The sequence below is a fragment of the Papaver somniferum genome, chromosome 11 (genome assembly GCF_003573695.1).
Source record: "Papaver somniferum cultivar HN1 chromosome 11, ASM357369v1, whole genome shotgun sequence".
NCBI classification, from domain to species: Eukaryota; Viridiplantae; Streptophyta; class Magnoliopsida; order Ranunculales; family Papaveraceae; genus Papaver; species Papaver somniferum.
Window position 1 is genome coordinate 133577687 of NC_039368.1, and position 72089 is coordinate 133649775.

Here is a 72089-nt window from a genome sequence, read left to right on the forward strand (position 1 = left end):
ACATAGCGGTGTACAAATATGTACAGACCAGCAACAATTCTCACAAAAATTGGTAAAAAACACACATATCATGACATCAAACACTGCAACAACATAGCGGTGTACAAATCTATACAGACCAGCAACAATTCTCACAAAAATTGCTCAAAAAATAGACAGAAATGAAAATGAAACACTGCAACAACATGGCGGTGTTGAATTGTCACTTTTTTATTTCTCATAAAAATGAAATATGAAACACATGCACAAGAAATCTCATAAAAATTGCTCAAAAACAGACAGAACTGGACTTGAATTGTTATCTTTTTTTCTCTTAACAGATGTTGAAGGCTTTGGAGGATTTGAAGTCTTCTTTGGAGGATTTGAAGTCTTTCATTTCTTCTTAACTGGTGATGAATTTCACAAGATGGTTGATCTCAGGTCGGGTTCAGTTACGAATCCTAACAAAAACCGTGCTAGCACTAGCAACAACAACAATCAGAATATCCTGGAGACAATTCCGACCTCCAACACTGATGGTGGTCACATTACTCCTCCTCACGTCGAAGGTCATCCACTGTCAGGTCGACACCCTGAAGAAGTAAGAGGAAATCCACCACCTACCATTGCTGATCTTATCAAAGAGCAGGAGACCCTCGCAAAGAATCAGACTAACATGGCTGTTGCACAGAAGGAGCTGTATAATTATATTAAAACTCTTACTGACAAGATGTCAGAAAAAACTCAAGAGAAGGGAAAGGAGAAGGAGAAATCCTCAGACGATGATCCTGAAGTAATTCCAATCTATACAGTAGAAGACGACGAAGTCCGCAAAACCGCTGCAGACAACTTATCAGCGAAGGGATCATCGAACTTCATTACTCGCGGGGATCTGGAGCACCTCTTAGAGAACCATGGAAAAGGCAAGACATCGCATGACCGTCGTCATCAACCTCCTTACCCTTCCGCTACGCAGAGAATTCTACTCCCCAAAGGTTACATTTCTCCAACTTTCACCTAGTATGATGGAACTGGAAATGCTCGGGAACATGTCTCTCGTTCTCTCGAAGCCCTGGGAGAACATGAACATAATCATGTTGTTCGTCTCAAGTAATTCTCAAAATCTCTGAAAGGCATGGCATACACCTGGTATAACAACATCACACCAGGGACCATCAACAATTGGGGTGAAATGGTTAACGCATTCTACAGAAAATACTTCTTCGTGTCAGAAAAAGTCACCCTCTATGACCTTGGAAGAATGTTTCAGAGGGTCAGTGAAAATCCCAATGATTATGTGAAAAGGTTCAGAGTCCAAGCCCTGGATTGTCACGACCCAAACGTAACGGAGCAACAATTGGTGGACTTGTGCATCAATGGCATGCTCCCGGTCTACAGGGCCTTGCTGGAGAATCTTCGATTCCAGACTTTCTCAGAACTTCACGAAGCTACGAAGAGGTCGGCAACCACTGCACCCGCTCTTTTGAAAAGAATAGAGTCTACAAAGACTGAGGATTCAAAAGACACTCGAGGAAGCAGACGTTTGATCAACAAGCAGTACAACTTGCAACCTTCAACAAATGCTGTCACAGAAGGGAGTAAGCGAAAAGCAGAACCACAACACAAGCAGACTTCCTCCACCCCTTCAAAGGCACACAAGAAGGAGAATTCGAAAGTCCCTCTTCAGCATACGGAAGATCCAGAGGCACCTGATTTTCCCTGTTCAATGAAAGAAGTTAATGAACTACTCGATGCCTAGATCCAAGATGGCGCAATCAAATTTCCTTATGTCAAGAAGGAACCAACTGAAGAAGCCATGAAAAATCCTCGGTATTGCCGCTTCCATAGAAACGTCAGCCATCCCACAAGTGATTGCAAAATTTTGAAGCGCATATTCAAAGAAAAGGTCGAATCAGGAGAACTCAACCTGGGGACTGAGGGAGTACAAAAGAAACCCCTCCCAGTCAGAACTTTTAACATCTCTGAACCTCCTGTCAAGGAAGCGGTCCAATCTCTGATCGAACATGTCTGCGAGTTGTTGTATCTTTCGAAAGCTCAAAGGAAAGACATGTTTGCTGCACTGAACCACATCGTGTCCGGAAAACGTCTGCTGATCCAAGAGACCACCACTGAACCTTCAGCCACCGACAAAGAAATATATGACCGGGGACTGCTCACCACAGTGCACATTAAAGGAAATGAGGTCAAGAGGGCGTTCGTCGATGTTGGTACCTCTTTCAACATCATCCCTTTGAAAACTCTCAAAGCTGCTGGTATTACTCGACAGGAAGCCACCCACGCCCCCATAGCAATCAGGAACCACGAAGGAATCTCCAGAGACGCATACGGCTTCATCACTCTCAAAGTTACGGAAATATTGATCTGCACTTAGACCAAGTTTTTCATAATCCAGGAAGACCCTGGATACGACATGGTCCTTGGAAGAACTTGGATTCATGATGGAAGGATAACGATGCCTTCAACACATCCTGTAATCAACAAGGATTCCGAGTCAGAAGACGAAGCAGAGGAAGCACCACCGTTTGAACATCTGGAAGAAGTAAAAGCTTTGATGGGACTTACGCAGGAACTTGAAGATAATCCGCACACCTTTGTCAGAAGGTTTCGATCTCAGGCAAGTCTTATTCCTCCTCATGCTCCAATATTACCAATATTCATATATGCTACTATGGTCCAGGGACTTCTCCCCATGAACAATTTAGCAGTCATCAAAATCTACGAGCGGGTGAATTCAACGTAGCAATATTACACCCAATGGTTGGGTTCAAAAATTCTTCAAATCGGTCACTCCATCGAGAGGTTTATTGTTGAAGACCTGGCTAAGTATGATCAACACTATGCTGGATACTCTCTTCCGCACGAGTGTCCATATGTGCCACAATCGCGGAATTCCGTCAAACAGGGAATTCTGAATCAGCGGAAGATATTCAAGGCACGATCGACGAAGCCTAACAAGTTTCATGAAGGGGACCTGGTTCTCAAAGCAGTTCAGCGCGGTATTCATTCTACAAGGAACTCCAATTGGGAAGGAACATTCATGGTCGCTAAGTCCGTGGCCGGAGGATACTACAAATTGATAAACACAGATGGCAGAACCCTACCAGAAATTCACGAAAATTGGCTCAAGGCGTTTATCTGAAATTGTTGGACATTTAAGGTATTGGGCATTCGAAGCATTCATGGCGTTTGGATTTAACATTTAGGATTTTATTTCATTTGTATTTCAATTCCTCCAAAACATTTGCAATACTTGCAATCAGTATTTGAATTCAGCAATTTATCAAATTCAGTTCATATTTCGTAAAAGAAAATCTCTATCAAATCTACAAGAAAATCCTTAACCATCAGTCAATCCAAAACCATCTAAATATCAAAACCCAAGTATAAACCTCACATCTCTCAGAAGTTCAGAAGTTCAAGAGATCAGCAAGAAAAAGCTTTCGCTCATCAGCACCCTTCAAGATTTGCAAAGCCGCCCTCTCCTTGTTCAAATCCTAGGTCAGCTTGGCAATCTTGTCCTCATTCTCCTTCACAACATAATTGGGAAAGGGTATGTTCTTCTCACATGAATCCTTGATAACGTTTATTTGCTTACGAAGCCATTTCACGTTGAGGCCAAGTCTTTCTGAATTCTCCAAGTTAAACTCCCAATCAAAGAGTATATCTGGAGTCACGGTATTCCTTGGTCTCGTATGCATATCACTCACGACATGCAAGATAACGCCTACTTGCATGTTTAAAGCATAAGCACGCCCAGGGTTCCTGTCAACGATCATGTGGCCAAACTTCTTCCATATCGTCTCGTACAAGCGTGCATATCCAATGGGAACGCTGAATTCACCGACCAGTTCATGATACGGGGGTGAAGTGTTAAAGGGAGGATCGAAAGCAACCCCTGCAGTTGGATATTCATACACTATTATACGGTTCTCAGTCACTGGAGAGGCTTCCACGACCAAAGCAACAGTTCCTTCGATATTCTCCGCTGCCATCTCGGTTTCTTCTATCACTGAGGAAACAACCATCTGGTTTTACATAACATCAGAAGCGACCTTCTCATGGCCTCGAAGTGCAGAGATGGCTGTCTCTTCATCAATAACTTCAGAAGGGTTAGAGTTATCATCATTGGCTCCAGTATCCTCAACTTCGGTATTTAGCACCTAATACGAAGATTACATGAGGTTAGAGTCACGAAGCCAAAGGAGATTATGAAACACAGTATAACCGCAAGGCAATATCATCAAAGTTCATCATACTGCATTCAAGGCACGAGCAAATAACATCAAAGTCATAAAAACACATTTTACGATGAGTCCGTCTGAAGAAACTGAACTCTTCCTTGTACTAAGAGACGAACTGGGAGAAATATACAAGGAATCTGAGTATGGGTCATATTCCATTCTCTTCGTATGGATGTCCTCTATGACATGTCAAAATTTCATGACAATCCGATGAACGAGCGAGTAGATGTGGCCAAGATATCAAGTGATGCGCAATCTGAAAAAGTTCTGCAAGTCTCCTGAAATTTTCCGGGCTTGAATTTGTACATGCAGATCATCAAAATCCGACTCCGGACGAAGATTCTACAGCGTTTCTACTAAAAAGCTGGGTTCTGAATTTTCTGACGACGAAATTCGACTAAGTTTTCACATATTAACATGGGTTCTCATTCATTCATTCACAAGTCAGCACTTTTATACTTCTATGAAGAAAGTACATGATACATACTTACTTGAGGAGTCTCCAAAGTGTCCAAGGGGTTGGAATTGTCCACATCAACGACAAGAGGAGCATCACTTCCACCCGGCTCCGAATCTTGGGAATTACCTCCATTCCCATTCCTAGAGGATGATTGAGTTCCAGAATTCTCCATCTCCATGACGACATCCTCCAGTACACGTCCTTTACAATCAGTATTTTCATATATGAAGCACCACATTTGAACATGTGAAGAAATACTTACAGTTTCTTCGTCACTCAAATCAGCGATTGCTTGTTCAGTAGCAGAAAGTTGAAGACCTTCAAGACTTGATGGAGTAAAATTCTGCAAAAAAATTAACAACATTGGCTTCATGATTCTAATGTTAATAGCAATGAAAGTCACGGTAAGAAATATTAGGAACTCACTAAAGAACGAACTTGGGACTTCACGGTATTAGGTAACAGCTTATAACTTTTGTTCCTCCCTTCTCCGCCGTGAACAACTTCTCCAATATCTGAAAAATCTGCATGGATTCGAGGTCTTACGCTAAGACCGTCCTGTAAAGAATTCAATAACATGATCAGAATACAGTTACCATGGTTTCATAAAATACATGTGGAGAATCTTACTTGAGAACATCCTGGAGATAATTTTCGTTTATCACCAGAAAGGTACTTCAGTCTTGGTCGACCAGAGATCATCTCATCAAACAGAGGAATCTTCACTGGAGGATGACTAACTGTCACGAATTCATGCAACCTCTCAAATTTTTGATGCCATAATTCTATATAACCTGGGGTTACATATGCAAATCTATCGAAACTAGGAAACCAGTAACTACTCCCTTCCACGTGAGTGTGATCTAAACGAGACGCAAGCTGATCAACTGATGGTTTCCTTCTCCGGGTAATTGGAACACATTGATCCATACCCATTTGTCGAGCCGCCCTATCAATGTTGTATACTTCTACGGCCCACTCTTCATGCATAACAGATAACAAGTGACCAGGAGTACAGCTCAACATGAAGGATCTCTCACCATCATTCGGGTTAGCACCAGAATTCAGAGTTGTGCTCTCTCCAGTATTGAAAGTCGTTGGTTGAGAAACATAATCAGGAACCGACACCCACGGACGAAATTGGAACTTCGATTCTTCATCCAACACATCAATGAGGCTTAGACCAAGGCTGCTTTGTAGACCAACGCATGATTCGGGCATTATCTTTCTCGGCGAAGATGTGACGGGCATCAGTATTTGGTCCTTGCAGGATACTACGTGGGATAGGCGCGTAATTTTTGAAGTGTTCCCACATCAAAGCTTGAAGAAACATCGTGTTAACATAACACTCAATCTTCATGAAGCCATTCGACACGCTGGAATATAACACCAAGGAGTCTAAGTTAGAATACAAGGAACCCAGGAATAAGCTACCTATTGGGGTTTGCTCACCTTGAGCCATCTTAATAGCAAAAGGGATTGCGAAAGGCTTCAAAAAATGTCCACTGTCTTCGAATATGTCTCTGGATAATCATAAGCATAAGAAAGCGGCAATAGGTAACATACCGGTGATGGGACTATCAGAAACTTCATCTCTTGGCCACCAACGTGTCAACCAATGGGCATAACAACCTTTACTACCAGACGCCTTGTTCACTTCTTCCATCGCAGCTGTCAGAGTGTCAAAAACCACTTTTTCCTCATCCGAAAGACCTCCAGAGAAATTACCTGTAATCGGGAGATGCATCAAAGCAGCCACATCTTCTAAGGTAACAATAAATTCTCCCATCTACATATGAAGGTGTGAGTGGGAACACACCAACGAGCCAGCAAAGCCACGATACTTTTCACATCATGATTAATAGACAAGTCTCCAGAAGCTTGAATAGCTCTCTTCACTTGCGCCTGGTTGAGCATAGCCCTGACATGAGGGAAACCCAACATATGCCTCGCCCATCCAGAATTTTTTTCCAAAGGGCGTCGAGAAAGCTTAAACTCTATGGTCTATGCAAGGAAAAGCCCTCGTTCAAGACAAAGCCGTATTACCATCTTCGGGGTCACCAATTTCTTCTGAGTCACAGTCCTAGGGTTGATCAGAAGACGATATACTGGGGACTTGAGATATGCTTCATCTCCTTTTGGATCCTCCTCAAAGAATGCGTCGTCTATATTCGGAATGTTCTTCACGCCAGTGGCATCCTCCTCTTCTTCACCAATGGAGGTATCATCCGTGCATGCATCATCCCTGGAGATGTCATCATCAGTATGCGATTCGTCCCTTGAAGTATCGTTGGCTGGGGAATTGGTCATTTTTGCTAAAACAACTTCAAAGTCCACATTACATTCTACTTCAGTAGGCTGTCCAGAAACGAATCAAGGAAATACGGCAAAAATGGTAACTCTTAACTCTTACCTTTTGTACTTCCACTAACAATAGTGATAGTAACGGTAGAGTTAACACCTCAAAATCGTTCGTCTCTTTGAAAACTGCAAAAACGAACGAAACTATATTAATTTCGAAACTGATTTTTCATAAAATCACGGACACAATTTTCATAATGTGAACATTCACACAACTTACCTATGAAGTTTATAACAATAAAATATTTCATTATAAATATATTGTCTTTCTTCGAAGGTTCCTCGAAACACACGCTTTGATTTTTCGAAAAAAGCAGCAATTAATGCAACTTGCATACATAAACTCTCAAGGATTTTATTTAATGAAAATAAACTCATGAAAATAAAGTATATCATCAAAACTTTATCATATGTATGATTCCACCAAGTCTCATTAGTGGGCCCACTTTAGTCGTTATTTGTCTTTAAAATGAAGGTTTATTTCAAAAATATTGTGAAAGCTCACATCTCATACATATGATAAAGTTTTGTATTTACATGAAATCTCATAAGCAAAATTTTATCACTGGACACAAGTTCATCATACATATTTTCCTTCGTGTCATCGTTATATGTCTTTAAAACGAAGGATTATTCCGATTTCATGAAAATTCACTTCTTTTATGATGAAACCTTGATATACATGAAAGCTCATACACTAAATTTTATCACTGGACCTAGGTTCATATTTTTTAAAAAAAAAAAAAAGCTCTCTCAAAAATCAGGGATTATAGTTAGTTTTCAAAACTAACGATCGAATGGACGGACGTTTTCAAAAACGAGGGTTTTTTCATAAAACTCACACCAATTGTATACACATGTATATGATTTCAACATGATCACTTCATGAAATTCATGTAAACAACAGCAAACATCAAAAAAAAAATTGCTCACCTGGTCGGAGCCGGCCGGAAACTGTCCGGATGATGGCGGCGATCGGAGCTCCGCCAAAAAACTCCTGATGCTCGGACGTGATGAAGATGAAGGCGTGATGGAGCTCTGGGCGTGAAATAAAAAAAAAAGGGGGGGGATTAATTCCTTTTATACAATTTTTTATTGCCAAAACCTAATTTTCTAAGGATTTCCTTATTGGGCCCGGCCCGCGAATCCTAACCGACCATGGACTCGTCGTCCAAACCAGCGGATCAACACCAATTTATGGTCATCAAACGATGCTCCAATCATGACATTGAAGCCTTAATCAAGTCGTGGTTTGCTAATGCTCTCTAAATCTGGTAACGTCTCAACTTACGACCAAGTTCAATTACTGGTATTATTATTTATGGCCGGAAAATCACCATTTAATGCTGACCGAGGAACACAGCTTTCCTCAGTAAGCAGGGGACTTAATGTAGATGGTGGATTTTCGACAAGGGCTAAAATCGTAAACTCATAATTATACGAAGCTCTGATCCAGCAATCAGACATGAGTATCGAGACACGGGTCTCTCATCGTATTCTCAACGGAGAGTACTTTCTCTCAGAGTACATGTAGATATGTAATCTCACGACTGGACAACGGCATATCTCATGAATACTGAATACTTTCAGTGATTATTTCTATATAGTATCACGAGATGGACGGCTCCTAGACATCTTGCTCTGCTAGTATAGAGCGATAACGTCTTCAGGAACAAACAACGAGTTTACCCTGACTATATAAAGGATATGACTTACCGACAAGCTCATATCGGGATAATTAATGCTCCTAGATAGCTTGCTCTGCTAATATAGAGCCACAAAGTTAATAACTCCTATTACAATTTCTCCTATTCAATGGTCGAATCAACGACTGGTCCCATGGAACGGCAATAAAAATTTCTCTTATTCCATGGTCGAATCCACGACTGGTTCCATGGAACGGCAATAACAATTTCTCCTATTCCATGGTCGAATCCACGGCTGGTCCCATGGAATGGCAATAACAATTGCTCCTATTCCATGGTCGAATCCACGACTGGTCCCATGGAATGTCAATAACAATTGCTCATATTACATGGTCGAATCCACGACTGGTCCCATGGAATGGCAATAACAATTGTTCTGATTCTATGATCGAATCCACGACTTGATCTCATAGAATAGCAATAACTATATTATCTCATTACTCTGATTTCATGATCGAATCCACAACTGGTCTCATAAATGGTAATAGATAAATCTTAATTACTCCGATTCTATGGTCGAATCTACGATCCCATGGAATGGTAATGCTCACTTTATTATTATGAATTCATAGTCGAATCCTTAGCTGATCCTATGAATTAATAATAAACATCTTATTACTCAGTTTTGTGAATTATTCTCCACTGGATTCCACAATTAGTAATAAATAATCAACAACCGGGCGTCTGAGCTACCTCTAAGTAAGCCCCGATTCAAATGGTGAAAGTGTATTCAACGACGGTACACTAACAGTCACCGCACGAACGAGTATTTCAAAATACAACGAAATGATGAACCTATGCAAAATAGGGAAGAAAATAATAAATAATTAAAAGTATTGACCAAGGTACTGGGAACACGGACACACGACCTACCGACCGTGCCGTGGTCAATTCCACGCCAGTTTTATATTTTTATTATTTTCCATGATTTGATGAAAATTCTCTCATCTGATCAAATCTCCTTCGTCTCGAGGAAGCTCCTCGGTTTCATGGTACTTCCATAAATCCATAAAAAATAATATAAAATTAAGGAAAGGAGTGTGGGGCGTGACCATTGGCCAACCGGCCATGCCTTGGTCCCAGACGGCTCTACACCCCACGGTTCCTTATTATTTTATTATAATTATTATTTCTCTAATTTTATGAAAAAACTCCTTGATTTCATGGTATTTTTTGCACAAATCATCATATAATAATTAAATAAAATTATGAAAACTTGTGGGACCGGGCCACAAGCCGACCGGCCATGCCCTAGCCGGTCCCACACGCCCTTTGCTTTATTATTTTATTATTATTTGTCCTATTTTTCCCTAGAATTCATCAAATTCCTTGATTTTATGGTATTTCTCTCAATTTAGGAAAAATTCCCTCAAATCATCAAAAATACCTAAAAAATATTAAAAAATTATAAAAAACTCGTGGGACCGGGCCATAGCCGGCCGGCCATGCCTCCATGGTCCCACACGCCCGTGTTTTTATTATTTTGCTTCCATGAACTCATGAAAACTCCTTCAATTCATGGAAACTCCCTAAATTCATCAAATTTCTCAAAATTCATGAATTTTTCATAAAATCATCTAAATATTATAAAATTAAGGAAAGGGCACCACGGGACCGTGGTCACGACCGACCGACCATGCCTTGACCACGGCGGTCCCACGTCTCCTAATTCCTTATTTTATAATTATTTTTCATCATCTCATGGTGTTTTCCTCAGTTTCGTCGAAACCCTAATTTTGACATATTTTCTCGAATGGATGCTCAATTGCACGCCAGAAAATATCAAAATTCTCAGGACTGACGCGGACGCCTTGGGGACACGAGCATGATATCTTGACCGACCAAGATTGGCTCTTTGGCTCACGGAGGCCGGTCCCATCAATTTTCACAGTTTTGACCTAATTTGCACAATCGTTCGTATTAGGTCCAAAACTCTTCCAAACACTTTGGATTTCCATGAAGTGATCGTCAGGAGGTCACGTGACAACCAAAAAATCGTCAACTCTTCAGGAGTTCTTCGTATTTACTCAGGTGAGCATATGGACACTACATGGTTGATCCACGGTCCCGTGTAGTAGCTCCCTCCTTTGTCCATGGTTAAACTTCTGACGAACCATGAATTGATCATCAATTGATCAAATTAAGGTTTCTGAATCCAAGGATCATCATTCCAGATTCCAACCTTAATAATTTTACGACGGCCTCATGGTCATTAATTTTATTAATTATGCTCGGTTCAATGAACAATATTCTAATTAATATTTTTGGTACGCTGCCAATAATCCATCATATGAGCAACACATGCTCAGACGATCAAATATTCAACAATTCATCACATGAGCAACACTTTCTCAGATGATAAATATTTTCTCAAACCAAGGAATATTGGTTAAACAATCAATATTCAACGATCCATCGAATGAGAAATACTTGCTCACTTCATCGTAAGAATTATACCTCTGTCTCATGACATGTTCAATTCATGAGTTTCAGAACATCATGTTCGACACTCAGCAACTACATGGACTCATCTTCCCATCAAACATGAAGTAATAAATTGACTAACAAACCACGAGACGTCAATCGTGTCACTTGGGGGGATATCACTTAGGGTTTTGGTCTGGCGGTCTACGGCACGTGTGTTCAAACACACGATGGAATGTGAGCAAGTCGTGCAATCAGTTGAAGGAATTCACGAGGTAGTGGGTGGAAAATCGACCAAGTCTCTACATGTTGAGCAACTGGTTTCAAACACGATCTCCACTTCCCCACTCCTTGATTCCATCAACTGTCACACTTCATGGGATCATGGTGTCTAAAATTCCAGCAATATAAATAAGTCTCTGAATCATGATTGAAGCATCAGCATCAACAGTATCATCAATCTCACGTCTCATCGACAACACGAGATCATCAACTCATCAATTGAGCAACTACTCTCAATTGAGCAATTTCAATCATTCAGAGCTTATCATATTCAGAATTCACACACCCACAATCTTTGATTACCATTGATTCCACACATTTCCCAGCTTCCCTCCTACAAATCAACCCATCCTCTCTTGTGACCGAATTTACTCTGGAACGGTCATTGTCTTGATTTAGGTCGGAGTACTACAGATTGATCTCTCGAATCTAAAGCACCCCCTTTGCAGCGGTGCATCTGTGTGAGGTTTAACATTTCGCTCGATTCGAGGAGTCTCCTCCGTACGGTCGTCTCCTCAATTCCTTAAAAACCAGCAAATCATTTTTCCCCATCTACAGATAGCCTTTAAGCCGATAATTGCTGCTTCATATTCAGCTTCATTGTTTGGTGCTTGAATACCCAATCTGTTCGCTTTCTCGATCCTGGAGCCTTCGGGAGTAAGGATGACACATCTAACTCCAGCTCCACCAAAATTTGATGACCCATCAGTAAATACAGTCTATAATGGTTCAGGTGTATCGATCTCCATTTCGGACTCGCCCCCAGTCTGATCGGTGGCTGGCTCTATGGGTTTGAACAATTCCTCTTCTTCTTAGGTAACTGTTTGTATGTCGTCCACAGGAAAATCTGCTAGCAGTGCAGCCAGGGCGTGTCCCTTCTCTGCAGTTCTGGTCTCGTACTTGATTTCACACGCTCCCAGAAAATTTGACCATATGGCTAGTCGGGTGGAATCATCATCACGTTCCAGGATTCTCTTCAGCGGGTATTCCGAATAGACAACGATCTGCCTCACTTGAAAATAAGGCTTGAGGCGACGAGATGCATGGAACAGTGCAAGTGCTATCTTTTCAATCTTTTTGTACCGTGTTTTCTCCCCCGTCAAAGATTTACTGACGAAGTAAACAGGATTTTCATGTGGATCCGTAACAAACAACACTGCACTTACAGCGTTCTCCATTGCAGCCAGATAAACTACGATAGGTTGTCCCGTTTTTGGACTCACCAAAACTGGAGGAGTTGATAAATACTGTTTGATCTCATCGAAAGCTTTTTCGCACTCATCCGTCCAACCAAAATTCACTGCTTGTTTCAACACATCAAAGAATGGTTTGAATCGATCCAAAGAGCGTGAAATGAAACGATTTAAAGATGCTAATCGTCCCGCCAGCTTATGGACCTCCTTCTTGGGGATGACATCTCTCTGATGGCTCTAATTTGCTCCGTATTCGCCTCGATTCCTCTATACGTAATCAAGTATCCAAGGAACTTTCCCAACGACAACCCGAATGAACACTTTGCTGGATTGAGCTTCATACGATATTGCCTCAAGATATCGAACGTCTTCTGCAGATCAAGAAAATGCGACTCCTTTTGTTCAGATTTCACTACCATATCATCGATATACATTTCCATCGACTTCCCAATCAGATCCTTGAACATATGGTTTACATTATAGCAATAGACTCCTCGGTCAGTCACGAACGCAGTATGCTCTTGATCTTCCTCATACAAAGGTATTTGGTTATACCCTGAAAAACCGTCCATGAATGACAGTCTCCCATACCCTGAGGTTGCGTCCACCAAATCTCTTATTCGTGGCAGCGGGTACGGATCACTCGTACATGCTTTATTCAAATCAGTAAAATCGATACATACACGAATTTTACCATTCTTCTTTGGAACGGGTACGACATTTAACATACGGCGAGGATACTGCGCTCGCCGAATAAAGCCTGCTTCCAACAGCTTTTCGACTTCTGCAGTAACTCCATCTTTTTTTGCTTTGCGCCATATTCCTGATTTTCTGACGAACTGGATGGAACTTAATTCTCATCGATATTTAGCCTGTGGCAGGCTACATTCGGATCTATCCCAAGCATCTCAGCGAAACTACATGCGAAAACGTCGGCGTTTGTCCTTATCAATGTAATCAAACCATCACGTTCATGTGCATGAAGATCTACCCCTACGAATGTTGTTTTGTTCTCCTCATCTCCAATCTGGACCTCGATCAGTTTATCAACTGTTGGGGGTTCAGCTGCGTCCTCTCCCATATATGATTCTGGAGGGAGAGGATTCTGTAATTGTTATTTCTGCTTGACTCGCATGATCTGGTTCCCGCTAACTTCTGACTTCTTGTAATCATTCATTTCATTCTCGTGACACTTGTGGGCGGCCGTGTGGTCGCTTCTAACTTAAGGCATTGATGATATGAGGATGTGACTGAACCGATCTCATGCATCCAGTCTCGTCCTATGATCGCATTGTAAGGTGCTCGGCAATCCAGCAACAAGAAAGTGCGCAAAACGTACTTGTCATCCACTGTTATAGGTATCTTTACTTTTCCAATCGCCTTTGTAACTTCGTCGCTGAAACCAATAATTGGATTTTTATCCTCCTCGATCAAGTCGTGTGGGAGATTCATAGAGGAATAAGCTCCTGAAAACTGCACGCTCACTGAGCTTCATATATCCACTAGAATCCGGTGTACATGAAACATGCCAATCCAAGCAGTTATAACAATAGCATCATTGTGTGGAGCATATACACCTATCATGTCTGCTGCAGAGAACTAGATCTTTGTGCACCAAAACTCCCGAATTTCTGCTCCATTTCTACTGACAAAATCGATGTGATTTGTCAAGTACCATTCTTTTAACTGCCTAACCTTTCTCCTGGTCTCATCTTCCGATGCCCGCCTAGTCATTGAATAGATCCTGACGTGACTGACATTAATTACATGTGAGTTAATCACATGTGTTGTGCCAAACTGTCCAGGACCTTTCACAAAATCCTTTTTCACGTACTCTTGTAGTTTTCCAGCGTCTATCATTCGTTGGACCTCGATTTGTAAAGCGCGGAAATTCTCGGTCTTGTGACCACGATCTTTATGGAACTTGCAGTATTTTCTCCTATCACGTATATCACGTGTCTCTGCTGGCAAAGGACAAGGGGGGATCAAATCTTTGTTGATTTTCTCATACAACTCTGCAAGCTGTATATTCAACGGTGTCGGCTTCATATCATGATATTTCTGGAATCCAGTTTCCATTCGTTCACCTTGGTTCTTCTCTCGGGCTTCACCTCGATCATTGTGTTGGACGCTTGAATGGTTCTTCGACTTGTCTTTCCTCCCATCATTTGGATGATTGGATTACCTGTTGACATCTCACGTCTCTCGAGCTTTGGAGTCATCCTCTACCCGAACGTATTCTTCTGCTCGATCATACAACTCTTCCAAAGTATTTGCTGGTCTCTTGACCAAAGAACCATACAGACCTCTCTGATCATGCTGGTATGCCTGCTTATAAACTTCGATGACGACTTGGTCATTGACACCATCCACATCGGCCAATTCCTGCTTGAAGCGCCGAGTAAACTGTCTGATGCTCCCATCCTTCCGAATTACTAGAAGGAAAAATGCATGGCATCCCTTCCGATCACGTCTGTTGTACTTGTAGTGAGAGCAGAATTCTCCAATCAGTTCATGGTAAGCACCAATCGACTGTGCTGGGAGTCGATTGAACCATTTTATTGCTCCTCCAGTCAGTGATTTGGGAAACATTTTGCATATCAAGTCATCACTGAACTGCCACAGGGTCATGGAAGTTTCATAGTGTAAAACGTGCTGAATTGGATCATTTGTTTTCTCATCGAATTCTGACAGCTTTGGAACTAGAAAATTCATTGGCGGCCGAAATTCTCTGATATTCAGCTTGAAGGGGCTTCTGCAGATCGATGCAACCGGTCTATTTTTCTTCTCTGGACTGCTTTTTCGACATTACTTTCTCGATCATCTTGCAAAGGAGAACCTCTGTTATTGCGTTTATGTCGCCATCTGAGGAACTGTCTTCCTTCCCGTAGTCTCGGTCCTCTGGAATATGAGATGTATATCTCATTTCTTTTCCTTCGGGGACCAGTGGGGTCTCTTCTATTTCTGCCTTGCTCCGAACGAGCATAGTAATCGTGCGAAAATTCTCTCTCATCGTATCGATCTCGAACATCATCTTCATCATTCCTGGTACATTTTGAACCGGTAGAAGTTCTGGACACACTCTGCTGAGTTGCAGCTGGCCGGGTCCCTGCTCGCCGAGGTCGTACAGACCTTCTCTTAGGTATATCTCCAGTGACCAACAGATTTTTCACTGGTTGATCAAGATTGATCACTGCTTTGTTTCGGTTTGCAGCTTGCGGTCTAACTCGTCTTCCAAGACGCTACCATACAGACCTACCCCTCTGGTTGTTCATATTTCCAAACCTAGGTCGAGGCTGGTTTTCACGTTCTAACCTCAGGAGAGCGTTCTCCTTCTCCACCTCGTTCAACCGGTTGAGTAACATTTCTTCCTCTGTACTAGGAGTCGCGGTGCGACCATCTTGCATGTCCTGTCGACGGTCATTCCTCCTAGATGGGCTGCCGAACGCATGCCCTATAATTCCTCGAACTTGTGGGTTTTCCCCATCAACATCTATTTCTTCGTTATCGATCTCCGGTTGTTTTTCCCTTTTCCGATTCAGATTTGGAGTTCCGTCACGGAAACGATCTCGATCTAGTCCACGATCCAGGGATCTGTTATAAGCATGATTTTGACCCTTCATGTTTCCAGTGGGTACTGCTGGAGCTGATTGAACCTCAATTTCGTGTCTTTCATCTTCGCCTCTCCTATGTTATTGGGAATTTTTGTCAGAATCGGTCCTTCGTGCAGTCTGTCTAATTACTGCCATAAATCGATCTGGTAAAACACGATAATGTTTTCTCGAAAACCTTGGTCGGCGCCAATGTTTGTATGGCAAAATTACTTCTACCCCAAACACGATTTTAATGATGATTTATCCACTAGATTGCTCTCCAATTCAATTGAGTAATGGCTGGGGGGGGGGGGGGGTGGTGGGGGTACCTGCAAAAAAACCTTCGATGCTTAAGTTAGTAAGAGATTTTTTACAGATAATTTTGAGTGGGGAAGTTTTCATACCTTCTTTGGGATGTAAAACGTCCATTTATATATTTACAAATTTCCGTTTTAGATGCATGCATGAATGTCAATAACTGGCCTTACATGCCTCCCTATCATAACTTGTATTGACTGGTCCTGCATGCTTCCAGAATCTTCCTTATGGGATTAACCAAAATGAAGCAAAGGATTGCCCAAACAAATGAATACACATCCCAAGTCCAAGAAGGAAGCTTTCCTAACCAAAGGAGAAAGTTTCCATAAGCCCACAGTGGGGCTGAGAAATCCGCAAAGCTAATCACCAGGGGCTGAAATATCTAGGGGCTATGGATTTAAACTTCCCTGAATTACACCGAATCAGGGCTATCATATTAAGTTACGACGAGGTACACCGAATCGGGACTACGCTATTAAGTTACTATGTGCCACACCGAAACAGGACTATGGTCTTAAATTGCTTCGTGCTGCACCATATCAGGGATGTTGCCGGACGGATGCGGCTGGACGGCTGCTGCTGCACGGGATCGGTGGAGGTGGCCGTCGTCTTTGGACGCCGGCAGTGGCTGCTGCAACTTGATAGACACATTTTTGTGTCTAAATTGATCTCAATACTATATATTGTTGGCACTCGATTTCGTATTTATTTATAGTGTTTTTTGTGTTTGTAGGTATTTTTGGGGAATAAACATTTTTGGAAGAATTGGCTTAAAGTGTTAAAGGCATCCTCATTTCAGATAAGAGCACCAATCTTGTTAAAGGCACCCAGCAAATGGATAGAGGCACCCTCTCCTTCTACATTTTGAAACAAATTCACGGAATTTATGGGATATTTTAAAGATTCGAGGCAAAGATATCTTCTTTCCTATTATACATAAAGTTTCCATATCTTGAAGGTAAAAGAGATAATATATTTATGAGTTGGTTTTTATTGAAAAGGAGAAAGAAAATTTGGGGTTTTATTTAAAAAATAAAAAGAAGATAATATCCCTAGGATTTTATTCTAGCAAATAAAGAAGATTTATGATAACGGAGAAAGAAATTATTCATGAGATATCTTTCATTAAAGAGAAAATCTGATAGAGTTATGAAAGAAGATTTCGAAAAGATGTTTGAGTAATGGATTATTGTGTATAAATAGGATGCTAGTAGGACCAAACAGAGGGATCGAGAGAGCGGAGTTTTGGGAGAGAAAATCATTGTTTTATTCTTCTCATTACATTTTCTTATGGGATTAACCAAAATTAAGCAAAGGGTTTCCCAAACAAATGAATACACATCCCAAGTCCAAGAAGGAAGCTTGCCTAACCAAAGGAGAGAGTTTCCATAAGCCCACGGTGGGGCAGAGAAATCCGCAAAGCTAATCACCAGGGGCTGAAATATCCAAGGGCTATGGATTTAAACTTCCCTGAACTACACCGAATCAGAGCTATCATATTAAGTTACGACGAGGTACACCGAAATGGGACTACACTATCAAGTTACTCTGTGACACACCGAAACAGGACTATGGACTTAAATTGCTTCGGCTGCACCATAGCAGGGATGCGGCTGGACGGCTTCTGCTGCAGGGGATCGGTGAAGGTGGCCGTCAGCTTTGGCCGCCGGCAGTGGCTGCTGCAATTCTGTTATCGTAGCTGGGGAAGATGAAGATCCCGACTAACTGTTGCTGAATCTCCGGTTACGTAGCCGGAGAAGATGAAGGGCCGGTGATGCTGACGATGATGACGTCATGCCGGCATCTTCTGCGTATCAACAGAATATTCCTAGCATCTTCTGACAACGTTACAAAGAGTAACGGAATATTCTCTGCGTGACGTCATGATGATGTTATGGAGACGTCATCGAGCACTATTCGCTCACTGTGGAGTCTGGGTGACGTGGCATCTTCTTAATGGCTGGTTTCGCTGATGTGGCAGATGTGTGCTTGTCCGATTGGGTGACGTGGCATACTGATGTGGAAGCTTGCTGACGTGGCTTATATACTGACGTGGCAGGTGTGGGCTGGTCCGGTCGGGTGACATGGCATGCTGATGCGGCGAGCTGATGTGGAAATGGTGATTTGGGCTCTCTATTTCCTTTGACATGGACCCATGTGAATGGGCTTCTATGAATGGTGCATTTGTGAGGCCTACTTTGCCACATTTGGGTTATAAGAGAAGCATATTTGGCCCAATAAACCATACTTAGTTTATTATGAGGAATTTTTTAGGTCTGAGTTAGCCCAATTTTGATGTAAAATAATAAGGGTACAGACACCTTCATTATGTTAAGAGATATACATCTAGGCGCTTAGAGTTTGACGAGGATCAATGGCAAAGCCAAGATATTGAGGTTGAGGGGACAAATATGAACGACAAAGGATAACACCATCGAATAAAAAGCGACAAATAAATTTTATCCCTTTTATTTATGAAGCTATTATCTATAAAAAAAAAAGCTATCAAAAACCGAATAGAAATTTCTGAATTTATAATATGAGCGTCGTGATGTGCAAGCACTTTGGGTTTTCTCGAATAAAAAAGAGAACATAAACCAGAGAAATGAAAGGGAACTGCATTTAATTTGCAATTCAAGAGCCAAAGTCAATCAGAACCATGGGTAAGCTCATTTTTATTCAATAAAATTTAGGATGCAAGCTTAGTCACAATAAAAATAAAGAAATCATATCAAAATATTATGAGGGACAATTGTGCAAAAATATAGAATCTGATGTATAAAAATGGTCCTCCCTGGTCTCCATCACTGACGAGGATCATAGGACAGGTATGAAACTTTTCCCTCACATTAAGAATATGTGAGATAACGATTACTCCGGAAGAAATCAGACCAATAACCGAGAAAGAAAGGGAATTATAATTTGCAAATTTTTACACGAAAGAAATGCAGTTTTGGTATAATTGTACATTACAACTAGAAGAAAAACAATTGGTTTATTGATGTAGTAGGGAAGGTCAAGAGACACCTTTACTAAGACAACTTCATATTGAGTGTAATAATCAAAAAAAAAAAAAAAATCAAATAGACAAGAGTTATTGAAACGTCAGATTGATTTCTACCATTCCTATTTTCATAAAAAGTATCCAATAAATCTCTGAAAATTTCAGATCAATGAATTTTAATTCTCCTTCGAGTAATATGGGTGTTGGAGTGACTCTTACGAAATTCTAATCCAATAACATGGAGTTCTAGAAAATTTAAAAGACTTAGAAATAACAAGAGACATTAGGAGACTCTCCAAAATTCTCTATGGACTAGCAGTAAATCTGAAAACTGTCTGAAAATCATTTGAAATCTCAATTAACTACCTCCCTATAATTCTTTTGGGGAAGGCATATATATATCCTTACTTCTGGGCCTGATCAACTGGGCTTCATTTGATTTTTCAATAAGTAGGATCCACTTACTTGGTACACTGCGTAGACACGTGTAACATTATAGCATAGGAAGTAAATTAATAGCATAAGTTTATGCTACACCTTAGTAGATTACCCCTCAACGATTTTCTTAGTGTGAAAAATTCATATCTACCCCAAACTCACAATATATCTACCCCTCAACTCTCGGTACTTCATCACAGTAGATATCCGCTTCGTCGCCGAGGTACATTTGTACACTATTTACTGAAAGAGTCCTTACATGCATGACACGTTTCTATGTAGGGATAGAGTTGCATGCAATACAAATGATTGACACGAATCTTCTTTTGTTTTCAGTTTGTTTTGATGTGAAGTTCTTTCAAGCTTTATGTTGCATTGTAGGTTTTGAGATGGAGGTATGGCATCGGAGAGGGATGATTTTATCCGTTCAGGACCTTTACATCTAACTACAGTTAATTGGTAAGACGATCGTTCGTTATACTTATTTAGTTGTGCTGCTAAGATTTTGCAATCCTGACTTCATTTTGAGAAAAAATATGAAGATTTGTGGCTGTAAAGCCAGTGATATCAGTTTAGAATTTCGTGCTTATAGTATGTTTTGTACTTGTTTAACTATTAAGCAAAACTATTACGGACCGTATAAATTGCCCAAAAATGTGAATGCTGATAAAAGGAATTTCTATTTTGTTTTAAAGGGGAAATGTACATCACCGGAGATCTATAGCCGCTAGCTTGGTTCAGGGTGTATATGTTTTAGAACGTGACCGTCAAGAAAAATATCGGAAAGCTCTTGCACCACCGTGGTGGGATTTCTTCCATTTTGAATTGCTTTATACTCTTGTGGATGATGTTGACTCTTCTATTTTTGGTGCTATATATGAATTTAAACAAGAAACTAACCGCTACTATTTGGCGGAAATTCCACGATATGTGATTGCATTTAGGGGAATGATCACTGAATTAGATTGTCTCTTGCGGGATCTGAGTTTGGACCTGAATCTCATAAAAAATGGACTTCACCAAACATCCCGCTTTGGAACCGCAATGAAAGCTGTTAGAAACATGGTATCTCTAAGTGGACCTAGTAGTGTCTGGTTAACAGGACATTCTTTGGGTTCTTCCATAGCAATGCTGGCAGGGAAAAACATGGCGAAAACCGGTCATTTTCTTGAATCGTATCTCTTCAATCCACCATTCATTTCGGCTCCAATTGAAAGGATTAAAGATAAGAAAGTGAGGCATGGGATTCGTATAGCTAGCAGCTTGATCACAGCAGGACTTGCATTTGCCATGAATGTTAACCAAGAAAGCCAGCAGCCGGAAGATCCTTTTAATGTTCTGTCGACCTGGATTCCGAATCTGTTTGTGAATCCAGCTGATCATCTCTGTTGTGAGTACATTGGATATTTTGAACACCGAGAAAATATAAAAAGCTTTGGCGCAGGTGAAATCGCGAAGCTGGCAATGCAAAATTCATTGACTGGATTATTAATGAATGCAATGGGATGGAAATATCAAGAAGAACTACACTTAATTCCCTCGGCTAATCTGACTGTCAATCGTATCCCATCACCGACTTTTAGATTGGCTCATGGTATTCATCAATGGTTTAGAGGTGATTTGAGATTGCAGTCCAAGGTATACCGATACTAGTTATGAATCTTGAAGTCACATATTGTGAACGAAAATTATTCCTTTTATTTGTTCACTGTTCATCTAATAAGAAAATTATCAAAATTCATTTGATTGTGGAACTCGACGTTCAAAAATGCTGGGCATGCAAATGCAATGGCACCCTGTATGCCTATTTTCTTATTCCCATGCCCACCTCGGGGCCATTTTTTCACCGGAGCTATTTATTCACCAAGTTAAATTAACTAAGCAAAACATCAAACAAAATGTCTGAGCAAGCAGTCGTTGATCATTAATCACAGCTTAAACTTCAAAATGAAAACAGTTTTTCGCCCCCAACTTAGTAATAAAGGCTGCGTTAAGACAAGGATAGGCATGTCCGGTTTGACATGCATGTATACGTAATACATAACTGCATATACATATTTTTAGGGGAAGTATCTTGAAATTCTCGGAAGAGTAGTGTTTGTACTTTGTACCACATAAAATTACCACATATTAGGCCGGAATGCTGGTTGGGCCACCATTCAGCTATTATCCAAGCATGTTATCCGACCAGTAGATGTAGTCCTCCAGATTGCCCAGTGTTCCATGAAGTCGTCTACCGGTCGATGGTCGATGGTCAAAGTCAATTGTCAAGCATGTTATCCGACCAGTAGATGTAGTCCTCCAGATTGCCCAGTGTTCCATGAAGTCATCTACCGGTCGATGGTCAAAGTCAATTGTCGGTCGATGGTCAAAGTCAATCGTCAAGCGGTCAAGACCCAGTTTGCCGACCAAATCCCCCGGCCAAGTCCTCCATTCAGATTGCCGGTCATACTGTCATCCAGTCTTCAATTCAAGATTTCCAGCCATGTTACTAGCCATGTTGCCAACCAGTCAGTCATCTAAGCTACCAGCCCATTATGCCTGTTAACCAGTAAAGCCAGTTTGCCGGCAGAACCTGCCAGTCAAAACCCGATAGCCGCAGTTAACATCCAGCCAACATCAAAAACTCAACCGGCTGGTCAAAGTCAAGGTCCACCAGTCAAAAACTCAACCGGCTGGTCAAAAACTCAACATTGATCTCTAGTCTCTCTTATAACTCCTTCACTTCTCGTTTGAGGGCAGCAAACTCCGTTCAGTATTCCGACTCGGAATCGTTAATATGTGGCCTGCTGTTGTACTATTTTTGATTGCTCTAGGAACAATCAGTTTTACCCATTATGCTTATAGATGGAGGAACCCCAAGTGCAAAACTGGAAAAATCCCGCCAGGTTCAATGGGATTCCCTCTAATCGGAGAGACCATTCAGTTCTTGATCCCAAGTTACTCCTTGGACACCCCGCCTTTCATAAAGAAGAGAGTTGCCAGGTATAATTAATTCCATTGATCAGTTGCCAGTATGCATTTTTTAGTTTGTCCGATATATTTAGTTTCTAATGAAAAATTGTTTGGCAGGTAGGGGAAGCTGTTCAAAACTAGTTTGGCAGGTAAAAAGATGGTTATTACAACAGATCCTGAGATCAGCAACTACATATTCATGGAAGAAGGGAAGTCGGTTCATTTGTGGTACATGGATTCATTTGATAAGTTTATCGGAGAGGATTTAATAAACTCAACAACAAGTGCTTACATTCATAAGTATCTTAAAAATCTAGTTCTCAATCACGTTGGCAACGAAAGCTTGAAAGACAAGATGCTCCCTAAAATTGAATTGATAGTCAACCAGGCTCTAAATTCTTGGTTAACTAAACCTTCCGTCGAAGTAATAGAGTGCACTGCCATTGTATGTACATATGCCCGATCCCTTCTTATTTGGTTTATCAAATTTCGTATTGTACATTTTTGTTGTTGATTGTTTGGCGGCTTTCATCAACAGATGGTTATCGAGTTGGTATTGAAGGAACAATTAGGTTATGACTCTCTACACATAATTTGGTTAAGATGTTGTCTGAATTTGTAAAAGGTCTTATGAGCATTCCTCTTAACATACCGGGTACTACTTATCACAGATGTATGAAGGTACTCACCATTCATTATGTAACTAGCTACAACAATCATAATGCTCATATAACTCAATTTGTATATATGTACGTGCAATCAGAATCAAAAGAAAGTGTTGCAACTAATGAAGGACATCCTACGCGAGGGACAAAACTCGACCGAAAAACGTAAAGGAGATTTTCTAGATCAACTCATCGATGATGTCAAAAAGGAGGAATTCATGAGCGTGGATTTAGCTGCTGTTATAATGATCGCACTTGTTTTTGCTAGCTTTGAAACAGTTTCTACAGCTTTCAGAGTTGCTATGATGTTCCTAACAGACCAGCAAGCGCCTTTGATTGTGAAGGAACTATTGGTTTGTACTATACATCTGTTTCAATATATCAGTGTACATCATAGCTAGCTCGATTATTCCTCGCCAACCAAAACCCTCTAAAAGGAAAATACTTTTATTAGTAATCTTATATAGCACATTTATAATTTACCTTTTCTTTGTCTAACAGGTAGAGCATCAAACAATTATTCATAACCGAGAAAATGTTGATTCGCCACTTACATGGGAAGAATACAAATCAATGACTTTTACGCCTAAGGTATACAAACGGATGAAACACTTAAAGAATCACATTTCTAATACCACGTACCAATCTGTTCATATGTCAAATTTAATTCTATACCGGATAATAATGCTTGCAGGTCATTAATGAAACACTTCGGATGACAAACAGTCTACCAGGGATAGTGAGAAAGGCAAATAAAGATGTACACATAAATGGTATATATATATATGTCCTCTTTTGTGCTTTTCTCAAAAATAATCATTCGGAGACGAGTGCACACAAATAATTTTACGATGATGTTTTTAATTTTGTTGTATGTAGGATATGTAATTCCTAGAGGCTGGATAATCATCGTTATTCAAACTGCAATGCATATGAACCCAGAAAAATTTAAGGATCCCCTCTCTTTTAATCCGTGGAGATGGAATGTAAGTACACAGTGAGAAAAAATAATTTTTCAGTGAGGTGAAAGTGATGGAATTGACTCAAATATATGGTTTCTTTAAGAAATTGAATAGGAGTAACTAATTTGGATAGCTCAGTTTTTAAAACTGCATATAGGACATTGGATCAAATATTATGGGCAAAAGTTTCATCCCATATGGAGGAGGGAAGAGGAATTGTGCCGGGACTGAGTTTTTTAAGGTTTTAATGTCCGTATTTTTGCATGTTTTGGTCACCAAATACAGGTATATATTGATAATTGATTACTCATAAACTTCCCTTAGATATGCATATCCCTGAAGTATCGTTATTGCTTTTTAATTACATTTTTGGAATCTTGTCAGTTGGATAAAAGTTAAAGGAGGACAAGCAGTTCGATGGCCTGGTTTATCTGTCAAAGATGGTTTTCACGTTTAAATCTCATCGAAGGAGATGACCTTATAATACTATCAAGGAAACGGATCAGGAGAGTACAGACGGCATCAAATTGGTTTCTAGACTGTACTACTACTGTTTTGTTTTATGAAAATTATTAGCCAACTATTATATATATATATGCTTTAAGGAAATTCTGGTTTTACCTTCGTAACTATTTGGGGGTAAGAGATAGATAGGGGTAACCACAAAGGAGTCGAGCTTTGTCTAAGGCACTCCCTTGTGGGTCTGCGTCTATTGATGGAGTCTATCCCAAAATTAAAATAAAACTAGAAAGATTAGATAGATGTTGTTTTCTTCCACAAATTTCTAGAACATTCTCTCATCTTGGACAATGTATGTAATGGATTGTGTAAACTAGTAACATCATCTTCCAAATGTACGAAAAGCCTGCTCTGGTAAAGCGTGTTTTCATCCCTAAGTAGGTTGAAAACTGAAAATTGAATACGGCAACTCAGCATCCGTCAAAAAATGTCACGAACACTTAGTTTCCGTCAGTTTCCATAAAGTGTTCTCTTGAACGGAAACTGAGTTTCCCTGAGGTAGCGGTTTGCTTAAAAATTCCACTCTTTAGCAAGGCCTAGCGAAATCTCCACACTATACTTAAGCTACGGCCTTTGTGTTTTGTTAACAAGATGACTAGTTCGGCATTTATAGGAGAGTCCCGCATGATAAAACTACCTCTTACAGTGACACCTGTTGTTGACTAGCTCGGCACTATCTTTATCCAGTTCGTAAGATAAAGATGATGTTTAAGAGCTCTATATCTTTGCAAAGTCAAACGAGGTGGATGAAGCCCCTGGTTCCATGGGTGATGGTGGATCATACATAAATGTCATGCTTACATATAACACTAAACAAATACTGCATACTAGTTTTGAGTAAAGACAATAATCATCAAGAAAGACAAAATGATGTCCGACTGATACCACTGACCTAACTTACATCTTGTTTGTTTGCAGCTGACTCGGCGTCTGGGGCTGAGTCAATTCCTGACTCGCGCCGAGTCAGCAATTAGACTGTTTGGTTCCCACTTTTTATAACCTCTGACTCGCGAGCTGACTCGGTACCAATCTCTGAGTCGGACCCTATGGACTCAGGTGTAAAGATATCCCTGAATCAATCGCTCAAACTCCTGACTCGTGTCAATACACGAAAATACCCTCGATCCTTTAAATTTCATTTCCTTTCTTTTTCTCGTTTCTTCCATCTAGGTTTTACCATCGAGAGCAGAGATGGGAGATGGGGAAAAACCCTAGATCTGATGTCTCCTTCATCCCCCTCTCAACAAATCTACCAATATCTTTTACTGATAGTCTCCTTCATCAATCTTAACTAATCTCTTCATTCTTTCAACTCATCAGCTTGTTTTAAAAGAGTCATCAACATCAGGTATAATTTCAACATCCATAATTCTTCGTCCATATGTTTTGTATCATTTTCATATGGGTTTTGGATGATTTTGGAAGATGGGTTTTTCTATATATTCTGATTTGAGTTATTGATGGTATGTGATGGGTGTCGTTTTAGCTTCTGGATGATGTTTGTGAAAATGCCAAGGAGAGAAGTATGATCACTAAGCATGATAGCATATGGATTTTTGTGATTTCTATTGATTTTAATGTTTGAATTGTTACATTTTTAAGGGTTAATGATAAATCCTTTCTGGGTTTTGTTGTAAAGTTCAAATTATGCTGTTTTAGTGGTAAATTGAGGGGTAGTGTAGTGGTGGTGGTTTGAAACCATGATTAACACTGCTTATTCTTTTCCTTTCTGGGGAGTATCCGTTTTTTAACATTGCACTTATATTCGTCTTCATAAAAGAAGTTTGAAAATAACTAGACATTCTTGATAGGAGAGGAAACTAAAATACCTTAAGTGAATCTCGGAACTCGTCATTGAACTTTTTACCCTATATAATGTTCCCACCTTTGCCTGTCCCTGGAGGTTCCCCTCCTTGGATCATAAAACCTTTGATATTTCGATGGAATATGGTGCCATCCTTATAACCACTACCACATAGTGCCAACAAGTTCTGTAACAAAACACGAAGGCACAAAGACCGGCACTCCCGCTAGCTTGAGTTAGATAATGCTTCTTCTTGGCCTTAATTTCGTCAAGGAGGTAATGGGTCAGATATGAAGCTAGTATTGGCATGACAGATATCTTTTGTTTATCTTTTGTTTATCGATTTATATTTTGAACCTTTCTCCTCTGTTTACTTTCTCAGTTTTTAGCACACTCTCTTCTGTTTCAAATTACCCACATCTTGTATTTGTTTTATTTTATGCTAGTTCTCTATGGAGAAAAAAGAAGATGATAAAGCAAATAAGATAACTTTTATGAACGTCCCAGCATTTAGAGGGTTATTTATTGACCAATGTTTGGCAGAAGCTACTGAGTATGGGTTTTCTGGAACTTCTTTGAAGCAAACTTCGTGGGAAAATTTGTGCAAATTCTTTTCTGAGAAGTATGACTGCACTATCACACAGAAGAAGTTAAGAAAACACTGGGATTACTTGCGTAATCAATACGTCACTTGGTCCCGTCTCTTAGCAAGAATTGGTCATGGGTACAATGCTGAGACGAACACTTTTGATTGGAGAGAAGAGCAATGGGTTGAATTAGACAAGGTAAGATCCTTTCAGTTCAGTTTTGTTTGGAATTTATCGAAGTTAAATTGTCTTTGTTAATCTCTAGTGCAAGTGCAGATACCACATGAACCTTATAATGATAAACGGATTGTAGAAATCCATGATATTAGCTAGTTCATTTCCAATTAGTGTACTGGTATCCCTCGTAGTAGATTCAGAAGAACCAATGCATACCAGTATTATTATGTTGTAATCAGCTGGACATATTTATTGCTTTTACTTTCTAATTGATGCAGACCATCAAAAACGCCAGTCAATTCAAGAACAAGGGACTGGAAGATGCAGAGAAGTTGCAGAACTTATTTGATGGCAAGTTGTCCACTGGAGCTAATAGAGATACGCCTGGAAGAGTGGAACCTAGTTCAGCTGGGACTTCTACAAATACAGGGTTTCAAATAATGGTTCTGAGTCTCGAACAAGTCTTGGAAAAGAACAAAATTGTGAGGATTATAACGAGGTTGATTCTAGTCTCAATACTAAGGGGAGTGGAAGGAAACGAAAGAAGGAAATGTAAGAAGCCTCGAATGATCTCCTAACCGAAAAAGTTTGCTCTATTGTAACATCGATGGAAACTCATCTTCAACATAAAAAACTCGCTCTAGAAAAGGATAATGCAGTTGAATTCATAAAAGCTTTGGATAATTTACTTGAGGATGATTGCATCACAATGGATCAGTATTTGAGCATAAGTCTAAAAGCTTCAGAGATGCCTGGTTGGAAAAAATTGTTTGTCAGTTTGAAAAGCGATGAACGTCGTGTTGCCTTTGCACAAAAACTTTTAGAAGAACGTTGAAAGTCATGAATTAAGAAATAGTCAGATGTTAAGAGTTGCAAAACAGTAGAAAAAAAAACCATTCGTGTTTGTTAATTACTTTACTCGAGTTTCAATTTATGTTGTGTTGAATGTTGAATGATTGAATCAATATTGATTGAATCAGTATTAAATTTATTTGTCAATTTCCTATAAAATATTTGCTTGCTGGTTATATTCAATTGCTTGCTGGTTATATTCAATATGTCAGTGTGTTGTAACATTTTTCTTTCATTTCGTTGCAGATTGAGAAGGATAAAAGGAAGTGAGTTTTATGTAGAGAAGGGAAGCACTTAAATACAGACAAGTACTTATTGATAATGTCTTGGTTCAACTGGCATTAGTGTCTTATGTGGTTGTGTAATGCCATTATCTTATATCTTGGTTCATCTACTTATTGTTTTCAGAAAAAATGAAGACCTTACTATCTCAGCTACTAGATTTATGTTTGTTAGTGAAGCAACTTAAAAAGGCTAAGCGGTGTGTACGCCCGAAGTACAAGAAGTCAATTTTAACAGGAAAGGCTTTCACCCAAGATCTGTTAGAAGGAAATCCGAGGAATATGTACAACCTATTGAGAATGAGTAAGGCTCCTTTTATTCAATTATACAATGAATTCCGAGCCAAAGGATTTTTAGAGGATAGCAAGTATATTGAAGTAGATGAGAAGGTGACAATGTTTTTATACACAATCTGGCACAATTGTAGGAATCGTGTAATTTTATATCACTTTCAACATTCAGGAGAAACAGTTAGTAAGTATTTTCATGAAGTGTTGTCTGCTATGAAGACTTGATCTGCTGAAGTCTTAGTTCCTCCACCTAATGTATTTGACAAGCCAGCTATAACTAAAAGGCATAAACTCCTTAAAGAAGGTGCTTTTAAAGGTGACGTTGGTGCATTGGATGGCACTCTAATTAGTGCGAGCATTCCAGTCGAGAAGCAAACACCGTATATAGGAAGGGGATGAGGAGAATGTTCCCAAAATTTGCTTGCGATATGTGATTGGGATATGTACTTTTTATAAGTAGTGGTTGGATGGGAAGGCACTGCTCATGACTCGAGAATGTTGACTGAGGCAGTGCGTGATCCATCTTTCAAGTTTTCTTTACCTCCTCCAGGTAATATCACTATTTTAAGTCTCACATTCTTGCCATTTGTTTGTTAGTTTCTACTTATTATCTGCATGAAAATTTAATACTCAGTGTTAGGCCATTAATGAGATAAATACATGAGATTTCATCCACTTGTTTGTTTGCCTAGAAAATTTCCCAAAGCTGAAATCAAGTGAAGTCTCTATGAATTACGTTTTACAGGGCTCGGTAAAGTCTTATGTATGACGTTGTTATTCATTCTTCCCTTTATATTTTTCCACATAATATTGCTCAATGTAGTTGACAGGGATTCTTGTTTTACACTTTGGTTATTCGTTGAACCTTTCAGTTTCATTTTTCTTTCCTTACCTAGAATTAGTATATATGTTTCCTCTTGCTGCAGTTTCATTAGTGTGACTTCTTAATATTTTTGTTGAACGTTAACAGACAAATACTATCTATGTGATGTTGCATACTCCCACACAAAGGGGTTTATGTGTCCATATCACAACATAAGGTATTGGTTAGGTGATTACAGAAGAGTATCTGCAGCAACAAAAGAAGAGAAGTTCAATCAAGCCCATGCTCGACTGAGTAATGTAATTGAGAGAACACTCGGGGCATTGAAAGCAAGATTTCCAGTGTTAAGTAAAATTCCTTCTTACTCATTTGAGACGCAAAGAGATATCGTCATTGCTTGCATGTCAATACATAACTTTCTACGCCGCAATGCATTAGATGATTGGTTGTTTAAACAATATGAGAACGAGGCATTTGAGATGAATGAAATACAGGTAGATGAGGAAGCCAAAACGGAAAAAAAATGCACCTCATCTCTTCGGAAGACAAGAGCAATTACATATGAACAATTTACGTGATGAGATAGCTAGTCTCCTTTAGATTTTTATTGTTTCTTTTATGTTTTTAGGACTTCAACCTTTGGATTTTATTGTTTTATGATGCATAACATGTTTAATTTCATCAAAAGAAGGTTTCTGAATATAATGGAACAACTTGTGATGTTTGTGTAGTAGTAAACGTTTATGGTTAAAAATGTGCTTAAGGGCATTTTCTGTCCAAAAAACTTCAGTCAGCTAAGTCAGGTCTGACTTACAAAACAAACATATTTTTTGAGTCAGACCTTAGTGACTCAGATCCAGATGACTCAGGTGATTTCAGTCAGGTCTAGATGACTCAGACCCAGATGACTCAGATGAGTCAGCTGCAAACAAACAAGATGTTAGTCATAAGTAAACTAGAAATGAAGACATATAGTTTTCATCACTAACATTGACAAACATGCTTGAGATAGCAACGCATGCGATTTTGACCGAGCAATGCTCTAACAATCTCCCCCTTTGTCAATTTTAGTGATAAAACTATCAATACATATGGATTACAAAATAAATGAAACTTTGTAGCTTCTCGTCCACATGCTTGATCTCCTTGGTGCTTCAACATTACTCGAAAACTTCGTCTTTTCCAAGTACTCCCATGATTCCATATATGTTCAATTCAGCATCATAGTTGTTGAAGATCCGTAGCCATAACAATGAGAAAACCAAAGCTCTCGATCATTGTTATACAATGTCATAGTATTATTATATACAGTATCAAAATTCTTATATCACAACTTCGATAACAATACTATGGTGATATGTATCACCACCACCACCCCCCCCCCCCTAGTCAATACTTTCATCCCAACAAGAAAGCCACTCCCCCTTACATAATGATCTGTAAAACACGTAAATCATATGTATTTGTAGTGTGAACTACATATTAATTCTCCCCCTTTTTGTCAATAAAATTGACAAAGGTACGAGAACGATATCCTAATGAAATTTTCACGACGCTTCAAGACCAAAAGAGTGCATATCAACTTATTTAGATCCAATCATAAAGACGAAACTAAATGCATTCATCAAGGAGTTTATAAAGATACAAGATAACCCCTAAATAATTCCACAGCCGCACTCCCCACAAAGATATGAAAATTAAGCGCAAGTTCAAAAGAACTCTCCCCCATTTGATGTCATTCCCGAGAGAACAACAAGAGCGACCTTACTTTTACAAGAAAAGAAGGATTTTATTGGACGCCAAAAACCATAATGAAATGATTTTCTATATCCAAAATTCTCAATTAAACTAACCACAAGTAAACTCATGATTAACTTAATCGGAATAAACAATCAAATTAAACACAAAAGTGATCAATTTAATTGAACATGCTCGACATAAGAGAACTTACAGAGCTACACCATAAAAGAATGATTAACTCAATCGTTTTATGCTCAACACAAGAAAACCTTATGGAGCATTGCAGTATACACATAAAATATGGATCAGTGAAAGATCAATACTTCGGCATATACAAAGATTCATTCTATTTTCATCACTATTTGCATAACGACTTATAATAGACATAATCTTTGTTAACAAAAGATTTTAACCTATCTTCCATCAAAATTTGACATAATAGGATTAACTTTTGTTTGTTAAAAGTTCATCGATCATGTATCAATACTTGCATATCGACATATAAAAGAAATAAATTTTGACATCGTATGGGACAATAATAGTTCATGGACGCAAACACACATATCCCATAACATATTGCAATATATAAAACCATAAAGATTAATACTGCAATCATCATCTTCCAAATCAACTTTAGAATTTAAATAAATAAATCTAAAAACATTGCAAGATGAAAGTGTAGGACATAGCTATGTGTACTCACAATAATGGCTATTCCAAATCCTAGTTATCCTTCTTAAACAAAAAACAAGAATAAAAATTCTTTTAAGAAGTTTCACTAGACATTAAGATCTTTGAAAAATTCCTTGTCGTCCCTGAACTCCTTGTCGTCAACAACCATTGGAACATATGGTTCATGGAGGAAGGAGTCAATACCAATAAACCTTCGTGGCTGATGATGTCGAACCAGGGCCTTCTGAATTTCCAATGATCTTAAAAAACAAGCATTTATTTGTTGAATCTCTTTTCTTGCCAGCTTCAACTCTTCAAGAACATCAGAAAACTTCTGAGAGTTTGAAGGAACAACTCTTGGCTTCCTCACATTCCTTCTTTTTCTTTTTAAAGTTGGAGGCAATTGAGATTTCTCTTTTTCCTTAGTGATTGATGGCTTATCAATCATATTGACATCTTTTCCATCAGAAGACATGATGCTTGGAGTTTCCATGAAAGCACGGTTTTGTGAGAGGAATTCACAATTAAAACTCAACAAGCAGTCTTAAGATATAAAGAGTATCAAAGAAGGAAAAAGGAATGTAGGGTTTCAAAACCTTTAAATAGGTTCGTACACGTTCAACTCACAACCCTATAAAAAGTAGAATTGTCGATAATAACCCTCTTCTTTTGGCAAACAGGTCCTTTCCAATATCAACAGTGATATGAAGGAATTCCAAAAACCAAGCAACACAAAGATAGAAAACAAAACAAAAACTATATAATAATTTTTATTTTTATTTTAAAGCCTGAGGTGTGCAAGATCTTGTCTCTTTTGAACAGGCGCATGAGACAAGATGCACATTACAACACAATTAAGTTGTGTTGTGGTGGACAACAATTTGTCCACCATGACCCTTTTGGTTGGAATTCATGGAACCCTGCCTTTCCGCATGTTTAGGCCATGTTTTCTTCTCTAATGGCCTAGTTCTATCTTTGGAACTAATCTCTTCGAGGAAGATAAGGTCTTACATACGTCAGTTGTTTTCTCCGCGAGTTTAAGCTTGGTGGCTAGATGATCTGCTCTTCGTTGAAGCTTGTTGACATATCTCATCTTGTGTTTGTACTTTAAACACTTTGAAACTCATGTCCCTTGAGAGAACAATAGGAGCATGTCAACGCGAAAGATGATTCGGGCGCCTTTGAAACGCAAGCTGCTAGGCACAAGGTAGATCCTGAAACACTAAATGAAGGGTTTCCAACAAAGGGTTCAATTGATTCTTCCATCTTGATTGGGATATCTTATAAAAGATTATCAAGATTGATGTATGTATTGCTACAATTATCAAAAACAATATTTTCACATAGAAGAGCAACACTTGATTTTTTGTCTTCATCAGAATCATAATTGTCAGACATCTCATCAAGTGTCGCAGCAAGACCTTTGTTCCCAATGTATTTTCTACGATTTAGGCACTCGTTTGAAAAATGACCAAATCCTTTACACTTGAGCATAACCTGGAAGTCATGAACTTCTTAAGTTAATGAGTGGTTGCAGTTTTTAGGTCAAGATATTACACAAATAATGGCTGAAGCAAACCAAGATTAAAATCAAACTGAGAACATTCAAGAGCCCGAGAAACATCAATCAAGATTACAAACACAACAGCAATCAGGATTACATTCGAGGACAAGACATAACAGCAAGCAGGATTGGATTACATTCAAGGGTAATACAAAAGGCTTGAAGAGCCCAAAACAACAACAATAAATTATGAATCATAAATAGTCAATAAACTACTCTCTAGTGAAGAAAAACGTGTTCCCTATTGTACTAGAAATATGTGGAATCAAAATTTTCCTGGAAACAACTTTCTGTAACATTGATGGAATGGTATGTAACCCTCGTGAAGAAATACATAGAAATATGTGGAATCAAAATCACCGGTTACTCATATTACCTTTCTACTAAACAAACAATCATTTAACACCCAGTTGAAAGAGTTAAAGTATATGAATATTACCTTGGAAGCATGAAAAGGATTAAGAACAATAACAACAACGTAAAAAGATCTTTACCCCAAACATTAAATTAATATCTACAAACCATCACTTTTCTACTAAACAAACAATCAATCTTTCTTACTTCAAATCAATAACAAACCAAAATCAACAAAGGGTTTTAATAAAACAGAAAACTTGAACATAAAAGAGTAATCTGTAATGCTTAAACATAAAGAATAATTTGTCTCTATTTTAAAATCAGTTGCATATATATTGTTGAATCAATATATGCACTCCACCTCCCTGATATGAACATCCAGATGGTAGTCCTTCTCCTTCTAAACTTTCACCTAGTAGCATATCTTTCATAAAATTGCGGACAACAACTAATGGAAAAAGTCAACTGACATTCAATCTCTTTACGTCTTGTTGAAGTTTCTTTTTCCAAAAGGTCTTTTAATATGTTGTTCCAATTTCTCTAATATTCCAGAGAAACTTAGATTTAAATTCCTTAGTTACAAGAAAATAAAAAAAAGCTAAACAAACACAAGAACAAAAAAAGGAAGGATATAAAAAGATTTAACTCGTAAAATCTCCAAAAATATGAGCAAACCGAGTAAGTGCCAATACAACAAAATTCATAGTTTTAGTCAACAAAATAAATTATTTTTCGTTCAATTAAACAAAATCCTCAAAAAAAAAAAAACAGGCCCAATTGAATAAGTTAGAATATATGAATATTACCTTGGCAACATGAAGAGGATTAACAAGAATAATAACAACTCAAAAATCTCTTTTCCCAGACCCTAAATTAATATGAACAAACCATTTCTTTTTACTAAACAAATAATCATTCTTTCTCACTTCATATCAATATCCAAACTCAATAAATTATTTCAGTGTATTTATTATATACATCAACAATAACTTAATCCTAGAAGTGTTTTATGTATTAAAAACACAATAATATAAAAATTTGTTTGATTATTTCTTGGATAAAAAATGTGAAAAAGTGATTTGAAATGTATATATATATATGTAAAGTAAACTTTTCAAGTGTAATGGTAAAAAGAAAAGCAATATCATTTATTTTTTCTACCTAATCGTAAGTATGCAAATACTCATTTGGTGCAAATCCTGCAACAATTTCTTTGCATTTGGTTTCAGTTTCCTTTTCCCAAAAGTTCTTCAATATGTTCTTCCACTTTCAGTATTGTTGCAAAGAAACTGAGTTTCAAATTCCTTAATTACAAATTAAAACAAAAAGAAGAGATAAGAATCCGAAGCAATAAAAATTTGCTCCAATGAAAGTAAACATTTTTGTTACTTATTAAAAGTCAATATGAAATTTGTTCCCAACCTAACTTCTCTTTTTTTTTTAAAGTCAAAATTTACAAATTTTATCTTGTTGGAAAGCTTTTCAAAGAGATCTAAACAATGATAATAGTCACGGTATCAAAGTTAAGTTTCTTAGGAGATTATATCGACAATGATTATATATGTACCACATACATATAACATTTAGTAGATGCATAACCAAATTAGTGGATATATGAACCAAAATGTGGTTGTGTAATTAGTTGTGCATCCTTTTATTTTCTAAATGTATTATTAGGTATGCACATCGTCTAATGGATGCATGAACCAAATGTAGTTGCACAATTTGTTATGCATCCTATGTGGTGGCTTCGTAACTCGTTGTGCATTTTTTTTCTTTGTAATGTTGAAATTAAATACATATCTTTAGTCATAACCAAATCAGATAAACAAAGCTTATATTTTAAATGAAATTTTTTATGGTATGGATATTTAGGCCAAGCGTCACTATAATCATCATATGTTTGTTTCCAGAAAATGTGAAATTTATCTACTGAATCGAAGTTAGGAATCTCAACGATATCAGACTTGTGATTAGTAAATCCATTTAGATGAATCATTTTAGCTGCAACTTCTGAGAATTCTAGGTTACGAATGTGAGAATAATCAGATAAAATATTAAAAACATAAGGTAACTCTCCTTTTTATTCTTTAACTAAAAACCCTGGCCATAAGAGGAGGGTACGAAGAGGTGGGCCTGTTCAAGGGAGAGTTTATACCTATCCAGTAAAGAAGAAAAAACTTTGTTAGAAAATTTGGATGTGTGATGGTCTAAGCTTATAGCTCAGTAATTTCCCGCCAACTCCAGTAAAGAGGGGTTCAATCCCCACTGCAAGGGTTTGTAATAGTTAGGTTGTATATTGGGTTTGGAAATGTGGGGGTAGTCCGACTGACTGGGTTCGGGAAGGGACATAGATCCAACTTTCGCGTATCAAAAATAAAAAAAACTGGATGCATGTTATTTAATATAGTTAGCACCACCAATTTAAATTATTTTTCCATCATTTTACATTAACCCCCAAAATTCAATAAAAGGAGATCGAAGTGTTACTTCAACACTCAGTTAGATAATATGCGTGAAATCAGTTATGACATTGCTTAAAAATCAATATTTTATATCTAGACAACAACTGTTCAAAATAGAATGAAACAAACGTCTACATGGTTCACAATTTACATCATTAACAAACCAATTATCATCATCTGTCATTTCGGCCTCTCGCATTTCTCTTCGCCCTATTTAGCATCGTTGCACTCAACCAATTATATCTGTATTGAAAAGAATCACTTTATATTAGAAATAGTTTCATTGAAAATGTTTATGATCTAGTTGTAGCGTTGTAATCGCTTTCTAAAGTCTTCCGAACATCAGCAGAATTAAAGAAGTTAATGAGTCAATGTAAGATTTCTGGGCTTCCAACTCAAAACCAATTTGCAATTAGTGGAGTGTCCCATGGAGTTATATGTGTATAGATGCTACGTGTTTTTATATGGGACTATTTCATCCCAACAATCCCCTTCACGGGTAAGGGAGATTTAAGCCTTTTAATACGTGGATCGTATACATGTAGAATTTATACAACTCGCGTATGAGCCTCGCTTTGATACCATGTAAGCTTTCCTGGCTTCCAACTCAAAACTAATTCGCAATGAGTGGTGCGAAAGGAAAATAGTCCCACATCGCTAGTTTCCGCGTAATTAACTTAAAGATAATATAGAAGGGCTCCACTCATTGCCAATTGGTTTTGAGTTAGATTCTCGTTGACTTTAACATGGTGTCAGAGCAAGATCAATACCTGTACGCTGGGTGTAGGCCGATTTACTGGCCGACGTGACTGATTTTGTCACATGTACACCCGTGACCGAATGACTGATCACTCGTATGACCTGTACTTACGGTGTACCGTGACCGAATGTCACCTTCACACCCGTGACCGCTCGTACATAGGTCGTCCACGTGTTAGTTCGAATGACTGGACTTACACGTGAGGGGGCGTGTGAAAAGACAATAGTCCCACGTTGCTAGTTTCCGCAAAATTAACTTAAATATAATATGGAAGGGCCGCTCCACTCATTGTCAATTGGCTCTGAGTTGGATACCCGAAAAATTTAACAAGCGGAGTGGCCCATAGAGTTATATGTGTACAAAGGATAGGTGTTTTTATGTGGGACCTAGAAATAACTCGTGTCGTAACGGCACGGCATGAGAAAAATTAATCTAATTTTATGGTTTTTTTTGTAGCAATTCTCAAACGTTACACACACCATTAAATACTTTAGTTAATATCTTGAGTTATGTTATCCATTAATAATATTTCAAGTTATGTGATTCATTAATTAAAGGACAATAAATTTAGGTTCATGATGAAAGAAGTTACAAACAATACGATCGTCGGATGTCTATTGGTATGATAAATAAGGTTACAAACACCACAACCACTAGATTTATTTGGCTGGGATGAGACTGGGATGGTCGGATAACTTATTTGTCTCTCAAAATGTTATCTGTCCGTCCAAAGCTCAAAAACCTATGTTGTTTTGTATTATAGATTTTATCCCAAACAGTCAATTTGACGGACACAACTAACGAAAATAGGTGTTGAGATGAGTCAAGTTACAATGTGATTATACCATGCTCTAACACTGACGATGCACCATTAGAGTAATACTTTGGATGACATTTTGATTGGTGTATCGGTGAAAATCAATCAACTTGGAAGGAAAATGATAGTAATGGACCAATTGATGTTTTATGATTTACTTAAACTGTTTATAAGTTGGGCCTGGCTTCTTGAAATATGTGTTGCTTGATGAAGGCATGTGCTCGTGCCCCCACAAATACCGCAAATCCCCGCGACAACTCGAAACTTCCTGACTTTTATACGTGTTTCGCGAAAGTTTCTATCATGTTACAATAAAACTTAGCTTTTTATAGCTTGCCCGCTTTATATGTGCATCACTAGTGTTTGTACCCAGAAATATTTCCAGACACAAAACACAATCGATTTGGTGATGATGATGAAAACTAGAGTTTTACACAAAACAAGCATAAATAAGAGAGACAGGAATTTAACGTGGTTCGACAAGTTTTGCCTACATCCACGGATGAATCCCCGTAGCGAGAGATATTTTATTAATGTGATTTTGATTCTAATCCCTTTTTGAGTTTACTGGTGTATTTTCGTCTCCCAAGGCTCCCCTTTTTAGGGTTGGGATTCCCTCCATTTATACAATTGAATATATGAGTTAAACCCCTAATTTCTAGATAAACTTCATATAGAAGCAACTTGGTCAGCAAGTCATCCAGAAACTTCTAGAATGTTCTTCCAGGATTGTTGCACTGGGTCGGTGGTAACGGGCCAAATTGACATGGGCTAGCGGGTTTGACCAACGACCTTGACTTTGACTGGCAAGGTTGACTATTTGATGTTGACTGCGACTGTCGATCTTTGAATGACATACTTCCTTGATTGGAAACATGACTTGAGACTGGATGGATGGAGGCTGATTGACAGCACGACTGGCAACATGGATGAAATCTAGATGGCAACGCGATTGGTAATGGATGGAAACAGGCTGGCAGTGTGGTTGAAAAGTTGGCTGGAAACGCGACCGACAACATGGCTTCGACAGTTGATCAACGATTTGACGACCATTGACTTTGACGGCTACCAGCCGTTGACTTTGATGATTGCTGGTCGTTGACTTTGACAATTGAACGTACGATAGACTCAGTTAGCCTGTATACTGAGTTGGTTGGCTGAATGGCAGACCCAAATGGTGGATTAAGTAGCAATCTGGACCAAGATGTGATATTTTTACATATGATACAAATAACTAGCTTTTCCAACACTCACATAAAAAAACTAAGATAATTCGAGATATCCATATATATGCTACAAGAGCGAGCATTGTGGATGCAAGAAAACTCATGAGAAATGCAATTACTATGGTTTATTTTTTGGAACGTTCCGCATAAAATGTGACAATATCCTTGGTGCATCCTGTAGATACAAAGTAGTATCTATTTATAGAATCTCTTTTTTCTGAAATCAATCAAACTGTTAAAAAGTTCAAGAAATTCGTTCATCTCATAATGCTTTCTATGGCTACAGTTACACCGGCATAATAAAATTTCTTCCATAAGAAAAACTTCTCAAATTTCTAAATATTCTTATAATGAATGAAATACTAGAATAAAAAACACTCGTAATTGTGACCAACCAGAAAAAGAAAAAGCCAACAAAAATCCTTCTCACTTTAAAGAAATATAAGAGACAACAAGACAACTCACATATGCATCATCACATCACCACACACATTCTTTTTCTGCCAACAACTTGGTAAGTTTTGGAACCCCATACATTCTGGCAAACTTGGCGGATATCCTGAAATGGGGAAGAAGCAGAACATGCAGTAGGACCATACAACACATGTTGAGTTGGATTTTGTCATCAAATTGAATGGTAATCCGAATTTGTCTAAGGGCCGTCCTTTTCTTATATAAAAAGGGTCACCCCGTTCATCCTTGAAGAACTCACTACCGAAATTACCCTATAAAGAAGAATTCTTCTTCATCTGTAGTTTTGGTTTTCTCTCAGATTTCTGAACCCGTTCTTTCTCTTTTCTCTCTATCTCTCTCTCTAATTCAGCTCCTGTCCGGGGCTTTTGCAGAGGTTCTAGGGGTGAAATTCCATTAGAAAGGAGAGAACAGAGGAAAGAAGAAGAGAGAAAAGAGGAAAAATGGCAGTATCATCTAGGGTTTCATTCGGAGTCATGGCGATTGTTGCTTTGATTTTCAGCATTGCTCTACCTGCTGTTGTTCAAGCTCAAGCACCTGCTCCTGCTCCAACCAGTGATGGTATGTCTTCTATCTATCTCCATTTATGGATCTCGTTATAATCTGGCCGGCCTTTTATTTTCAGCATTTTGCAATTGATTGAAATTTGTTTAGGTTGTTTTATGTTTGATTGAATTTGTTCAAAAGCTTTGAACAACCCCATGAGAAAAAGATTTGATTTTGAAGCAATTTCATGGAAAAAGGTTCAGATTTTGATGCACCATTGTGCTTCAATTGATTCATTATTTCTGTTAATTGGTGAAATGTTAGATGGGTTTTCATTCGATTACTCAATCTGTGTTCAGTTTTCAATGGCATTATGTGAAATTCTAACAATCTAGATAGCGATGAATTAGATCAATTTTGATTTTAGATCTAGATCCTGAATTTGTAATGGTAACTGGTGTATGAAGTTGTTAGTGTAAATCACATTGGAAATGCCGTCCATATCCGGTTGACCGGAGCTGTAGCCAGCTCTGGGCGAACCAAAGGCTTGTTATCCACGTCCGAGAATACCCTGTGTATCCATGTTTCACCTGAGCTGTAGCCAGCTCTGGGCGAGCCAAAGGCTTGTTATCCACGTCCGAGAACGCCCTGCGTATCCATGTTTGACCTGAGCTGTAGCCAGCTCTGTGCGAGCCAAAGGCTTGTTATCCACGCCCGAGAACGCCCTGGGTATCCATGTTTGACCTGAGCTGTAGCCAGCTCCAGGCAAACCAACGCTCTGATAATGTGCAAAGACACTTGTTCCATTAGGATATTCCCATCCTTCGTTTGCTTCGCATTAGCTTGATTGGGGTACAGAACGCATGGTCAATTCACATTTTCTTGTTCTTGTATCACTTACGGTTCTTCTATTTTCAAAATACTTAACTTGTTCAATGTCACACTGCTATGTATTTCAGTTTCTTGCTTGATTAATTTCTAAGGGTTCGCAAATTGTTCTTTTTTTGTTCGTAGGAACAACAATTGACCAAGGAATTGCATACGTGCTAATGCTAGTTGCGCTTGTGCTAACCTACATTATTCATGAGACAAATTAAGAAGTTAAATTATGAATTAGGTGTTTGTTAGTGAATGAAGAACAACGACGATGATAACTGTCTTATGTATAAAAAATAAACTTACAAGGTTATGAGGAAGAGTGAGGGTGGGAGTGTTTGAGCTTTGAGAAATGGTGCGGTGGTGATTTTGTGTGAGCGGCCGGCAACGGCAGGGGGAATGAAATGAGGATTAAGAGATGGCGAGTGTTCTTATAAATTTTAATTCTATGTTATTATTATTAGTTGGAAAGGGAGAGATGGGGGACCTCTCCTTTTTCTCTTTCTAACTTGTAATTTTCTTTTTTCTTCTTCATCTTCTTCTTCTTTTCCCCCTCCATTGTTTATCTTCTTTGGATTCATTTTGTTTGTTACAGTTGACATGATTCTTTCCACCTCTTTTGTGTTATTTATCTTCTTCCTGACATAAATTTTTCATTTTGTATGTATGATTGCATCCATGTTTGGTGCAATTTGTCAAGAGAAGGCAAACATTGTATCTCTTTGCCAAGCATCTGGTTGACAGTGCAAGTTTTGGGTTTTACAATTCCCTTGTGAGAATCCAGGACTTGCAAATTGCAATATAAACCAGATGCCAAGGTGATGCAATGTTAAAGCCAAATGTCTGGTGCTACTCAGACAAGGAGGTTGAGTCTGGGTATCACTAAGCCAAATGTCTCTAACATGTCTATTGAGGATTTGTGCTCAACTCTATGCTGGCAAGTTGATGTAAACATTATTCAAGGTGGGGGACAAATGCAAGATATGGGTTCTGTGGAACCATTCAAGCAGCTATAACACTATCACAGGCCAGGTCAAGTTGAACCCACCACCAAACAGACTTATCCCCACCACAAGGGAAAGAAACAGACTGTCCAACAAAACCATCACAACTTAGTGTTGTCCTTGAACTTGTGCACACCATTCATAGAAGAAAACCCGGCCTACCCATGTTAGCCTCCAATGGGTACAGTACACATATCGACCTTTTTAACTTGACAAGTACAACTACGAATGATGTTCATAAATTGGAGTGCTGTATGTTCTATCACTTCCTCACTCTAACAGCTTTATTTCACTAAAAGCCCTACGGATGAACTCAAAGACGACTTGAAAGACAGGTCGAGATAGCACGAATTCAAAGCTAAAAGCAAGGTAAAACACAAATTCCATATGAACGGGATTTTGTTGAGCATGGCAAAATTGGAGAATTTCTTTTTCTGGTCGTAGTTGTGTTGGGAATAATTTGTTATTCACTATTAGATGTTTGCATTCACACATAAAAATATTGCCACTCTCAGATTCTCAGTGTTGGGAACTTCCATGTAAGAATCAAAGAATGAGTGCCACGAAAAATTTAATCTATCTAAAGACTTAAAGGCCTAAACAAATAAAGCTTCTACGTTAAACGGTGAGGAAATCCTTCTTCATACTGGTCGAAATAGGCCATATTTTAATTTTGTGAAACGAACGTTTCGATGAGGATATTTGGTAACGTATGATTGGTTTAAAAAGAATAGCAAAAAGATTAAAAAAAGGAAACTTAATTCAATTTGGAATCATGAAGTGACCATATTTAGGTGAGGACACTTGGCAACGTATGATTGGTACAAAAATCATAAACTTAACAGGAAACCATAACTTAACGTGTTTGGAATTTTATGGAAGTCCAAATTCGACTTGGATATCGAGTAATTATTATATTAAGACTATTTTTTTCAAATTAATATATAAAGGGGAAAAAATCCACATATTTTCTGCGAAAATAAAAGAAAAAAACAAATAAAATATGCACTTATCCTCCACCTATATAATGTATTTGCCCCGCCAAACCAAACCAAAAATACACCTTCGCCCCGCACACACCAATATATCGCCACGAGGCGGGGCGAAACCCTGTACCCGTCAAATCAAAAATGCATTGCCAAGGGGCGGAGGAAGCCCCGCGCACACTAAATTAAAAGAAAAAGTATGTCCGGTGCATAGCACGGGCATAAAGCTAGTATCATATAAAACCTCGTTTAACATAAAATTTTAGGTGAGCCATATCACGAAGTTAGTTGGTTCATGTAATAGTTTCTTTTATCAGCAAAAGTTTAGTTAGTTAGAATTTGTATGAAAAATACTTAATTTCACAAAACCTCGTTTAACATGAAACTGTTGTGAATGGAGGTGCGTTCCTGTGATTTATATACACATGCAACTGCTTCAAGATGTCTTAATACTTAATTTCACAAAATCGAAGCATCCTGATCCAATGAAAACAAAATAGTTGCCGATTGAAATGATGGAGGAAACTGTTATAATCTTTTTTCAGATGGGTGAAATCTGTTAGCATTTATGTATTTTGCGCAACAAATTTCCATTTGGTTAAACTAATCTTGTTTAAACTATGTCAAGTCGGATTAGTCTTAATCCGCATTAAGGCATGTTTATGGTATTAATCATGCACTAAAGACTATCTAAAGGTTAATGCTAGATAAGGTTGAGTCTAAGTTGAGTCTAAGCATAACATGTATTTTAGCTCGACATGATATATGAGCTGTCATTTGTATCCATGAGGTGTCATCCAACTCATGATGGAAAGGTTGGATTGACATGTGGCAAGCATGACTAGGACTCTCTTCTAGCCTCACAAGTTTTCTTTAAAAGCAAATCAGTTTTTATCCATCACCAATTAATGTGAGGAAATAAAAGTTGATGATAAGTCATGAAGGTTTAAGTGTCTTGAATGTTTCTATTTCCTTGTACTACAACCTAACTTTGTATGAATCATATCTAGTGTTCTAGCTTTGTATGGTGCTGATTTCAGTAAATTGTTGAGTATCTAATACTAGGTTCAAGTATAATTTCAGCATGTAGTTTGCTTACCGGATGTTTAGTACTTAAGCATAAAGGTTAAGGAGCTGAAATTCCAACAAAACCAACCTACATTTTCTCTTTTCTTTATTCTAATAGCTAGGATATTTCACATCCAATCAGGATATTCACACTCTCGTATAATACTTTCTGGTATCAGCATTTACAACATCGTATAGAATTATCAACTATCTTCCGCTTTTTCTATTTGGCAGGTTTTGTTGTATGATCAATATTTAATGAATGACAAGCTTTTGTTTTCTTATGAATTTCAGCTTTATCCTACTTTGTTCTCTAGCTTATGTGTTGGCAATCTTGTGTATAAACTGTAATAAAACAAACAGAGAAGAAGGGAAACGCAAACCCAATTAAACGAAATCAAAGTCGAGGCAAGGATTATATCCTCTAGCCTTAAGACAGATTCACCCCGCACTGGTGATTACGGATTATCGATGTCTGTCTCCCAGGATACAACGACTATCTTCTCGATGTAGTAGCACTCCAAACTTCGAGAAACGGCAAACCAAACTTAAAGTGGTGAACTTTCTCTTGAACACAAACTAAAGTGATGATTTTAAAATGCAGTAAAATGATAATTAGGTTTCTAATTGATATGTATCTCTAATTATGTGCAGGGTATTTATAGAATTACTAGTACCTCTTCAATGAAGAATCATGATGCTTCAAGGATTTCTTCAAGGGGTGTGTCTCTAGAATTCCAATTTGAATTCACGAAAAGTCATTTCTCTTCACTTCTAGTTTTAGGTTTCCTACCATTTCAAACTTGAAACTTCTCACTTCATATAGGTGATTTCTTATTTAAGAGTATCCTTCCATACCCTATTTGGAATTTCCAAATCTTAGGAATCATTAAAAGCATCGCTTATCCTTAACTACGCGACAGGCAACACTGTGTCATCATAGGAATGGGTAGAAACATATCTCTATTCATGTTCCCAAGTGCTTCGTGTGAATCGTTCTTAATTTTTGTTTTCCCGTTGAACCTAGATCTTGGGATCTCCCGTCAACTAGGTTGGGTTTCCCTTAACACGATTCGGTACCTGTAGGCTTTAAGCCCATCCCCCTCGATGATCAATAGACTTGCTCTCTGGACAAACCTTTAGTAAATGGATCCGCTAGGTTGTCCTTGGACTTCACATAATCGATCGTAATAATTCCCAATGAGAGCAATTCTTTCACGGTCTTGTGTCTCAATCTTATATGTCGAGACTTACCGTTATATATATCACTCCTTGCTCTGCCAATTGCAGATTGACTATCGCAATGAATACTTATTACAGGCACGGGTTTTGGCCATATCAGAATATCTTCTAAAAAGTTTCGAAGCCACTCTACTTCTTCCCCTGCTTTATCTAAAGCAATAAACTCAAATTCCATTGTGGATCTAGCTATAAGAGTTTGTTTAGAAGATTTCCAAGATACCGCTCCACCACCTATTGTAAATACATACGCACTAGTGGATTTAACATCTTTAGAATCTGATATCCAATTCGCATTGGAATATCCTTCTAATACAGGTGGATATCTCGTATAGTGTAATCCATAATCCCGGGTATATCTCAAGTACTTTAATACCCGGATTATAGCCTTCCAATGGTCTTTTCCTGGATTACTCGTAAATCTGCTTAATTTATTTACTGCACAAGCTATGTCCGGACAAGTGCAATTCATCAAATATGTTAAGCTACCAATTATACGAGAATACTCTACTTGTGATATACTTTGATCACGATTTTTCGGTAGATGAAGAGTTGGATCAATTGGTGTTTTTGAAACCCCTCCATCATCCTTGTCAAATTTACTTAGTATGCTCTCAATGTAATGAGATTGAGATAATACCAAGCCTTCTGATGTCTTAGAAAATTTTATTCCTAAAATAACATCAGCCACACCTAGGTCTTTCATATCAAACTTGCTTTTTAGCAGTTTCTTTGTATCGTTAATAACATCCATGTTATTACCCATGATAAGCATATCATCAACGTAACACAAAATTACACACCCCTTTGGTGTATGCTTGAAATAGACACATTTGTCACATTCGTTTATTTTAAAACCATTTGATATCATCACACTATCAAATTTTTGGCGCCATTGCTTTGACACTTGTTTTAGCCCATAGAGTGATTTTACCAATTTACAGACTTTCTTTTCTTGACCGAGAACTATCAAACCTTCAGGTTGTTCCATATAGATTTCCTCATCTAATTCACCATTTAAGAAAGCCGTTTTAACATCCATTTGATGTATCTCAAGGTTATATAATGCAACAATTGCAATTAATACTCGGATTGAGGTTATTCTCGTTACAGGAGAGTATGTATCGAAATAATCTAATCCTTCCTTTTGCTTGTAACCTTTTGCTACAAGTCTCTCCTTATACTTGTCTATCGAACCGTCTAGTTTCATCTTTCTTTTAAAAATCCACTTGCATCCCAAAGGCTTACAACCAGGGGGGAGATCCACCCGTTCCCAAGTGTGATTTTGTAAAAGAGATTGAACCTCACTATCTCTAGCCTCTTTCCAGAAAGGTGCTTCCGGAGTCGACATTGCCTCTTTAAAAGTTCGAGGTTCATTTTCTAACAAGAATGTTTCAAAACCAGAGCCAAAAGATGTAGATTTTGTCATTCTTTTAGTTCGTCTAGGCTCATTAATTTGTAAGTTGGAACTATCTTGATTAGATTGATTTCTATCAATCTGATCAAAAGTTCTCTTGTTACTCAATAGTTAATTTGATTCACTTACACTCGCACCTTTATTTTTATCTTTACAAGGAAAGATATCTTCGAAGAATACGGCATTTCTAGATTCAATTATCGTATTTGTGTGAATATCTGAAATTTTTGATCTATGTACCAGAAATCTATAAGCACTACTATTTTCTGCATATCCAATGAAAATTTCATCGAAGGTTTTTGGACTTATTTTTACCTTCTTAGGTAAAGAAACTTCCACTTTTGCAGGACACCCCCACACCTTTAAGAATTTATAGGAAGGTTTATGGCCTTTCCATAATTCATAAGGAGTACTTTCCTTTTTCTTATGAGGTAGTTTGTTTAGGATATAATTTGCGGTAAGGACAGCTTCCCCCCCCCCCACAAATTATCCGACAATCCCGAACTTAGTAATAGAGCATTCATCATTTCTTTCAATGCACGATTCTTGCGTTCCGCAATATCGTTCGATTGTGGATTGTAAGGGGCAGTGGTTTGGTGGATAATTCCATGCTCCGAACAAAATTCCGCAAATGGTGAATCATACTCAGTGCCTCTATCACTTTTAAGAATTTTAATCTTTCTATTCAATTGATTTTATACCTCATTCTTACAGTGCTTAAATATTTCTATTGCATCGTCTTTCCCTCTCATTAGATAGACGTAGCAATAACGAGTGCAATCGTCAATAAAAGTAATGAAATACTTTTTCCCATTTCTTGTTTGCACCGATTTAAAATCACAAATATCGGTATGAACCAAATCTAGTGGTTCCGTATTTCTTTCAACCGGATGGAAGGATGACCTTGTTAGTTTTGCTTCTACACAAAATTCACATTTATGATTTAAATCAATGTGACATTTTGGTATTAGATCCATGTTAATTAGTTTCCGAATTGAACCATAATTAACATGGCCTAATCTACCATGCCATATATTTGATGACTCAACCAAATAAGAAGAAACAATTTCCTTTTTATTCCCCTTGGGAATTGCCGTGAGAGCGTCTAATTTAAACAACCCATCACACAGGTATCCTTTACCAACATTCATATCACTCTTTGATATCACAACTTTGTCGGACAAACATACAATTTTAAAGCCATGCTTTACTAATAATGAACAAGAGATTAAGTTAATCCTCATATCTGGCGCATGTAAAACGTTATTCAAAGTAAATTCTTTCCCGGAAATCATTTTGAGAATGACTTTTCCTTTTCCGACAACTTTTGATGTTGCAGGGTTTCCCATGTAGAGAATTTCATCGTACACAATTTGATAAGAAGAGAACATTGTTCTTGTCAGCGCAAACGTGACTAGTAGCCCCGCTATCTATCCACCATTCTCTAGAATTTCCAACCGATTTTACTTCCGATACGACTGCCATCGTATTTATGCAAGTCTTGGATTCCATTTTCTACCAATAAGAACTTCCAAAATAGTTGGATTAGCAAACAGGTCAGGAAAGACGAACACACAGTAACTCTGAATACCAACAACACATTCAGTAAAGACGAAATATATCAAGTACAGTAAGCACAAAAGACAAAACACACAGAAATCACTTTGGCTAACAAATATACAAGGACATATAACTCGTCGGGAGTTTAGACGTCCACTGTATATATATAATTATTGCACTAAGAGCGTCCACAGTGGGAGAGTAAACCCAAATATTTGGTCTTTTGAACAGACATAGTGGAACGTACTATCGATCAAATTTTGATCAACGACTAAAACCCAGAGTATATTTGGTCTGGGACCAAGACTAAACCCAGATATAGTCGAGCATTGATATACTTCACGCCCCACCACCAGGCGGACATATAGTGCACGTCCCACATCAGGCGTTGGTATAGTTTACGCCCCACACCAGGCGTTGGTATAGTTTACGCTCCACATGGGGCGTACGTAAAGTCTACGCCCCATTTTTTTTTTTAATTATTTTGCATGGGGAGGGCATTATACCCCCGCCCCATTCTTTGTTTTGAAAATCAATTTAGTGGGGCGGGCATTATACCCCTGCCCCATTCTTTGTTTTGAAAATCAATTTAGTGGGGCGGGCTTTATACCTCCGCCCCATTTCTTTCATTTTTTTTTTAGTGCACGTCCCAATCAGGCGTTGGTATAGTCTACGCTCCACACCAGGCGAACGTATAATGTACGTCTGACCAAATTTAGTCTTTCAACCATAGCGTCACACGCTAAACCCAAAATTTGATCTTTTTTTCCCTCTTTGGTCTTTGGTTATACTCGCACCACTGCAGTTGCTCTAATTGACGAAAACAAACTTAAGGCAATACTGTTAGGAGAGGAGATATAGAAGAACTCTGACAAAATTCTTTTATAATGTCGCAGTGATCAATCTAAATGAGACCAATCCGCGTACCCACTGGATACCTAAAGCCAAATAAAAACGCACCCAGTACAAACATAAACAAGGTTAATTTTAACTTACTTCCGACCTGCACCATAAACTTCAATCAAGGAAGTTAGTACGAAACCAAGGTTCGGTGATTAGGACTTTGTAAGTTACAGTATACACACAATAAAATAAGAAAAATATCTTTCTTAAGATTGTTGGCAGTCTTGTATATAAACTGTAATAAAACAAACGGAGAAGAAGGGAAACGCAAACCCAATTAAACGAAATCAAAGTCGAGGCAAGGATTATATCCTCTAGCCTTAAGACAGATTCACCCCGCACTGGTGCTTACGGATTATCGATGTCTGTCTTCCAGGATACAACGACTATCTTCTCGATGTAATAGCACTCCAAACTTCGAGAAACGGCGAACCAAACTTAAAGTGATGAACTCTTTCTTGAACACAAACTAAAGTGATGATTTTAGAATGCAGTAAAATGATAATTAGGTTTTTAATTGATATGTATCTCTAATTGTGTGCAGGGTATTTATACAATTACTAGTACCTCTTCAATGAAGAATCATGATGCTTCAAGGATTTCTTCAAGGGGTGTGTCTCTAGAATTCCAATTTGAATTCCCGAAGAGTTGTTTCTCTTCCCTTCTAGTTTTAGGTTTCCTACCGTTTCAAACTTGAAACTTGAAACTTCTGGTTTTTTGGGGACCATGGTTATCTTGGGGGACCATGGTTTTATTTTGGGTAAAGGCATTAGAAGTAATTTTAGGTCACCCCATATCTATTTATTTATTTAATACCTAATCTACCCTCTTAATTAATTTTAGGTTATGATTAGTGAATGATTTAGTTAAAAACGATTAGTGAGATTAAATTAAAAGATGAGTTTATTATTAGTTGAGTAGAATTATTGAGAGAGTAGAGTTAGAGAAGATGAAGGAGAAAAACATGGAAAATAAAATTTTTTTCCAATTCACTAAGTTTGAGTATTCAAATGATGAAAACTCATCTGATTTTTCATCTCCATCCTCTCCTAGAATATTTGTTAATCTTCAAAATGATCCGGATTTGAACTGGATTTTGAACAGTTCGGTTACTTTATATGAAGAACAAGTAACCGAACTCATATGAAGCTGTAGTTCGGTTGCCCCGTGAGATGAACAAGTAACCGAACTCATCTGAAAGTGTAGTTCGGTTACTTGTTCCAAACACGCAGGTTACCGAACTCTCAAATAATAGAATTTCTAGGAGTTACAACATTATGTTCGGTTGGTTCGCAAACTGCATGCACTTTGGATCTAACCGAACTTTACGTAATATAAGAGTATATAAGTATACAAAGTTCGGTTCTTTCGCAAACTTGAACCTAACAGCTAACCAACCGAACTCTGAGTTCGGTTTCTGCGATAAAATTGTGAAGTTACCGAACTTAACAAACAAAAAAAATGTGAAGTTCCAGCGTTTATTGGCTAAGTTCGGTTACTTTGTAGCTTTAAAAGTTTTTGCGAACAAACCGAACTCTATTGGCTAAGTTCGGTTATTTTGGAACTCAACATAGTGGCCACAACAATACAGTTCGGTTAGACTAGATTTGTTTTTGTTTTTCGGTTCTAAGGGTGGAGTTCGGTTACTTTGTAGTTTTAAATTTTTTTGCTAAACAACCGAACAGAGAGTTCGGTGACTTAGTTTTAAATCCAATAGAACCGAACTGTTCTTCGCGTTCTTCATTTTCAAGAAGTTCGGTTAGTAAACTAGGGTTTTTTAGAAAATCGGCCTAACCGAACATGGCTCTGTAACTCCTATTAAAACCCTATTTTGATGATTTCTATTCGATTGAAACAATCAAAATCAAATTAAAGTGAAGGGTTTGTTGGAAAATACCTCCGGAGTGGTCCCATGGCAGAATCAGGTTGCGGATGGCGTCTTTTATACTCGATAAAATTATTATGTAACCGAACTTAATTGTGATTGCATTGATGTTGTTACATTTCTTAAATAGGCGGTGGCGGTGGTGGTGGGAGGAGGTGGTGGTTGTAATCGGTGGTTGGTGGTGGTGATAATCAGAGGTGGTGGTGGTGGTAATCGGTGGTGGTGGTGGTGGTAATCGGTGGTTGGTGGTGGTGATAATCGGAGGTGGTGGTGGTGGTAATCGGCTGTGGTGGGCGGTGGTGGTGGGAGGAGGTGGTGGTTATATATATAGGTGGTTATTAGGTTGGTTTTAAATTAAACTAGGTTAATGGTAGGTTAGTCATTTCAACGTTTTAGGACTCCCCTTATCACTATAGGGAAGGTGGTCTAATAAAACCATGGTCCCCTCAAAAAAACCATGGTCCCTGAAAAATCATTCTAACTAATAGGCCAAACTAGGATTAAGCCCATAACTACTAAACCAGCCCAACACCCAAATCCACACGTACTAGTTATATGAATTTTCCATTCATATATGGATCCAGTTTTCCAACATTATGTTTGTACATCTGTATGCTAGTGTGAGTGGTTAAGAGAAGGTTAAGGAAAACAAACACCGCATCTCCTTGTTAAGCCATAACATTGCATTCTTTGTTAAGCATCTGGTTGACAGTGCAAGTTTTGGGTTTTACAGGGAATTTCAAATCCCTTTTGAGAAACTAGGACTCGTAATGTCAACCAGATTCGAAACAGATGCAATGTTACAGTCCAATTTCTGGTGCCATAACCACTGGAAGCAACTTAGACACAGGGTCGTGTCTGGGTATCATTAAGCAATGTCTCTAACATATACTCCAGTATCTCTGCGCTTAACTCTATAATGGCAAGTTGCGAGTGCATGTAAAAATTATTGTGGGGGACAAATGCAAGATATGGGATTTGTGGCACTAAGCAAGGAGCTATAACATTATCACAGGCCATCACAAGTTGAACACCGAAAAATTAAGACTATCAAATAAAACCATCATAAGTGTACACCCCATTCATAGAAGAAAACCTGGCCTACCCAACTTAGTCTCTACATCGTCTACATGCCTGAACACATCAACAAGCTTATTTTGCTCCTCCCACGTCGAGTTAAAAGATCAGAGAACTTTGTTTTGGACGAAGACACTTTGACATTTTTTATGCCAGCTTTCCGTTGCCCCGGTTATTTTACAGCTCAAACTTCAGCAAAATCAAGATACGGAATTTGCAAGTTATTTTACAAGGTTAGCCCTTTGCAATATTGAAAGGGTACACAGTACTGTTACAGACATCAACCTTTTAATTTAATGATGTTCATAAACAGGATATGTTCGTTCGCTTCCTCACTTGAACAGCTTTGTTTCGCTAAAAGCGTTATGAATGAATTCAACGAGGATTTGAAAGATTGTGCGGTGCACATCTCATTCACTAGATGTTTGCATTTATGCGTTTTTTTGGCACTCTCAACGTTTGGGACTTCGAAAAGGTTCCAAGTAAGAATGAGTGCCATAATAAATTTGATATATCGTATGGAACCTCGTTTAACATGCAAATTTAGGGGAGTCATATCATGTAGTTAGGCTTCAAACAATTCCGGTTCATGTAATTATTTCAGGCTTGCTGATAGCAAAAGTTTAGTTTTAAGAAGAATACGTATGATACCTTGCACTAACATGAAAGTGTTGTGAGGCAACATCATGAATCGGAGGTTCAACAATGTTAGTTTTGTGTCACGAATCCTACAATTTATATATACACTTGATTCAAAACGTTTTAATCTAGCTATACAATAAAAGAACCCATACGTAAGAATCAATCAATTGAAATAATGCTTCAAAAAGAAAAAAAAGATAGAAGGAAACCAGAGTAGTTGCCAATTGAGATGATGGTGGAAATTGTTAAGAAAAATAATTGAAGAGATTAGGGACTTCTGAATCTACTGAAGTGACTAAAACATATTAGAAAACTAAAAAATAAGTTCTTGTTGCAGTGAAGAAATAACATATAACTAATACAGTACTTGGTATATTCACTTGATTTTGTATCAAAATGTAATTCACTCCAATTGGATAAATTAAACATTTTGTTTGAGATTAATATGTTAGTTGTAAAGTTTGTTGTGCAACTATCAAACACTTAAGAATAAATTTTTGGCCATTATCAAACTGTGAACAAAGAAGACATCAACCATGATCTCCGAATTAGAAGGCAGAAGCCACTTTGATATGTATATTTCTATGCCCTCTTTTCATCACCCATGTCTAACCTGGCTAACAACTACTGAGAATCAAGTTATGGATTCTCTCCGTCTTACGCCAAAACTTCGCATCAACATCAGCCTTCCAGATCCTAAAAGGCCACCTTTGTTTCCTAAGAATCCATTGCATACAGATATAGTAACCTCCACCAAATTGACAATATATTGTTTGCACAGTTTGCAATTTTCCCTTGGCGATATTATACTAACTGTATCCAGTAAGAAACAACAGGAAATTTGTACAAAATTAAATACGAAACATTGTTTAATTTCACAAAACATTGGGAAACATCCAAGACTCGATTTAAAAGCGTTATCAATGTATTCAAGAGGATTTGAAAGATTGTGCGGTGCACATCTCATTCACTAGATGTTTGCATTTATGCGTTTTTTTGGCACTCTCAACGTTTGGGACTTCGAAAAGGTTCCAAGTAAGAATGAGTGCCATAATAAATTTGATATATCGTATGGAACCTCGTTTAACATGCAAATTTAGGGGAGTCATATCATGTAGTTAGGCTTCAAACAATTCCGGTTCATGTAATTATTTCAGGCTTGCTGATAGCAAAAGTTTAGTTTTAAGAAGAATACGTATGATACCTTGCACTAACATGAAAGTGTTGTGAGGAAACATCATGAATCGGAGGTTCAACAATGTTAGTTTTGTGTCACGAATCCTACAATTTATATATACACTTGATTCAAAACGTTTTAATCTAGCTATACAATAAAAGAACCCATACGTAAGAATCAATCAATTGAAATAATGCTTCAAAAAGAAAAAAAAGATAGAAGGAAACCAGAGTAGTTGCCAATTGAGATGATGGTGGAAATTGTTAAGAAAAATAATTGAAGAGATTAGGGACTTCTGAATCTACTGAAGTGACTAAAACATATTAGAAAACTAAAAAATAAGTTCTTGTTGCAGTGAAGAAATAACATATAACTAATACAGTACTTGGTATATTCACTTGATTTTGTATCAAAATGTAATTCACTCCAATTGGATAAATTAAACATTTTGTTTGAGATTAATATGTTAGTTGTAAAGTTTGTTGTGCAACTATCAAACACTTAAGAATAAATTTTTGGCCATTATCAAACTGTGAACAAAGAAGACATCAACCATGATCTCCGAATTAGAAGGCAGAAGCCACTTTGATATGTATATTTCTATGCCCTCTTTTCATCACCCATGTCTAACCTGGCTAACAACTACTGAGAATCAAGTTATGGATTCTCTCCGTCTTACGCCAAAACTTCGCATCAACATCAGCCTTCCAGATCCTAAAAGGCCACCTTTGTTTCCTAAGAATCCATTGCATACAGATATAGTAACCTCCACCAAATTGACAATATATTGTTTGCACAGTTTGCAATTTGCCCTTGGCGATATTATACTAACTGTATCCAGTAAGAAACAACAGGAAATTTGTACAAAATTAAATACGAAACATTGTTTAATTTCACAAAACATTGGGAAACATCCAAGACTCGATTTAAAAGCGTTATCAATGTATTCAAGAGGATTTGAAAGATTGTGCGGTGCACATCTCATTCACTAGATGTTTGCATTTATGCGTTTTTTTGGCACTCTCAACGTTTGGGACTTCGAAAAGGTTCCAAGTAAGAATGAGTGCCATAATAAATTTGATATATCGTATGGAACCTCGTTTAACATGCAAATTTAGGGGAGTCATATCATGTAGTTAGGCTTCAAACAATTCCGGTTCATGTAATTATTTCAGGCTTGCTGATAGCAAAAGTTTAGTTTTAAGAAGAATACGTATGATACCTTGCACTAACATGAAAGTGTTGTGAGGCAACATCATGAATCGGAGGTTCAACAATGTTAGTTTTGTGTCACGAATCCTACAATTTATATATACACTTGATTCAAAACGTTTTAATCTAGCTATACAATAAAAGAACCCATACGTAAGAATCAATCAATTGAAATAATGCTTCAAAAAGAAAAAAAAGATAGAAGGAAACCAGAGTAGTTGCCAATTGAGATGATGGTGGAAATTGTTAAGAAAAATAATTGAAGAGATTAGGGACTTCTGAATCTACTGAAGTGACTAAAACATATTAGAAAACTAAAAAATAAGTTCTTGTTGCAGTGAAGAAATAACATATAACTAATACAGTACTTGGTATATTCACTTGATTTTGTATCAAAATGTAATTCACTCCAATTGGATAAATTAAACATTTTGTTTGAGATTAATATGTTAGTTGTAAAGTTTGTTGTGCAACTATCAAACACTTAAGAATAAATTTTTGGCCATTATCAAACTGTGAACAAAGAAGACATCAACCATGATCTCCGAATTAGAAGGCAGAAGCCACTTTGATATGTATATTTCTATGCCCTCTTTTCATCACCCATGTCTAACCTGGCTAACAACTACTGAGAATCAAGTTATGGATTCTCTCCGTCTTACGCCAAAACTTCGCATCAACATCAGCCTTCCAGATCCTAAAAGGCCACCTTTGTTTCCTAAGAATCCATTGCATACAGATATAGTAACCTCCACCAAATTGACAATATATTGTTTGCACAGTTTGCAATTTCCCTTGGCGATATTATACTAACTGTATCCAGTAAGAAACAACAGGAAATTTGTACAAAATTAAATACGAAACATTGTTTAATTTCACAAAACATTGGGAAACATCCAAGACTCGATTTAAAAGCGTTATCAATGTATTCAAGAGGATTTGAAAGATTGTGCGGTGCACATCTCATTCACTAGATGTTTGCATTTATGCGTTTTTTTGGCACTCTCAACGTTTGGGACTTCGAAAAGGTTCCAAGTAAGAATGAGTGCCATAATAAATTTGATATATCGTATGGAACCTCGTTTAACATGCAAATTTAGGGGAGTCATATCATGTAGTTAGGCTTCAAACAATTCCGGTTCATGTAATTATTTCAGGCTTGCTGATAGCAAAAGTTTAGTTTTAAGAAGAATACGTATGATACCTTGCACTAACATGAAAGTGTTGTGAGGAAACATCATGAATCGGAGGTTCAACAATGTTAGTTTTGTGTCACGAATCCTACAATTTATATATACACTTGATTCAAAACGTTTTAATCTAGCTATACAATAAAAGAACCCATACGTAAGAATCAATCAATTGAAAAATGCTTCAAAAAGAAAAAAAAGATAGAAGGAAACCAGAGTAGTTGCCAATTGAGATGATGGTGGAAATTGTTAAGAAAAATAATTGAAGAGATTAGGGACTTCTGAATCTACTGAAGTGACTAAAACATATTAGAAAACTAAAAAATAAGTTCTTGTTGCAGTGAAGAAATAACATATAACTAATACAGTACTTGGTATATTCACTTGATTTTGTATCAAAATGTAATTCACTCCAATTGGATAAATTAAACATTTTGTTTGAGATTAATATGTTAGTTGTAAAGTTTGTTGTGCAACTATCAAACACTTAAGAATAAATTTTTGGCCATTATCAAACTGTGAACAAAGAAGACATCAACCATGATCTCCGAATTAGAAGGCAGAAGCCACTTTGATATGTATATTTCTATGCCCTCTTTTCATCACCCATGTCTAACCTGGCTAACAACTACTGAGAATCAAGTTATGGATTCTCTCCGTCTTACGCCAAAACTTCGCATCAACATCAGCCTTCCAGATCCTAAAAGGCCACCTTTGTTTCCTAAGAATCCATTGCATACAGATATAGTAACCTCCACCAAATTGACAATATATTGTTTGCACAGTTTGCAATTTTCCCTTGGCGATATTATACTAACTGTATCCAGTAAGAAACAACAGGAAATTTGTACAAAATTAAATACGAAACATTGTTTAATTTCACAAAACATTGGGAAACATCCAAGACTCGATTTAAAAGCGTTATCAATGTATTCAAGAGGATTTGAAAGATTGTGCGGTGCACATCTCATTCACTAGATGTTTGCATTTATGCGTTTTTTTGGCACTCTCAACGTTTGGGACTTCGAAAAGGTTCCAAGTAAGAATGAGTGCCATAATAAATTTGATATATCGTATGGAACCTCGTTTAACATGCAAATTTAGGGGAGTCATATCATGTAGTTAGGCTTCAAACAATTCCGGTTCATGTAATTATTTCAGGCTTGCTGATAGCAAAAGTTTAGTTTTAAGAAGAATACGTATGATACCTTGCACTAACATGAAAGTGTTGTGAGGAAACATCATGAATCGGAGGTTCAACAATGTTAGTTTTGTGTCACGAATCCTACAATTTATATATACACTTGATTCAAAACGTTTTAATCTAGCTATACAATAAAAGAACCCATACGTAAGAATCAATCAATTGAAATAATGCTTCAAAAAGAAAAAAAAGATAGAAGGAAACCAGAGTAGTTGCCAATTGAGATGATGGTGGAAATTGTTAAGAAAAATAATTGAAGAGATTAGGGACTTCTGAATCTACTGAAGTGACTAAAACATATTAGAAAACTAAAAAATAAGTTCTTGTTGCAGTGAAGAAATAACATATAACTAATACAGTACTTGGTATATTCACTTGATTTTGTATCAAAATGTAATTCACTCCAATTGGATAAATTAAACATTTTGTTTGAGATTAATATGTTAGTTGTAAAGTTTGTTGTGCAACTATCAAACACTTAAGAATAAATTTTTGGCCATTATCAAACTGTGAACAAAGAAGACATCAACCATGATCTCCGAATTAGAAGGCAGAAGCCACTTTGATATGTATATTTCTATGCCCTCTTTTCATCACCCATGTCTAACCTGGCTAACAACTACTGAGAATCAAGTTATGGATTCTCTCCGTCTTACGCCAAAACTTCGCATCAACATCAGCCTTCCAGATCCTAAAAGGCCACCTTTGTTTCCTAAGAATCCATTGCATACAGATATAGTAACCTCCACCAAATTGACAATATATTGTTTGCACAGTTTGCAATTTGCCCTTGGCGATATTATACTAACTGTATCCAGTAAGAAACAACAGGAAATTTGTACAAAATTAAATACGAAACATTGTTTAATTTCACAAAACATTGGGAAACATCCAAGACTCGATTTAAAAGCGTTATCAATGTATTCAAGAGGATTTGAAAGATAGTGCCGTGCCCATATATACCCGAAAAGATTTATGACATGCTGGAAATGCGGTGCATACCTGCTTGATGCCTAACATTTGGTGTCATATATACCTTTGAAACAGGTCAGACGAGAGTAAGCTTTGTCTCTTTAACATATCTATTGATCGATTATCTATGCTTTAATTCTATGCTGGCAAGTTCATGTAACAATTATTCAAGGTGGTGACAAATGCAAGTTATGGGATCTGTGGAGCAAAAGCAAGCAGCCATAGGATTAGCACAGGTCACATTGAACCCACACCAAAAATAGATTATCCCCCACAACTACAAGGAAAACAAACAGACTGGCAAGTGGCAAACATGCATGGTCCATGGATAAGCGAACTTCTTTATGGTCGAATCTGAGTAGTAAAAAAACGGTATTTTCAAAAGAAAAACATATACGATTATGGTATAAAACAACAGATGCGTGATAAATTCGTATTAAGTTACATGTTACCCAAATATATAAGCTCGGAGACATAAATGAATAAAAAAGCAAAGAAACATTAGCAGGATCAAGGTAGTAGCATGTGTCAGTCCCAATTCTCGATTACGACGTCGCCTTCTGAATGCCATATCTTCTCTTAATTGGGCATGTTTCTCTTCTATTTCCCGTATCCAGTCCATGAGATGCATGTGTCGCTCAGCTGGCCTCTCTAGCAATATCCGCACAAAGTTCGAGTGGGGAAGTTGTAGATCAGCTTTCAGGTTACCTAATTTCCGAGCAATTTTCATGATCCCACGTGTTAGACTACTATGTGGTTGATCTAACTCTGGTTGTTGTTCTGATTCTCCATCACGTTCTTGCTCCATAGAACGTTCTTTCAGGCTCCTCGGATATGTTTCCCCACTTTACTGAGAATTAGAAATGGATTAGGAAATCGAATCCATAAGATCCTCGGACATGTCGAGTCCTTATCACTTTATAGAGATAATAGAGGAGGAACCCATAAGATCCTTCCTTGGACACGCCAAACTCTATCAAGCACTAGTTTTGGAAATTCATCGCCTTGATTGGTAAATACAAATTGAATTGTACACACAACTAGCAATGATAGACATTATTGCACTTTCTTTCCGATACTCTGTGTACCGAAGACCGGATTCAAAGAGACTGCCATTCGTGCAAACTAGCAAGCACTTGGAAAAGCAGTTGCATATAGAATACAGTCAGCTGCAACAGATCAACATCCAGCAACACTGAATCAGCCACAAAATTGGCTTAGATGGCTTAGATAGAGTGTGAACAGCAAAAAATTGGCTTTGTAGATCTGTAGGTCGTGGTGTGGATTGAGGAAATAGTCTTGCTGAGGGATTACTAGTTTGTCATGTAACTGCTCTAGCAGGTGAGTGGATTGAAATTTGGTGTTGGGATTGATTGTGCTGATGTGCTGGTATGGGAACTATGTGGGTATTTGCTTGTTCATCCGAGTTCTTCTGACATGATTTATGTGGGAGTTTTAGAGTACGACTAAGTGCAAAATCCATTTTGATAACTTTTTCCTTCACTTTCCTTTGCCTTTGTGCTGTGATTTGAAGCATTGCTTTCATCAGAGTCTTCTCATAACTTGATTTCATCAACTTGGTAGAGAGTGTTACAGTTGCTCTTTTCCTCCTCATGATTGTTTTCTTTTTTGCACTTCGAATCCTTAGCTGTGACTTATTTTCTCTAACTGTCATTTCTTCTTCTCCTTTTTTACTGGAAGGGACTTTTGTAGTAGGAGCAGTCCTGCTTGCTTGACTTTTTTTTTTTTTTTTTTTTTTTTTTTTTTTTTTTTTTTTTGATATTGATAGTTTTGAAAATCCGGGCTATACTGTGCGTTCTTATGTGCTTCAAACTTGTAGATTCTCTTTCTAATAGCCTTTTCAATGCTGAGAGTGGTTTTTCCTTTTTTCCCAATGCAGAAAGCCACTTATTTGTTTTCCTCAGTAAATTTCGCTCTCTCTTTGTGTTGCTGGGCCATCTCAGTTGTGACCCTTCCTTGAACCTTTGCCAGAGTTATTCTTCCTGTTGGTCTAGTATGGTGCTTAAAATGTTCAAATCCTGGAGGTAATTCAACAAAAGATGTTGTATATAATAGTTGGAAATCAGAGTTAGGGTGTGTTGCAAAGTTCACCACCTCATGAGGTCCATGGACAAAGCGAAAATTGCTTGAGTTTCTTCCTCTCTTCTTGAAATCCCTCCCGTTATCAGTTCTAATTCTTTGTATCTTCTGTGGTGGTGTCATCTCCTTTCCATCAGTAAAATGTCTTTTTGAGTGCAGATCTTCTGTTTTTAGCAATGTCTCCTTTAATAAGAACCTTAACTTGAATCCTCGAGCTGGAATAGTATTCAGAGAAGATCCATTTAGTAGAATATATGCCTTATCAGTTAACAGGGATGCTCCCTGCTGATCAGTCTGAGTGTCGCTAGATTCTCCTTTCTGAAAATGTTGTGTTCCTTGGAGCAAATAATTTGATGTGGCTTTGAAAGTTGCAGTTGATATTGCTTGTAGTTGGTCTTCTACAAAGGCTCCATTGTCTTCCATGTGTATGTCCTGGACAGATTTGTGGTGCTGTTGTTGAGGAGTAGTACATTTTTTCTTTGGATGATTGAGTTATTCTGCAGTGCTTACAGAAGCCTTTTGTTAGCTTCTCAAAGAATAATTTTACTTTGATGACTTCGTTTTTTTTTTCCCTATTGACTGGAATGTGGTCCTAAAGCCTTTGATTGACATTTATCTCAACAAGTTCTCGTGGACATGCATGAAAAATTTAGCCGACTCCTTGAGGGTTTATCCACCATGAGACATGTATCCATAGAACTAGCAATATCATATGGTATCTGTCCACAAGAAAGCTCAGGAGGTAGATCCATGAGTCTAGCCCATATAGTTATGATATCCATATTGATTGACGCAGCTGCAACCCCATACAAATATTCTTGGACCAAGACTCCGGAGGTTTTTGGAGGAACCATTTTTTGGTACCATGGTTTTTTTTGGGACCACGGTCCTATTAGGCCACCTACCCTATAATTATAGGGGGTGTTCTAAAGCATTGAAATGACTAACCTACCCTTAACCTAATTTAATTTAAAACCAACCCAATAACCACCTATATATATATAACCACCACCTCCTCCCACCACCACCTCCCACCATCGCCGATTACCACCAACACCACCAACAACCACCGATTACCACCACCACCACCTCCGATTATCACCACCACCAACCACCGATTACCACCACCACCTCCGATTACCACCACCACCAACCACCACCAATATATATAGCTTAATTTAAAACATTAACAAAGATATTCTCACAAACCTATTACTTATCATTAGTTTTTGGTTGAATAAATGAGAAGTAATCATTAAAATGAGTTGAAAATGGAAGTTGCAGAGAGGTTTAATGGAGGGTTTTTTTTATCAGAGAAAAGTTCGGTTATCAAGAATTATTTTTTTCTTAACCGAACTCCGAGTTCGGTTGATTCGCAAAAAAATACTTTTAACCGAACTCCAGTATTAGAACAACACAAGTCCATAAGTTCGGTTCCTTCGCAAAATAAGGATATCACCGAACTTTAGTTATGAAAATAATGAGAAGTCCACAAGTTCGGTTCGTTCGCAAAAATGTTAAGTTTTCTTTGTAACCGAACTCTACCTTTGAAACTTCGTAACCGAACTCTACCTAATTCGCCAAGAAATAAATTTCGTAGTAACCGAACGTTTGCCTAATTGCATATATGCATATATAAGCCCAGTTCGGTTGATTCGCAAAATATGTTGAAGTTTGCGAACCAGCTGAACTTCTAACACTACGTTACTTTTAACCTGCAGTTCGGTTGGAAGCTTGGTTGCGTTGAAGTTTGCGAACTAACCGAACACACAAGATGTACCCAAATAAATTGTTAAGTTCAAAGTTCGGTTACCTACCATTTTATCCTAGGTAACCGAACATTACACTGTACGACCAAAACCTCCATTAACGAGCGAGTTCGGTAACCTGCGTGTTTGGAAAACGTAACCGAACTACACTTTCATGTGTGTTCGGTTACATGTTCTTGACATATGGTAACCGAACTGGCCCAAATCTACATAAAAAAATTTATTTTTTTTGAAAGTTTGGAGCAATTCAACCAACATTATCTAAGTTTGAAGCCTACCTGGGTACCCATATACCCTTCCTCCGGTTGTGGTTGGTAAAACCCATCGTTTTTCATGTTTTCTTTCTTCATCTTCTCTAACTTTACTCTCTCAATAATTCTATTTCTTTAAAAAAAAAAACCATCTGATTTTTTAATATCACTAATTATCTTTAACTTAATTATCTCACTAATCATTACACTAACTATTATTAACACTAACTAATCATCACCCAAAATTAATCAGGAGGATAATTTAAGTATTAATATAAATATCTAGATAAGGGGTGACCTAGATTTACTTCTAATCTCTTTACCCAAAATAAAATCATCGTCCCCAAAAAATCGTTCTTTTGGAGAGAGCATGTTGAACATCAAATTTTGTTTTCAGCCCAAAAACAGAGATGTTATTTTCTGTACCTCTGGAAACCAATGTGATCTCTCGAACATAATCTAACTGCCAAATTTGTTGTACTATTTCAATTGCTTTTTCTTTCTTAACTTGAACTCACACTTAATCTCAGTGATTAATTGATGGTTTGATTGACCTCTGCTTTCAGCAATATGTCCCCCAGACAGTGTAAAAACTTTGTTGATATCAAGTTTTTTGAGCATTTCCTCTGTGTTTTCGGATTGATTCATTGAGGAAAAAGTTGTGGGAAAGTTGAGACAGTCAGATGATATGTTTGTGAAAAAAGTTTTGAGTTTTCTACACCGGCCATGAAATGGCCAACATTGTTACTATTGCAAAAAGCCGGATCCAGAATAACCACTAGAGGAAGTTAACACTAGTTTTGACTAAAGGAGGGGGAGACTCTTGCAATGAGACACCATAATCTCGGGTGTAAATAATAGCCGAAAGTACTCGACCTGCCTGTACCTGCCCGAGTCCGTCTGTATCCGAAGTAGCCCAAAGTCTGTTATGGCCCGTCATGGACCACCCGGCCTGGCCTGGATTAATTTATTGGGCGGTCTCGGGCTTTGCAATTAATTATGATGCCTGGCCTGATACCCGGTCTGGTGCCCGGCCTGAAAGCCTTTTATGTGCCATTAATTATTTAATATCCTCTTAAAAAGACTTAAAAGTTACCATTTTATAATTGTCAATTTTGTGTCAAGAAAAATAAAATATATAGTTGTTTTTACTTATAAATAACCTTTTCAAAACATTAACGGTAATATATTTTCTTATTAGAAAGTTTGTTGTACTCTATTTAATTATTTATTATAGGCTAAAATTAAAAGTTTGTCATTGTAGTTTAAATATAAAATAATAATATCAGTTACGGTATACAGTGTTAGAAAGGAAAGGATATTGTATTAAAAATAAATAAATTTAAACCATTTATTTGAAAATTTAAACTTAAAATAAAACAGAAAAAAATTCAAAATAGTGACATGTCCGGCCCGATCTGACCTGCTTGTATAAAAAGCGGGCTTTGGGCGGTCTTTGGGTAGCAAATTATCCACTTTTACCCGGCCTGCCCGGCCTGATTTTGTTTACGGGATCACAAATATTAAGCCTGACCTGCCCGGCCTGTCTTAGTTTTTGGGCCGGGCGGCCTGGCCTGCCCGAATTTACACCCCTACCAATACCATAGATAACTGACACATGGCAAAGTTACCCTCAGCAGAGCAGATGGCAGGCAGTAAAGATGGGTAGAAAGTAGCCGGAGATTGAGTTGGTTACTAACAATACGCGGAAGGAGGAATGTGAATAAGTTGATGCTTGGGCGATATTTAAAAGGTTGAAGAGGTAGGGGATAAGGAGCAGGCACAGAGAGTATGGGATGGGTGAAGTACACGATCAATGGAGAAGCAATCGAGTTCGTTTTTTTTCTTTTTTTTTCCATATTGTCAACTGGTTGATTGTGCAGACTAGTAATGAATTTGAAATGGATATTAAACAAACAGCAACAACGAAACAAAAATATAAGTTACAAATCATTTAAGAACCCATGTATTTAGAAAGGTACTTCTTTGCTGATCAAGCTAACCCTCATCCTCATAGTTATGTCACTAGTAAGTTACTAACACGTCCAAAATGATTTACATTTATTTTTTTCGTGAATCAAATCACTTGACAAAAGATTTTATTAAAAAAAACTAATGCCAACAAAATTTTATGGTTTGATATATACATTGCAAAAGTTAAATCATGTCCAACTAATATAAAGCATTTGCACGCCGATGATGGACTACATGCTTTACCACTTCATAAAAAGAAACAACAATGCCAACCGATGGACCGGCACGAGCAACTCGTGGCCCTAAACCAGTGAAGAGACCTTTCATTCCTCCGTCTCTGCAGCATACAAGGATTCCATGTTAAAAAAGAAAAGCACAATAGTTGGTTTGGCAATATATATATATATATCTAAAACCTTACCACAATATGACTTATGAACACAAAAATCATTAGACATAAAGGATCAGGAAGAAATTGCACACCTCCAAACCTCCATTAGTGTTTGCCTCGTCGTCATTCTTAATGCTCTGGTTGGGTCCTTCTGGAAAAAAGAAACCATCCCACTTTCACTAATCAGTTAAAAAAGTCGAAGTATAAATTGACATCTAAGACATCTAAAACAGCTACCATACCTACATTTTCTTTTATATATCTATGTTTCAAAATGCACAAATTCGAACATGAACACAAACCTCTATTTGCCTTCGTGTTTTTACAACATCTAGAGGGCATGTGGCAGCAGCTGCAAGGCCTCCAGCAATAAATCCTGCTGCAAAATTGGCCCCAAGGACTCCTGCTACATTGCCTTCGTCACCCACTAGACCAAGAAGCCTTCTCCTGATCTGTAATTGAAAAGTAATGAAAGGTAATTTTCAGAGATAAATAGCAATCAGCGAAGTATATAATTACAATTGCTTTGGAGAATGAAATCTAACCGGCTCAAGCGTTGACCAGCAAATTGCAGAGAAAGGAACATCACGAGCAAGTTGTGCTCCAACTCCTGTCCACAACGTGCGGTATCTTTGCACTGATTACAACAAACAAAATTATTTGAGCAAAATAAGACTAGCTATCCAAGTCTAATTTTTAATATAAACATCAACCAATATTTAAAAAGATTGCAGCTTACAGTTTTGCATGTTATTGGAGTAACCAGAAGATGGGAGAACTCCTTGTAAAGTTTTCAACACACCAGGAGGCTTCGCACCACCTTGGACCTCTTTAAATGCCTAAATCAGCAATTTAAAAAAAAAAAAAAAAAGTTATTAGGCGCCTACACCTGGGGGAAAAATCTTTTTGCTGTCAAGTCAAAAAAAAAAAAAACTCCAGTAAATTGATACCTGCATCCTGGTCTTAGCAAGTTCAATAGGATAGCAAGAAATGCAGGCTAATGAGCGTGCCATCGAGCCAGCAACTAAAGGTACATAAGTTGTCAAGTAAGGAGCATTCCTGATGGTAAGATCTTCCATCCAGTTGCGGATGACATCATACATGGGTAAGTATATCGCAACCTGGTTCACAGTTTGAAAATGCAATTAATAATCCGAGATGAAATTTACAAGACACAACATCAGAACATAGCCATGGAGAAAGAAAACCAACTTACAGTTGGTACAGCTAGTGCTAGGCCAGCATTTGTACCCCTCCACAACCTCGCAATTCCTTCCTGCAAAACTCATCCAGTTACCATATGAGCATACAATTAATTTTGGGGATATAACAACCGTGTGACAACTAGATTCTCTTTCTAATACTTTGGTATGAAATGTTCATGTACTAATTCATTAGTTACAAAACAGTTTATGTTAGAAATATGTTTGTGGCTGCTGTTAGTTGTGATCTGAGACAAGGACTGGATTTTGGTTTCTCTCTTACTCTAAGCCAGCAAACAGATCAAATAGACTATCATCGTATTCAACATTTTTCAGTGAGAATGAATACATACCTGTTGAATAATTTTATTGAAAACATCTAGTGTTCCTTTGTACGTAAAGCAATCAGGAGGGCATATAAATGATGGACCAAATAGCGCTGCACGAGCACATGATGGACTACATCTCAAATCCGAGAACATCTGAAACAAGAAATCCAAAACCAAAGTTAAACTTCAAAATCATTGATTTCCACCACAGAATTTAAAAGTTGCATAACTAGTAACTACCAATCACAAATGTATTAACATTGGTGTTCAAGACCCTTGTACGAACAACCATCATCAAATTAGTCAGTGAGACCCCAGAAGAAGAATGAATACATACCCCGCTAGTCCGAAAAGCTGTCATCCGAGCACAAATATATTCTGTTACATTTGAGTATGTAACACCCGCGGCCTGCGCTTGCAATCTTGTCTGCCAAGCACACACACAAAGAATCAGTACATACGGCACACTAAAACAGAAGCAAAAACCACACATACTCAGTAATTGAAGCTCAAAAGCTCTAAACAAAGAATTAACACATAACCCATAACGAAAACAAAGAAAAATAACCTAAAATTTGATAAAATTCACAATTCCAATTAACAAAATGAATCATTTTTAACCCAATTGAATCACAGAAACCTAATAAAACACCAAATTGAATACTGGCCAATTCCCATAACTCATCAAAAATCCAACAACTCAAAATCAAATAAAATTTGCACAAACAGGAAAGGAGACAAATGGAGAGAAAGGGGTTTGTATTGAAATTACCTTGGCAACATCAAGAGGATTAACAAGAATAACAGAAAGAACAGCAGCACCAGCAGCAGAAAAAGTTCTTTCTCCAAACCCTAAATTAACATCAGCACCAATATTCTTATTCGCAGCCCCAACAGGATCAGGCGGCGGTGGTGTGAAAATAGAATCAGACATTGAAGAAACATTCCCTTCAAAATCAACTCTTGATGCCGCCGCACTCATCCACGATGGAGGCACACTAGGTCTTGAACAAACCATCTCCTTTCAAAATCTCCAAATCCGTATAAAAAACCAATCTTTTTTCCTTCAAATCAATAACCCACCAAAAAATCAACAAAGGGTTTTCGTTAAACAGAAATTAAAATCCTCTTCCAATTAGGTTTTAGAGAAAAACAGAGAAATGGGTTTTTGATGATTTTGATATTTTCTAGGTTTATAGAGGTGGGAAAAGAGGCGTGGCGAGTATGTAGAGATGGTGGGAGTTAGTGCTGATGATGAGATGGACAAGAGTCACAGTCCAAATGTGGAGAGAAGAGAAGAGATCGGCTAACGTATTCCTCTGTTTCTGGAGGATCATCAACTCGATCCCTCTCTCTGAGTCACTTTCTAGATTTTTCTGAGGTCGGTATGGTATGATATGTGTTCTTTATGGTCCACAGGAAATGACTAAAGTCATGAGGCTGAAATTTGTTGTTCGTCGCTCAAGTTATGTGGATGGCTGAATATTTTGACTAGCCTAATATGTGGAGATGTGGTTGCCAAGTAAAGATTTTGTGTTCCCCCTATTGAAATAATCAAATTATAAGCAAAGATTCTCGAGTAATAGAGAAAAATACCAGAATACGCCTCAAAAAGTAACTTCTCGACTTAACTAAATCGAGAAGTCAGAAGTTAGGTTACGAACCGAATTTCAGAATTACAAATTTCGAAATAGCTGAAAAAAATTGCAAAGTTATTTTGCTTCCAGCTTTGCAATTTTACTTCTGCTTGCCAAACAGGAAGGGATGCACAATGTGGTATTGGGCAATATATTGATATGTGGATTTAAGGGAGGTGGAGTGTTGTGAATTTATGCAACAATATTTTTAATGGGCTCTTTATTGTGGTTATATAGGCATTGATTATGAGATGTTGCAAGGGTGCCACAAGATTGCCATAGGTAAAAAAGGGGTGTAAGTGTGTTTTGCGTGTGTTGTCGTAACTTTGGCCTGGGTAAAAAAAGATCTAGTTGGGTCTGCACGTTTTTGTGTGTGTTTGTGGAGTTTAAATAAGTGAAATCAAATTACAGTTACCGATACCACTAGTTGAATTTTTTACCAGATGTAAAAAGTCTGACAGGAGACAAGATTTCTCTAGGTGAAAGAGGGTTCCATTGGTGTGCAAAGTGTTTTTGCGTGTGCTGTGGTGAATTTGGGGTAGGTAAACTAAAAACCGCTCAAATGGTGTGGGTATGTGTCGTGCGTATTGTGCAGAGTTACTAGAAGATGAGTGAAATTTAAAAGAAGCATAAGAAAAAAATCCACATTTACTGAGATGCAGCAGGTAAATAAAAAACTACGTTAAAGAAGTTTAAAGTTCAGTGTAATTTTTACTGCAAGGAAAAACCAGAGGTAATTCCTTCAAGTAAAAGATACACTGGTTATTGATGCCGATATCTTGGACAGGGTTAACCCCTTCTTCACTAACTAAACAACCCTCTTATAGTGATGCTGAAAATTTTCTTCTGAAGAATGCAATCATTGCTTATTTTTCTTGGCCGAATCGGCTACAGCATTGTTGTCTTCTGCTAGAGAGAACTTCTTCACTTTCTGAAAAGGCACGAGATAAAACAGAATTTAAACGCAATGCGAGCATAAGAATGAACATGGAGAGATTTTGAGCTTCAACAACAGAGAACTAACATAAAAAAGGGCAATTTCAGTCAGCTGAACAACGATTTTACTAGAAGAGACAACATGGGGAATATGGACATAAGGGTTTGAGGTCTGAACCCCTTTCACACACTAAAAATTACAAGATTTGATCCAAGGATATTCTTCTAAAAGCAATTGAACAAGAAAGATTTAAACAGAACAATGAAGACAACATGGGGAATGAGCCGAATAATGATTTCCCAAAAACACAACATGGGCAATATAGACATGAATGTTTGAGGTTTGCACCCTTTTTACATTTGAAAATACAAGATTTGATGCAAACATATTCTCCTAAAACCAATTGAACAAGAGGCAACGCCGTGAAACTTACAGAAGCTAGTTGCTGATGTTTACAGTTCAACTAGCTAGTACAACTAAAACATTCACACTAGTCAAGAAAAAGGTTTCCCTGCAAATGGGATCAAGACTTCAATTGTCACTGCACTACACTTGAGAATGGTGAAGGCAATGATGGTTGGTACAATTGTTTACTTTCCATATCCTTACATAACCCAAACATCGAATCCTAACAATTACCAAATACACTAAAAAATCATCAGCTGATGTACACTACACTAAGAAAACCATAACCAGTCACCTACAAAGTTCAAAAACACGAATTCTGCATATGTAGAGACACTTATAGTATCGGAGCTAGTATCGAAGCTTGAAGGGGGGCAATAAAAAACCGCAATGTGGGGGAAAAATATGAATTGAAGCACAAACATAGTGGGAGCAAGATGAAGGCAATGATGGTTGGTACAATTGTATACTTTCCATATTTCTACTTAAACTCAAAGATCGAATCCTATAAAATTACCAAATACACTGAAAGCCACCACCTGCAGAACATTGTTCACTACATGAATTCCCCAAAGTTAACAAGAAAAACTATGACCATTCACCTACAAAGTTCTAAAACACGGATTCTGCATATGCTGAGACATGTCTAATGGCTGAGCTAGGATCAAAGGTAGAAGGGGGCAAAATAACCGCAATGCGGGGGCAAAATATGATGAATAGAAGCACAAACATAGTGGCGTGATAATGTACATAAATTTCCTTTTCGGAGTCGGTTGGTAAGTGGAGGCAACTGTCCCCATCTCCCCATACTTAGCTCAAGCACAATCTCAAACACCTGGTGCTCATGAACAATTTCATCTAACTAAAATTACTAATCAACAAACACAATAACCAAAATTACTAATTAACTGAACCCCAATGCCAGATGAACTTATCTTATTCTCTAATCCCCAATCTCTTAAAATCACAATTAAACCCTAACTGAAATGAAATTAACAAAACAAATCAAACAAGGAGAAGAAAATAGATTGTTATTACCTTGTCAAGAACACAATCCCTCAGAGCATTCAAGAACCGAATACATTTTTCTTGATCAAAACCCGCTCCAGTCACACAGTTCAACAAATCCAATGCCTCTTGTGCACAAGCCGGAGGAGCAGAACCAGAACCACTTTTCTCCATTTTTGAGCTAAAAGGAATCCCAAACTAAGATTTTTACACAAAACCCACAAATCAAAATCAGATATTTAAATGAAATTCAGTTTGTAGTTTTCTTGAACTTTCTGTTTTTTTTCTTTATTGAAACAGAAACCCTCACGAAATTTCTCCCGCCTCTGTTTCTTCTAGAACAAGTTATCTTTTCTTGAAACAGAATTCACTACACCTGGAGTTGGTTTATAAATATTCTCCACTGCACGAAAGAGATTCGTCGTTTGAGTGAAACGTGGCAATTTCCTGGCTGCACAATGTGAGTGAAGGGGAATTAAGGTGTTGGTTTAGTTAACCAACTCTCAATTGGGAGTCGGAAACTGTGTGCGGAATCTGCGGATAGAGGAGTTACCGTGTGCTTAGAAAGTATCCCCATGGGCCTACTAGCCGATGGACCAAAAGCGTTTCGGTTTGGGTTAAGGGGCTACCCAATACCTCTCCCAGTTCCGGCTATATTTGTGCTTTAATTATGAAGAATAATGCAGGAATATGTGATGTGAACGAAGAAGAGCAGGCCAGTTAACAAGCTCAGACCCTCAAGAAGCAGAAGTTGTAGGTGTGCTCCAAACAAAGCGAATAAACAAAGGCACCATTTCAACGCCCCCAAGTTACGAAGCACGCGGCCACTCTCCAAAGGTTCTTTTGGTAGTGCCACTTCTTTGAAAATCTCGTTGCTGTTATCGAGAGAGATTAGAACAACATCAGAAGAGTCTTTCCTCTTGGCTAGCCAATGATGTTCTCCATTAACAAGCACCCCGGATGGTTCACTAATGGTAAACTCATACGGTACATTTTCAATGGTTTTCCATAAATTTGATTTTAGCGAACAAACTTCGAATAAACCATCATAAAAACCAACTAGTAATCATCATTTCTCTTATAATCATAACCAAATGCAACCATACCGACATGATGTTTATCTGACTTTGGATGTAAATTGTTCGATTTAGGTAATACATTGTACTCTCTTGTGGCGGGA

General features: G+C 37.8%; 5 protein-coding genes and 1 long non-coding RNA gene across 9 annotated transcripts; 4 read left to right on the forward strand and 2 right to left on the reverse strand.

Annotated features, from left to right (window-relative positions):
• Positions 1-15405: 15405 nt before the first annotated feature.
• Positions 15406-16290, reverse strand: LOC113325213 (pre-mRNA-splicing factor 38B-like). The gene is made up of 2 exons (XM_026573423.1): positions 15927-16290; positions 15406-15839 (listed from the first exon to the last, which is right to left on the reverse strand). The coding sequence occupies exons 1-2, from the start codon at positions 16288-16290 to the stop codon at positions 15406-15408; spliced, it is 798 nt and encodes a 265-aa protein (XP_026429208.1).
• A 4127-nt stretch (positions 16291-20417) lies between these two features.
• LOC113321387 (GDSL esterase/lipase At4g10955-like) lies at positions 20418-21673 on the forward strand. The gene is made up of 2 exons (XM_026569295.1): positions 20418-20479; positions 20716-21673. The coding sequence occupies exons 1-2, from the start codon at positions 20418-20420 to the stop codon at positions 21671-21673; spliced, it is 1020 nt and encodes a 339-aa protein (XP_026425080.1).
• Positions 21674-22784: 1111 nt separating this feature from the next.
• Positions 22785-25375, forward strand: LOC113323701 (cytochrome P450 87A3-like). 4 transcript variants are annotated; one of them, XR_003347777.1, is made up of 9 exons: positions 22785-23005; positions 23093-23420; positions 23514-23656; positions 23739-23993; positions 24142-24231; positions 24335-24413; positions 24520-24626; positions 24741-24887; positions 24987-25375. XR_003347777.1 is itself a non-coding variant. In XM_026572045.1 (9 exons), exons 3-9 carry the CDS (start codon positions 23579-23581, stop codon positions 25057-25059), a joined length of 810 nt encoding a protein of 269 aa, XP_026427830.1. In that variant the 5' UTR covers positions 22785-23005; positions 23093-23420; positions 23514-23578; the 3' UTR covers positions 25060-25375. The 4 variants fall into 4 exon arrangements, 3 of the variants coding, with proteins under 3 accessions (XP_026427830.1, XP_026427832.1, XP_026427831.1); XM_026572045.1 differs by having other exon boundaries at positions 24760-24887; XM_026572047.1 differs by having other exon boundaries at positions 24741-25375.
• Positions 25376-27377: 2002 nt separating this feature from the next.
• Positions 27378-30514, forward strand: LOC113325214. Its single transcript, XM_026573424.1, has 8 exons — positions 27378-27710; positions 27826-27867; positions 27968-28188; positions 28788-28807; positions 28950-29246; positions 29349-29438; positions 29574-29663; positions 30084-30514. The coding sequence occupies exons 1-8, from the start codon at positions 27378-27380 to the stop codon at positions 30512-30514; spliced, it is 1524 nt and encodes a 507-aa protein (XP_026429209.1).
• A 9721-nt stretch (positions 30515-40235) lies between these two features.
• On the forward strand, positions 40236-41985 carry LOC113323219. Its single transcript, XR_003347481.1, has 2 exons — positions 40236-40569; positions 41509-41985. It is a non-coding gene; the product is annotated as an uncharacterized LOC113323219 (long non-coding RNA).
• Positions 41986-64951: 22966 nt separating this feature from the next.
• Positions 64952-68296, reverse strand: LOC113322798 (mitochondrial carrier protein MTM1-like). The gene is made up of 10 exons (XM_026570949.1): positions 67695-68296; positions 67260-67349; positions 66947-67075; positions 66608-66667; positions 66342-66512; positions 66131-66230; positions 65937-66028; positions 65694-65843; positions 65484-65542; positions 64952-65337 (listed from the first exon to the last, which is right to left on the reverse strand). The coding sequence occupies exons 1-10, from the start codon at positions 67938-67940 to the stop codon at positions 65199-65201; spliced, it is 1236 nt and encodes a 411-aa protein (XP_026426734.1). The 5' UTR covers positions 67941-68296; the 3' UTR covers positions 64952-65198.
• Positions 68297-72089: the final 3793 nt, after the last annotated feature.

Coding starts and splice junctions, on each gene's coding strand:
- LOC113322798 (XM_026570949.1), bottom strand. CDS start 67,940: ATGGTTTGTTCAAGACCTAGTGTGCCTCCATCGTGGATGAGTGCGGCG. Junction 65,543..65,693: donor AAACACGAAGGCAAATAGAG/GTTTGTGTTCAT, acceptor TCTTTTTTCCAG/AAGGACCCAACCAGAGCATT. Junction 65,338..65,483: donor ACACTAATGGAGGTTTGGAG/GTGTGCAATTTC, acceptor TGTATGCTGCAG/AGACGGAGGAATGAAAGGTC.
- LOC113321387 (XM_026569295.1), top strand. CDS start 20,418: ATGGCATCGGAGAGGGATGATTTTATCCGTTCAGGACCTTTACATCTA. Junction 20,480..20,715: donor CATCTAACTACAGTTAATTG/GTAAGACGATCG, acceptor TTTGTTTTAAAG/GGGAAATGTACATCACCGGA.
- LOC113325214 (XM_026573424.1), top strand. CDS start 27,378: ATGGAGAAAAAAGAAGATGATAAAGCAAATAAGATAACTTTTATGAAC. Junction 28,189..28,787: donor ATTGTGAGGATTATAACGAG/GTTGATTCTAGT, acceptor ATTTCGTTGCAG/ATTGAGAAGGATAAAAGGAA. Junction 29,247..29,348: donor ATACACAATCTGGCACAATT/GTAGGAATCGTG, acceptor GATCTGCTGAAG/TCTTAGTTCCTCCACCTAAT.
- LOC113323701 (XM_026572045.1), top strand. CDS start 23,579: ATGTTGTCTGAATTTGTAAAAGGTCTTATGAGCATTCCTCTTAACATA. Junction 24,232..24,334: donor CAATGACTTTTACGCCTAAG/GTATACAAACGG, acceptor TAATGCTTGCAG/GTCATTAATGAAACACTTCG. Junction 24,414..24,519: donor TAAAGATGTACACATAAATG/GTATATATATAT, acceptor TGTTGTATGTAG/GATATGTAATTCCTAGAGGC.
- LOC113325213 (XM_026573423.1), bottom strand. CDS start 16,290: ATGAAGGGTCAAAATCATGCTTATAACAGATCCCTGGATCGTGGACTA. Junction 15,840..15,926: donor AAATATGAACAACCAGAGGG/GTAGGTCTGTAT, acceptor TTGATCAACCAG/TGAAAAATCTGTTGGTCACT.